Source organism: Argentina anserina, chromosome 5 (assembly GCF_933775445.1).
Source record: "Argentina anserina chromosome 5, drPotAnse1.1, whole genome shotgun sequence".
Classification (NCBI taxonomy): domain Eukaryota; kingdom Viridiplantae; phylum Streptophyta; class Magnoliopsida; order Rosales; family Rosaceae; genus Argentina; species Argentina anserina.
In genome coordinates, this window is record NC_065876.1 from 17028225 (window position 1) to 17098405 (window position 70181).

Below are 70181 nucleotides of genomic sequence, written 5' to 3' on the forward strand. Positions count from 1 at the left end.
TACCCCAAGCATACATTTGTTAATCCAGGTCTGCAACTGATCCATGAGCTTAACACAATCAGATGTGTGGTGATTAAACAAGTTGTGAAACTTGCAGTACTTCTTCCCTTCAATCTGCGTTGCGGTAGGCATTGCAGTGTCATGCTTCACTCTTCCACTCCCGAACAACTCATCCAGAATTTATGGAGCCTTGTGAGCGTTGTAGGTATACGAGTCATACTCGGGCTTGGTGAATGCTGCTGTCGAAATCTTGACAGGGTCCCTGGACATTTTCAAAGCCTTAGACTTTAATGCATGTCTTCCAGCTATCTCTACGGCAACTACTTCATCATCTACCTCCTCGACCCACTGCTCTTCGTATGGATACGATGTGTAGAAAGGATCTACATGCGAGTAGATAGTGGAAACCCTCTTAGTTCCCGATGGAACTGCATAGCGTGGTTTCAAAGTTCCAGGGTGATAGGATACAGGTGGGTCTTTTGGAACTGTGGCACTGTCCTCCATCTCCCTGAGGAACACTTGGTAGGAACCTACCTTGTTCATTAAAGCTGCCATGCTAGAAAAGTAGGCATCATGATGTTTCGCCCGTTGACGGGTTTCCAAAGCCTTTATGGCGATGCGAATGACATCCTGTTCCGCGAGCAGTGTTCTGCACTTTTCTTGCTGAACCTTGAACCTCTTCAGGAACTCCACTGCCGACTCCATTGGCTATTGATACATGGAAGTCAAAGATGACAAATCCACTTCAGGCTCAACACTCCCAAAAGTCGTTTTAAACATTGTCTCGAGCATGTACCAATCTGAAATGGACCTTGGCGACAACTTGGAGAACCAAGATAGCGCCGGTCCTGACAAAGATGAACCAAAAGCCCTCATCTTGAAGACTGGATCAGATGCATATGGCCCGCAATCGCTGTGGAAACGCGATATATGCTCAGCTGCATTCTCGGAACCCTCTCCTGAGAAAGTCTGAAACTTGATTGGTCGATAACCCGAGGGCCAAGGACATGCTATCACCCATTCCGGAAATGGACTTGTATAAGATATGTTCGCGGCAGCATGACCATGAATGGTCCTCACACTTTCCTGGATCATCTTCTGGACCTGCTCCTTGGTAAGGCTCTGACCCTCTTCTACTTCCTGCTCAGACTCTACTCGATGTTCCTCTCGACACTCGCGACGAAACTGATGTTGACGCTCTTGTCTTCCGCCTGGTTGAAGAAGTGTCAGTGCTTTTTGTAAAGCTTCAACCTCGGGCGTGTTCGACCGTCTGGAACTTCTAAGGGTGAAATTTCCCTTTTTATCTTTCACCTTCTTTCTCCTTGCGAGTTTGACAAGCTCAGCATCTGATTTATCAGCCTCATCACCTCTGGCCTCGTCCTCTTCACCGCCGTTGTTGTTACCGGCCGTATCTTTCTTGTTGGACCTAGCCTTTTTGGTGGCATTAGGCTTGTCATGGTTCTGGCTCTCGTAAAGCCCGGTGACAGTCCGTTGGATTCCCAACGCCTCTTCGATTTGCTTGAATCGCTCATCCTGGCCCGCTAACTCTAAGCGAGCATTGTTCGTGTGCTTGTTAGAACCCAGAACCAACTTCTTCAACCTGTCATTGGACTCAGCCAGACGCTGACCCTATGTCGACTGTAGTTGTGACACATTATCCAACGTTCTCTCAACTACAGTCATTCGATTGCCGAAGGACTCCTCCAACGACTTGACTACCGTCGTCAACTCTTTGAAAGCTAGTTGCATGTCTTCCGGTGTCGCCATCACTCCAAACTTCAGTAATGCCTCAACCGCTGTTAAACCTCTGCAAGTCGTTGTGTTATGAGGAACACAATGCGAATGCTCTGGTTTCGAGCAAGGGAATATCCTCGCGAGTAAGGATTCCGGCTTGCTATCTTGACACGGTCCCACTGGGAAAACTGATCCTCCTCAGAGAACAATCAACAAGCCTCGGTGTAGAACCCTAGACGGTTCGACCCTTTGTTCTCTGTTGTTGCCGGTGTGCCAGTACCTTTGAGTTAGGTACAACTCTTGCTTCGTTTGACGATGATTGCGCTCACGTACTGTCTTCTTCTCAAACGATTGCTCTGCAGTTGCAGATAAACCGCTGAAGTTCGAATGACCTATACACAACCGGAGTTGCTAGGTACCTTTCACTCCACCTCAAGTAGATGGCCGATCTTACTTTAGACCGCTTGGGGAAAAGCAGAGCTTATATTGTGTCGTTAATAGCAGGACTCTCTCGCGAATGGGATTTGCTGACTAGTGCAGACTTTTGTGTTTGCTAGAAGCTAGGCTAGCGACTCGATGGACTTGACTCTAGTTGCCGAGGTTAATCAGACTTGTTTGCTACATGCAGCGCGAGGCGTACATCTGGGTAGCTCCGCTCCGATGGGAGACTTGGTTGCCGAAGTGAATCAGACTTTTACTCCATGTGGAGATTTGACTATGCAGTTGCGCGATAGTTTGTTTGACGTTGCGTGTGTTATTCTGCACATTCGACCCCCCTATATAGAGAACACAAATTGTTCTTTCTTGCGAATCAAGTCTTGAGAATCTCTTAGTTGATTTAGATTCACCTTCCTTAATCAACTCAGATTCTATACAGCGATAGCCCCCTAAATCTATTCCAATACGGCATGTAATATTGCTCTGTGATATATTTTCCCCAAATAACCGGTCCACGAGCCTAAATAGTTTAGATAATACCGGAGTATGATTTTAGGCCCAAACAGGGTGCGCCCAGAATTGGCCCATATACTCGTCAATCTCGTGGTCAAGGTGTACGTAATTTGGGATCGACGTGATAAAAACCTTGGTGCGAAACTTGAGAGAGACCACCTTAATTTGTTGAGGGGTCCTGCTTTCCTAAAAGATACCACCACAAGATCACAGACTTTTATTTAAGCAGATACTGGAACCTAGCTCGATGACATATGAATAATGTTTGGCCCTTTTGCCATATTAGTTTCATCTATATATATATAATGATGTTTCAATTTCCGAATTAGTTTTAGTGATTAACTTTTCAATTATGAAATTTTAGTCATGTATCCTATAATTTATGTGATACCCTCATAACCTAGCTTAGATAAGCGGTAAACCCCAACCTCGCTCTCAAAGGGGATATAAATCAAATGAATATGATGCACAATTTCCTCTTCCTCCAAACACGTCTTTTTTATATTTTACAGCACAAATAAAAGTCTTAGGTTGTGGATAACAGACACACAGTTGAGAAAATTAATCCTCATTAATTCACACAGTGGAGACTGGTAAGAGGAAGAAAATAGGTTGGTTGTGTCTGAGCCGGTAATGATCGCAGCTGTTCATCTCAGAACTTTAGATGCTATTAAATGTTAATCAGTTCCCATAGCCAGGTATTACTACATGATTCATGTGTGGCTAGAATTTTGAGTATTATGGAGAAGCGCATTATCTCCGATCACCTGAATATCATGAACAAATGGCATCAAGGGAGAAGAACGGGCTGGCCGGCCTTCGACCCTCCGATGTCTTTGTCAGCTATATGATGATCAAGGTTCTAAAAAATGTTAGGCGTTAATCGGGCGGACAGCTAAAAACCAGCGCCCAGAAGATTAATCGAGGATTAATCGGGAATTAATCGGATTTGTATTTTTGTATATATTTTAAATTTTTAATAACAAATAATTATATAAATACAATTAAAATAAGAATATAATGCATAAAATTAATGTAAAAAATATTTATAATGTCTAGAATACTGAAAATACATATGTTCTTAATCCTTAATCCTTAGAAATGTTCAACAATATTGATCTAATGATCTTAGCCTCTTAGGAAAAAAAGAAATACAATTCAACAACAATGAACTTAGGAAAATCAATAATAAGAAACACAATTCCCCAACCCTTTGGAAAATAAGAAAAACAATTCAAACAACGGGAATGCATTTTTGCAAGCATAATCCCTCGGAGTTCATCAAATTCTTCTTCTCAATATCATTCAAGTACTTCTTTTGTATCCGAATCAAACTCAAAATACAAAACTAAAAGAAAAAAAGCCTAGCCGTCTAGGATCCGCCCAGCCGCCTAGGCGGGAAAAAATCAGCCCAGGATCCGCCCAGCCGCCGCCTAACACCGCCGTTTAGCCCAAAATCGCAGTGGCCAAGGGTCTCCAGGCGCCTAGACGGCCCTAGGCAGCGATTTTTAGAACATTGATGATGATATAGAATAGGTAGGAGTAAAGTGAAAAATGGGGGTTTACCTTGTTTTGGAGAGGAGAGACGTATTCATAGAGGCAAATAGTGTGTGACTAGTAAGATTACCAAACTGCTTTTATAAGCTAATAATGCATATAATTAGGGGTGGGCATAAAAAACGGAAATCCCGATCCCGTCCCGAAATTTATAGGAACGGGACGGAACGGAGGTCTAAAAACGTTCGTCCCATCCCGATCCCGTCCCGTTTCATAATAGTGGGATGGGACGTGGGACGAATAATTTCTATCCCGCTTCGTCCTGTCCCGTCCCACCTTTAATAAAAACTTAAAAATTCTTATATATTTATATCAAAATGAAACTAATTTATGTTCTTAATAACTCCAAAATTATATCAACTCAAATAATAATGGTAAATTATAATATTTTGAACATAATATGTATTTTTTTTTGTTAAAATTTCATTATTGAATGTTACTTTGTTAATGAAAAAGTAAAAACATAGGTTTTTATTTAATTTCATATGAAGGTGGGATTTGTCCCGTCCCATCCCGATCCCGTCCCGTCCCAACCGGGATTAATCCCGAGTGGGATGCAATCTTAAAAACCCTCGTCCCGTCCCGATCCCGTCCCGATTCAAAAGAGTGGGACGGGACGTGGGATGAGCCTCGTCCCGTCCCATCCAGTCCAGTGCCCACCCCTACATATAATAGGCTTTTGGGCCAATCGGACCAAAAAATGGCAAGCAATCACGATGTTTAGCCTAAAAAGTGCGTAGTGTTAACACGAGGGTAGATGGTGCAACTACAATTTTCTTTCCCTCTCGTCAGAAAGGTGAATGACATATTGATCTGGCTTTTGATATCACGAAAATCTTACACAATCAGCTCAATCCTTGCTCTAATTAAAACTCTACAGTTCACAATACACACATTGTTATCCCAAAGTGCATTAAGAGATGCCTGCCATTCTATAACTCCAACCGTTTCCGGAGAATATTCTCTATTTCTATACCTACTTTCTCTGACTTGCTCTTCAAAAAAGTTGTGCCATATCCATTATGCTCTATCTGTAAATGTTCTGCAGTTAGTGCTAATTTGCAACTGTTTTTAGTTCAATGTTGTCTGGTGCCCTACCTATCAGCTATCAATGTTACATCAGCTGCTATTACTACCATAGTCTATGACTCTGTGGAGTTTCCACAATGTTGGGTGAGCATAAGGTGGCGAGGCTTGAAGTTCTATGTTGGGTGGCTTACACATTGTAGATAGTTTGGATTTTGGAAGATTAGTTCTAACAGAGCTGTACATAAAAGTCCAAGTGCTCAGAAGAAAAGAAGAGGTTTTGTTTAAATCACCCTCCCCTAGAATTTAGGTTAATCCAAAGTGGCAACCTCCTCTAGTTGGGGTTTCTAAAACCAACTCTGATTGGTAAGGACCGGCTGTACGTACCTATGGTTTAGGGTTTAGATGCATGCAAAGCATAGGAGTGATTGCCTGTGATTCAATTTATCAGGTATTCAGGTTACTGCTGGTGAGGAGAAGTTTATTTCTGCACTATCAGTGTTTTCATTATAAAATTGAGACCAGAGCTGCTGTATTGTAGAGTTTGGTTTTGGCAAAACCCAATAATGTCAGGCATGTAGTATTGGAGTCTGTCTGCGAACAACTTATCGAGTCAGTGAAGGAGAAAGTCTTCTTGCTAATTCCAAACAATGTATCCGGACCTTCTACACAGATCAGCTATTAATGCCGCGAATGATATTCTGATGTACTGCAAGCCACCCATCACATTTCAGAACCATCTTCCTTCATTCTGAAATGTGATATGTTTCCTGCAGTCCCTAAGAATTGTGAGTACGTTTGCCAGTTTTAATATGGTTCTCTGCAACTTTAGCTTCCCTCTGATTTTGCAAGTAAGCTGCAGGATTTTGCGGCTTTGAACGAAAAAAATTTAAGCAAGAAGAAGAAAGCTACCTCCACTTTCCAAAAAAAAAATGCCAAGAAAAAGAAAAGTTGAATCTGTGATTGCACTCTGGTAGTTATTTACAATATGATGATAAACTCAGAAAGATATTATTGTTCTCGGAGTTGGTACTTTGAAAATGTCATAGAAAGATTGATTCATAGTGTCCTTTTCATTTCTCAAGTCCTCTTTACAATCTTATAAATCACGTATCCCCATCAATTGGACAAGCTTGCGCGAGTTTCTTTAGATTTTCAATGATCTTAACTAGTTTATTGTTAAGTCGATTGACAAAGCACTTGGGCATCCAGCCTGCAGGATCCAACTGTAATACAGAGGGAAAATTTAACCAAGGAAAATCTGAGGATTGGTACTCAAAAGTTAAAACTGCAACCATGTGGATATGGTTAAGTAATAAGAAGTCATTATGTAGTTTAAAAAGTTGAGGAGTACCTGAACAACATAAGTGACCATGCAGGCGTCACCATCAAGCCTCTCAACTACCCATCCTGATTGCAACAGCAGCCCTCTAATTGCATTATTTTGCTTTGGTTGCAATCCAGCAGCTATCTCCTTTGGAAGTGAAGCAACTGCAACCACCTGCACATGGAAAACTCCGGTCAACTATACATCGACAACTCTTTAGTCTTTACACATGGTTCCGAGGTTGGATGCTCAGAGCTGACATCCCATGGCATCATTTGTGCTTCATTGCACCCAATAAGAACTCTAGCCACTAAGCGTGGTGAGTGCCTTGCTTTACAAATTTGCACTTCTTGAGCTTTTCCAACCAGTAGGAATTGGTAAGACAAATTAAAGTCCTATATCTTGTAAACTAGAAGTATGAATTATGAAGCACGTACCAGAGTGCCATCTTCCATGGTTTCGCGCCGCTCATAGACTATAAATTCTCTATTCCTAAATAAGGGCTTGGAATTATCTCCAAACTTGAGCCTGATGATGCTGAGGTTGTCATCAAGATCTTTTATGTACCTTGCTTCTACCAGATCAGCATCCCATTGCTGCAGGTTCAGGCTAAGTAAGTTTAACAAAACTCCAACAAGTTGATAGTACATGAAGAGACAACACATATTCACAAGTAAAACAAGAGACAACATATATATACACATAATATATAGAGATACTGAGATAGTTGACCTTTGCAGCATCTATGGCATTAGCAACAGCGATAAATTGCTCCGGTGATACTGATCTGAGCAGCCAGCGGCTGCGGAAGGTGTGGAATGATCCATTTCCAGACCTTCGTTTCGATATTTCCACTCCATTTTCAAGAGTAAGAACCTTCCAACCATCATTGCCATTATTAATGCCAATCCCCCTTGTAGAGTCCGAAGCGGACAGTAACTCTTGTATGCAGCTCTCACTTGCAAACTGTACATATCTTTTAAGCGAGTCCTCGCTTATAGACCTTGATTTCAAAACACCAAAAACATTCAGACTCTTCATATGTAATCAATTCATCACAGTGATCGAGAGAAACAACAATGACATGAAAAGAAGAAACTCACCAGGATCGACTGCAGGGTGTTGAACTAACCATATCGAAAATCTGCTTCAAGTTTCAATTTCAATGGAAGCCAGCTTTTTTCATCGAGGGCTAAAAGCCTATAGGGAATTATGACTTTGGAGTAGGAATGTATGATATATAAACAAGGAAGGAACTAGTTCCATGGAAGTGTAGAATAATAAGAAGTGGAGCGAGAAGATAGGGGCACATGCACTGCCAGAGGAACCTCCATGATTGGAACTGCACGTTTTACTCTCTCTCTCTCTCTCTCTCTCTCTCTCTCTCTCTCTCTCTCTCTCTCTCTCTCCTTCTCACACCAAAAAATAAAAGAAATGGATTGATTCTTTTGTTTCTAGAGAAAAGGAGCAAGAACAAAGGTAGGGAAGATGAAGCACATGTAGTGTTGGGGAAGGCTTTTAAAAACAGAAACAAAGGAAAGCAGGATTGCCAGAGCAAATAAGGAAAAGGCTAAAAACTAAAGCCTCATGCCAATGCAAAGCTCATATATTAGGCACACTAACTCTCCAAGCTTGCCTGATTATGAGGGACAAAGACACCTAACAGCATTCCATCAAAGGAGTCAATACTCAATCAATTCTATAGGACCCCAAATCACGTGCCCAGAAAAAAGCAAAACCAGCCACGGTGGTCCTCCTGGCCGGACCGGTAGCTGTAATACAAGTACACCGTCCATTTAATTTCCTTCAACCTATTCATGTAGCAAGTGTATCATACTTTAGGGCCATGATAGGAATAGCTCCAAGGATCTGTCATTAAATAATGGCCTTGTTTTCAGATTGATTGATAATGCTGTTGTTCACCACATGCTTGCAATTGCAGCTTGCAGGCTATATACTCTGCAGCAGGCAATATACTCTGCACTATGTACTGTGCACTGCAGTGAAAGATGACATTGACCAGCAAGTGTGACCGTTTCTTAAAAATCAATCACTAAAAACAATGATAGTTACTAGAATGGTTTACTTTTATAAACATATGATGCTCCGTTCCAAGGATATATAGATAATGTTCAACTTTTGAAACAAATAAAAGTTATAGGCAATGATGGAAAAAGGGAATAAGAAACTAATTATGACCAACACTTCATTTCCACCCATTGTTACTGCTGAGTGCAAACTAGCTAGATTGTGATGTTTCTTCTTGCTTCCAAAATCCTCTAGCTTTGAGGCTCTCCACTGTGTCCCGGACAGCATGTTCAACTGGTACGAAAACCAGACCCAGGTCAATTAATCTCTTTGCAGCATCCTTGCAATCCTTTAGGCCTGGTTGGGTTTCTCCGCTAAACCTGTACTGGTATTTAAGTCAAGCTCCAGTTTGTTATATCTTCAAATATAAATATAATTTTAACAAAAAAAGATAGAATAAGAGAGGAAAATAATAACAAAAATAACAATAATTCGACCAGGAGGATTTACACATCCAAAACAGTACCCGTCTTGCTGTGCAAAAGCCATACTGATAGACAAATTTGATCACAGATTAACTAAAATTTCGTTTCATTGGTCTTTGAGAATTCTGATCTTTGGGTTCAAGAACTACCTATACTAACCCTTGTCTAACTGTCCTTTAAAAATTTGATTTTGCAATCTAGGAAAATAATGAAAGCTAGCTAAGAAGCATTTTCTGGGCTAATAACAAGGCTACTATAGGGAAAAGGCACCACAGGAAACAACAGATGCAGTATTTGACAATTATTACTAAAGAACTTCATGCATCCAAGCACATTCCAAAGGATGATGGAATGTAAATATAGGCAATCATTTGAACTTGTGCATATTTTCAAAATTCAAATTTGTTTAAAAGCAATCATAACGATATGTTGGTCATCATCACTTTTAAGTTTTAACATATTCCTCTGTAGCAAAAAAATTCTTAAAAGGCAGCATCAATACTTTATGAAGTGGGAACTTAAAAACACCACGCAGTTACAATCAAAGGTTTAAAAAAGAAAAAGAAAAAAGAAATCAATCAAAGGTAATAATTAAAATGTTACTACGACTGGGAACTCTTTTCCTCAGCAGATCTATCCTATCATGTACCAATTTGATATATTTGTTTTGAATCTGCCAGATGGATGCCTTGAAGCCTTTTCGTTTCCACTCTTAGTGGGAAGATGTATTGTCTATAGAGAAAATATCAACTATACTGAATAAATACAATTAGTTTGTTGCATATAGGTACCAGAAAAACAAAACGAGGAAGCATATGCATAGAACGGTGATAAAAACCAATTGTAAAAGTATATTGTCTGAAAAGTGGAAGCCACAACAATAGGTGCAGCAAAGCACCCTGTGACAGTGTTAAAAAGCTTAGGCTTCACGAAAAAAAGGACCTTTGATAAGAAGGAATAAAATTTCTAACACACTGAGAAGTAATAAGAACATAACATAGATGGGTGGGTGCGCGAGAGTGTGTGTGTGCGTAAGAGAGAAGTAGGAGAGAGATGGATTGGCAAGGAAGCAATCACAAAAGAAATGGCAATAAGAGATTGTAGAAATATAATCAACCTCGAGTGCATCTATGCACTGCATATTAGTATACTGAAGTGAATTTCCCACTGCTCTAAATATAATAAATTCAACAAAGTTATGTTTCTTTTGTGTATCTTCTGCCACCTCACCTCTCTCCCTTATCAAATTCAATGTGATTTTGTTTGAAAGATATATATTTTCCCTTCAAGAAGCTTTAAGAACTCATGTTTCTTGCAACTCAGTAGCCTCTATATATCTACGCAAGGGAAAAAAAAACAGAAGGAAACTACATTTGCTAGCAACTTTAAAGTTTCAAAAAGGATAGGCATCATCTGACAGAAATCAAGGTTATTGCTGCTTGAAATTTCTGATACTCTTTTGCTCCTGCATAACCACTTAGGGTGCTTACTTGAATATAAAAGCTTATTTTATTCCTCCTAATTTTCTTTGGTGGTTGGTTCTGACTTCACTTCTACTCAACTTCACTAGTTATAAATTATATTCAAGTGTCATCCCTACCTATTTTCAATGTAACCTTATTCTTAGTATAGTTTGCAGGTACCCTACAAACCATTAAAATGGAGCTACAACAGCATTAATTAATCATAAACAGTTCATAGCCACACATGAAGGAAGTCTACCAATAACTGCCTTCAGATCTTAAAGCAACCTTTTACATAGATTGATTACATATAATTAAACTACTCATATGTAAGCACAATCCAATTAATCAACTTGGGCAGTGACCTCCTTCACTAGTATAGTATAACACACGCCCATAAATACACCAGCGATCATCACGATAAACCTTGTGCAGTCACATATGAATTGCATTTGATTTGATACTAACCTGTGAACTGAAAACTGGGGAAATAGTTTGGAGATTCTATCCACAAAGTCACCAAATTGGTAGATGCCGTTGGTGCAAAGATACCTTCCAGAAGCCGCAGGAATCTCAAACAGCAAAATTTGTGCCTTGGCGACATCTTTCACATGCACAGCTCCTAACCAGTGATACTCTTGTGTATCTTTCGATCCCTGTAGCAAGTTGAGCGGGTCAGCACAACTTGCATTCAAACCAGGCTGTAGAAGAGGTCCAAGACATGTTGCTGGATGGATTGCTACGACATCTAATCCATTCTTCTCTGCAAAATCCCATGCTGCTCTCTCTGCTAGTGTCTTTAAAATGATTCGATATCACTGATGGTCATGTAGATAAGTAAAACACTCAATAAGCTTCAAGTATTACTGGAGAGGATTCAGCAATACTCAACTGGCTTCAGCAGTATGGTTATATTTCCAAACTCTATGAGAATTGAGTTCAGAGTATCATAAAACAAGCGGATCATGAGCCCTCTGTTGCCATATGAAACTCTTTTAGAACCGTAAATAACAGCCAGCTGAATAGTGCTGGTTCTGCGCATTAAGTCCACAAAATAAAGGGATACATTAAAAATAGGAAAGCCAGACATCATCTTCTCTATACCCTTTCTCCTCTCTCCTACAAAGTATATGGACAAGCAAATGACAAAACCCTAAATTACTAAGGAACAAACAGTTGGATCTGCAACAGCAAACAGGCTTCAGAATTTCACATATTACACTTCATATATAAAAGATCAGAGAATTTACTTGATTAATAAGTAGCAGAGTATTTATTTACCATGCCGAGTATATTTCTACAATAAGATTATCACACAGTTTTTAACAATTATATCAAATAAAGGACTCAAATTCTTTCATGGATCCAACTCACAAGTCACAACCTCCAACATACAAAAGAGTTGACTATGTCAATAGAAGTTTTCATAAATATGAACTCATTGGAGGACTCAGAATCCTAGGAATCAATCATATAAACAAAATGTACGTTCACAGTGCACTATATAAGTCTGAATAAAGCTCTGAGCAAAATATCAAAGGACAATGAAATAGATGAAAATGGTGATCCGTAAAAGATGTGACCTGGCGGGATTTGCAGTAGTCGAGACTTTATCGGAGGGCCAACCGGAGTTGGGGACCAGAGCCGAGATGGAGGACGTGAGAACCACGCGCCGCACGCCGCACGCCGAACACGGGGGCGGCCTGCAGCACATTGAGCGTCCCCTGGACGGCGGGGACGACCAGCTCGGCCTGCGGGCCTTCAGGGTCCTCCAACGTGCAGGGAGACGCCACGTGGAATACGCCCTTGCAATTCTCGATAGCCCTGGCGACGGCGCCGGCGTCGAGGATGTCGGCCTAGAAGACGGTGAGGGCGGCGGAGGAGGCGCCGGGGAGGGCGTAGAGGTGGGAGGCGTCGGAGCCAGGGTAGACGGAGACGTGGAGGCGAGTGTAGCCGCATTCCAAGAGGGTCTTGACTAGCCAGGAGCCGATGAAGCCATTGCCGCCGGTGCCGCAGACGGGGTCGTTCGGCGGTGATGATGGTGACGATGAAGACATAGAGATATGAGATTGGGAAGTTGAGGTTGAGAGTGGTCGGGTTTCAGTTGGGAGAGATGGCCATGTTTGGTGCTTATCTTTAGTATTAATATTTTTAGAGCGAGATTGTGTTGTATCTTCAAAATGGGGCAATAAAGCGGCTAAATTTGTAATAAATTGATTTTTTTTCTTATATTAAATATAATATCATTTCAAAATATAGAAAAAATAAATAAATGCTGCTATGATCGATCCTATTATACGTTGTGGGAGAAGTAAAATCGAATCATGAATGAGTAACCGAGAGGATCGATTGTTCCCACCGATCCATATTGTACTGAGAACAAGGTGAAAGATTAGAATAATGGGGTGGTAAGAAAAGTTATAACTGTTACTAAGCTTTTTTCATTCAAAAGACTTAGCAAAACTCGAAGAAACACAGTTATAAATTAACATTTTAAAACACATGTGTGGATCTTTTCATTTCTCAATTGGCTACCCCAAATTATCTTTACTAATTTATTCTTAAACAAATTAGATTGAAATTTAAATTTCACGGCAAAATTTAGCATTTATCTCACTTTTCGAGCATCTTGATATTGTTCTTCACCTTTCCTCTTTAACTTAAAAGATGAAAGTTTGATGACGGGAAGACTAGCTACAGTGGCCGAAGAGAGGAGAGGACTACATCTTGGAGAGAGCTGTCTCTCTGCATGGCAGCTTTGAACTCATCAAATGTAACTTTCCCATCACTGTTGGCATCCATTCGATCAAAAATTTCATCCAACTTCCCCGGTTCTGTAATATCAGTTGGAAGGCAGTCATCTGGCAAAGCCTGCGCAGTATAATTTACTCAAGTTATAAAATCTTATTCTCAGGAGAAACCAACCAATGTAGTAAATTGTAAATTCCATAAGATCCAAAAAGAAAAAGAAAAATTACCCTGAGCATCGATGCCACTTCTTCTTTACTGATGCATCCCGACCTATCTGTATCATACATCTGATTGCAAGAGAAGAGAGAATGCTTGGTACAACTTTGAACCAACAATAATAGTGAATAAATATTATATGAGGTGACATGCTCAAATAGTCAAATATGAACTAAAAATTGGACATAGTTTAGCTCAGTGAACTTCTGTTTAAGTGCCCGTACTAATAGAGACGCGGAAAAATAGAAGGCACCTGAAAGCACAGGCGGAGAGCATCATCTCCTTGTGAATTCTTGAGACTAGAGAAACCACAGAGTATCTCTCGCATGTCTACTGCTCCATCTCTATTGTTGTCAAATAGGTCAAAAATACGGGGTGCTAAAGGAACCAGTGATGACATTTTCATTGCTTTCAGCACCTCCTCAAACTCAGACAGCGTCGCATTATCACCCTTTTGACATCTGTATTTTGCCAAGTTGGCATTCTTGATCAGAATATTTTGATATTGGTTAACAACTCAAAAACTAGAAATAGGGCTCATGCCAATGTAATATAGGATTATGTAGTGACTCGAACAAAAATTCAGTCGTCATTTGGTTATCGTCATAGTATAATTGTTAAGTCAGACTATTGATCTGTACTCTCGATCTTGTGGACTCATGCGTAAATAATACATACTTGAATTAGGCTGACAGTTTGATAGCCTAGAATTCCAGATAAAGACCATAAAACATTCGTGTGTATGTGCATGCTACTTTGCAGTAAAGACAGAATGCTATATGTACTAAAAGTTGTCTATTACAAACATACATGTCATCACAAAATGCACAAACAAAGTGATATGGAGCGAATCTGTTTTTGATTACTCACATTTTCTTAAAATGCAAACTCAGATTCTGGATTTGAAGTGAACTCAAATCTCCGTGTGTGTGCGTGCATGTTTATATGCCACTTTGCAGCAAAGACAGAATGCTTTATGTACTATAAGTTGTCTGTGACTAACATACATTTCATCACAACATGCACAAACAAAGTAATACGGAGCAAATCTGTTTTTGATTACTCACATTTTCTTAAAATGCAGACTCAGATTCTGGATTTCCTCTTGTTTAAGGTCATGAGACCCTAGTAGTGATTTGAGCTTCTTTGTCCTCAAGAAAATGGAACTTGTCCACACACTAGCTATTGCTGCAGCACGGAGTTTGCGTCGAGCATTAAAACTCTGCAGTCGTGAGACAATCTCAGCATCCATTTGATCCTCTCTGGCTGAAAGACCTACAACCCATGGATGATCTAGAAGCTGTTGGTTCCACAAGAATTGAATTAGTCAAAATTTTATGGTTTCTCACAATTATGATTGAGAAGATCCTAATTGACCAAGAACTGCTGGACTAATATATGCAGATATTCCTCGGTCTTAGAACTATGAATGAAGGATTCAGCACTAATCGATGTACTCGATTGATCTATAATATCCTACAAATTCTAGTTAACAGGTATTGATACGAAGAACAATTCTGATACCCCTGACCCCTTGTACAAAGTATTCAAATTATCAAATATATATTTGCAGTTCCACTTCTCCCCTACCCAATTGATTCATTATCAGTCTTTCACTGACATTTGAATCATCATCATCAATCCGAGTAAATCTTGCAGGCATACTAACGTATACCTCTTGAGCACTAGGTCTCTTTTCAGGGTCAACTTTGAGGAGATCTGATATTAATTGCTTCGCTGATAAGGATATTCCCTTCCAAGTTTTCTCATAAAAGCTGAATTCTCCCTGCAGGAAAAGTATTGTCTCTTATAATTTAAAGCAAAATTGTTAAAATGAACATTTCAAACATAGCTACGTGTCTTTTCAATGGGATGTACATTGTTTGATGACTTACCGCCATTATCATCTGCTGCTTCTGCCGATTCGACTGAGCAATAAACGGTGGGTACCTGTATTGTATTGTAGATAAACATACATATTAATCTCCAGAAAATCAGACAGTGAAGAGCTTAAGAAAGTTCCATGTCAAATTGAAAGGGGTTTGAAGATTTGAGTAACTGACACGGAAATTTCTCAACACTAAATTGGGTTGGTTGAAAATTTGAGCAGAAGAAACTCTGGAATCTAACGAGCAGGGTTGAGGATATGCCAGAAACTACCAATTGAACAATCATATGTCCGGAATAGAAGAAAATAAAGTGGATAATCATAAGAAAGACAAGAAGTACATCAGAATGAGACAAAAAGTACTCCCCCAACCCACCCATCATCGTAATTTCAGCGGAACCAACTCCATTACATAGTTTCAGCAAATTACTCAAAAGCTTCGATGATTTGATGCTAGAACACTGCTTCTTTAGACCTTCTACTGCTATCAGACTACTTAGGATGCTTAATTCCACTACGATTCTAAGAAGGTAACAAGTTCTTAAAATCAACATTGTTATGGTTTAAAAGCATTTATATAGCCTTTTAAACTGAAATAAAAACTAGATAAAATCATGTATGACTTAATATATACTTACGCACATACCCGGATAGAAGGATATACAAGATTACACCAAGAGCCCACATATCACTTTTACAAGTTACTTGTCCCTGAGAAAGTGCCTCTGGTGAGACATAATCAATGGAACCAAACAAGCCAACAACAGGGTCAGTAAACTCCTCGACAGAGCTGAGCCCAAAATCCATGATCTTCAGAGGAGAATCATCACTACTATTTAAGAATAGACAATTTTCAGGCTTCAAATCCCTATGAACTATATTTGATCTGTGGAGAGCAGCTAAACCTTGTGCAATCTGCCTGACCACAGCTGCAGCCCCTGCCTCAGAGTACCTCTCTTGCTTCACAATCCTATCAAAGAGTTCCCCTCCTGAACAAAGCTCCAGCACAAGGTGAACCCCATTCTCATCTTCATACACATCGTAGAGGTCAATCACATTCGGATGAGGCGAGACATTCTCAACTATCTTCCTCATGACCAAGATTTCATTTGTGAGCAAAACATTAGATAGCGAGACTTGTTTCCTAGTTGGGACAGGGAAGCCTTGCCTCAAACCAATATTGGCTGAAGATTGTTTGGATGAGGAAGACGAAGAACCCCCAAATGGTCTCTTGAGTGTTTTGATGGCAACATTGTTTTTGTCACTGGTACCTTCTTTTCTACTTATCCCCTTCCTCACTACTGAAAATCCTCCTCTCCCTAAAACCTCAGCTACCTCATACTCGTCGGCAAGTCTCCTAGTTTCTTGCCCCATGAACAATGGATTGCCGTGACAAATACAGAAACTTAGCAGATGGATTGGTATCAAAAAATGGGAGAGAAGTCAGAGAACAGAGAAGTAGTGTTCTTGGAAATGATCAGGAAAGTTGATTAAACAATGATGATGATTAGTTAATGTTAAGTAGAAGACATGGTGGGTTGAAACGCGTCAAGTGTGATTATGTGACTTGTTTAATGCATATAATATCAACAGAAAATTTCAATGGGGTGGGAGGGAATATACCAGGAAGGGTAGTGTTTAGAGAGAACAGACAAAGACATATTCAACTAAACTCAAGCATTCACATTCACATATACAGAAGTTCTGTGATGAAGCAGAGCTTACCTCTTCAGTTGGGTTTTGGGCCATTGCTTCTAAATTCACTGTTTCCTCCCTGCAAATTCTTGTTGCTGCAAACACGAAGCACAAACGCCCCTGATTGTGTTGCAGTCAATCACAGAGTGTTGGATTCTCATGGACCAAAGGATTAAAAGAGAGTGAAATAGATGGAGTTAATCATTAAATGTAGCATCTATCTATAATTTGTAGGCGTTAATCTGCAATCAATTTGAATACCCATTTCAGTACTACCAACTTCTGCTTCGAATACCTTATAAGCAACTGTTAAAAGGACTAGTTATACGCTAAGTAGCTAGGTTGTGCAAGAACATGTTTGATATATCTGAGCAACAAAAGCTTCTTACAATGGGGATCATAATAAACAGAAAAAAAAAAAAACAAGACTCAAGCGCTGTTGCTGCTTCCACTTGCTGATTCGGGCGTCAGCTCGCGGAGCAAGGCCACCACCTGCAACATGTTAGGCCTTTTGGAAGGGAAGTCATCAACACATCGAAGTGTTATTTCCAAATACCTCACCATCTCTCTCACTTCTTCTGCTTCTGTTTCATCGCTTCCTTGGGCTGCTGCCGAAACCAATTCATCGTCTATCACTTCCATCTGCTTCCCTTCTCTCACTTTCATTTTCGCCCACCCCACTAAGTTAGTGTCCCCAAAGTCCTCCTTGTCAGTTGGCCGCTTTCCTGTCACAAGCTCCAACAGGACAACCCCAAATGAATAGACATCGCCTTTTGCAGTGCACCGGAAGCTTTGGTAGTATTCTGGTGGAACATAGCCAGGGGTGCCTGCTAGAGTGCTTACACTCAAGTGTGTGTCAAGTGCACTTATGAGCCTCGCCATTCCAAAATCCGAAACTCTTGCTTCCATTTCATTGTCCAACAATACATTGCTCGACTTCATGTCTCTGTGTATAATGTGAGGTATGCAGTTGTGGTGGAGGAAACACAGTCCTTTAGCTGCACCTCTTGCAATCTTTTTCCTTTCTTCCCATGTTAAAATCTTTCTGTCGCGCGTCCTATTTCTCCCATGGAGCATTTCTTCGAGGCTGCCATACTCCATGAACTCATAGACTAGTAGCCTTTCTTCACCGATTTTGCAGTAGCCTAATAAGGGCACAAGATTTCTATGCTTAATCTTTCCCAGAGTTTCCATCTCTGCCATGAATTCGCGGTCACCTTGGCAGCTCAGTCGTATGAGTTTCTTGATAGCAACACTTGAACCATCTTTCAACGTCGCCTTGAACACTTCTCCAAAACCTCCAGAACCTATAAGACTATCTGCTGAGAAGCCATTGGTTGCCTCAATCAGTTGGGAGAACTTGAGCTTCCGTAGCTGTCTCTGAAATGTAGCAACATTGATGCTCAATGGTTCTTTCTCTTTGTCTATTTTCCATGTGGTTGCTGCACGAGATGCCTGTAAGCGATTAAGCATCTTCATCTCCTGCGCTTCCTTTCGCCTTGACCGCACTGCTATGCCCCACACTATCAGTACACACACTGAAGCAACAGAAATAAGGATCCCCACAACAATGCTATTAGCCCATGACGCAACTGATGACTTTCGGCTTGCTTTGGCTGCATCCTCATAGCTAGGATTGGTGCTTGGTTGGTCATTGCTGCTTGAGCAGTCTGGCAATGGAACCCCACAAAGTCCTGGATTGTTTGAATATTGGGTAGCTGGAAGTGTACTCAGTTGTCCCCTTGTGGGAATCTCCCCAGTCAGTTCATTGTAAGACAAATCAATTTGAACCAAAAATGATAACTGGGAGAATGAATCTGGGATATGACCCTGCAGTCTGTTATGTGATGCATCAAACACACCTAAATTTTTAAGCTGGCCAAGCGATGCAGGAATCTCACCAGATAACTGGTTGTGAGCTAATTCGAGAACTTGTAGCGCAATCATCTCTCCCATTTCATCAGGGATCTTCCCGCGGAGCTGATTATAAGAAAGATCAAGATATTCAAGTGTTTGGTACTTTGTAAACAAACTTAGGACAGGACCAGAGTACAATCTTGTGAAATCACAAGTCTTCAAAGTTGGATCCTGCAAAAGCCTTTCAGGTCTGATTCCAGCAAACTCTAACAAACCTCCTACTCCTTTACAAGAATTCCCCACATTGCGAACAAACACCAAAGTGTTCCCAGACAGAATTCCACTCAGTGATTTTGCTCCGAGTTGCCTTCCTAGTCTTGCTGGGATTTCTCCAGTTAGCTTGTTACTGTTCAAATCCAACCAAACCAAACTGCTACAATTTGCCAACTCTCCTGGTATCTGACCACTCAAGCTGTTATTCCCAAGTTGCAGAACAGCCAGCCTTGTCAAGACTCCAAACTCCCTTGGGATTTCACCACTGATTCTATTGCTTGTTAATGATATCCACTCAATATTACTGCAACTGAACAATTCGGTTGGGATTTCTCCACTGAGGCGATTATTATTGAGAATGAGATCCTTGAGATACTTGCACTTTCCCAAGTCTGGTGGGATTCTCCCCTCCAAGCCATTGTACCATGCTATCAGCTGCTGCAGATTCTCCAACTTCCCAAGCTCAGCTGGAATCGAACCGTTGAGATAGTTCAAGCTCAGATCAATAGTCTTCAGCTGCGAACACTGTGAAAGTTCCGCCGGGATTTCTCCCATGATAAGGTTATCCGGCATTCTCAGCTCCTGAAGTGAAGCAGCTCCAGGACATAAATCACCCGGGATCACACCAGATATCTTGTTAGAGCTCAAGTCTATAACCTGCAGGCTTTTGCAAGCTGAAATGGAACCTGGAAACGATCCAGATATGATATTGTTACTCAAAAGCAAGCTCTCCAATGAGGTGAGGTTCTGGAAGAGAGAATCTGGCAAGGGGCCTGATATGTTGTTGTTGGAAAGATCAAGAAGTTGGAGCCAAGAACAAGAGGAGAAAGTAGATGGGATTGGGCCAGTGAAGTTGTTGAATGAAAGCTTAAGCTCTAAAAGCGAGTTGCATGCATTTCCCAATTCAGGAGGTATCCAACTGGTGATTTGGTTGTGAGAAAGGTCCAGTCTTTGTAGACTGCCGAGTTGCCCAAATGATTTTGGGATTCCCCCTGTAAGCATATTATATGCCAAGTTTATGGTTTTGAGACCAGTGCAGTTAGAGAAGGACATAGGAAGGGAACCGCTTATGCGGTTCCCTGAAAAATCAAGCTGAGCTAATGAAGAACAAGAATACTTGTCGATTTTGAAACTAGAAATGGACCCGGTTAGGTTGTTATAAGACAAGTCTAGAGCTTGTAGTTTATCAGAGTTCAACAACAAGTCCTTGGGCAAAGGACCCGTTAAGTTATTGAAACCAAGATTTACCGTTTCGAGACTTGGACACCTTGAGAAAAGGCTCTCAGGAACAAGACCGGAGAGACCGGTGAAGGACAGATCAAGCTGTTTGAGACGACTTGGAAGCTGAAGCAAAGAAGTGGAATTTACATTGAACGAGTTGGAAGAGAGTTTCAAGACAGAGAGCATATCAAGAGAAGAGAAAGGGTCGAAAGAGATTGTCCCAACTAGTAAACCACCGCTGAGATCGAGCTGAGTTGCTCTGCCTGTAGTGCATGTGATTCCAAACCAGGTGCATGGACTTTTACCAAGCTGCCAACTTGATAAAACTCCATTTGGGTCCTTGTCAATCATCTGTTTGAACTTGAGAAGCGACTCGGCATCGGTTTTGATCGAAGGAACGACTTGTTCAGCTGTGGAAACAAGTATGATCAGTGAAAGATGAAGAAAAAGCTGAAGTGGATTAGTGTTCTGCATTGCATTGAGGACACAAGTTTGTTTCTCTGGAAGAGGAGTGAGGTTCTGAGACAGTGATCAGTGAGAAAGCGTGTAAAGAGAGTCTAGTGAGTAGAGTGAGAGAGAGTGGTGAGTATGATGAGCATTGTTGTGGCAAAGCAAAGCAGAGGAGGGTGGTAGCTTTAGGAAAAGGAAGGTGCTTTTTGTTGTTATAAAACTGAAAGCATTGAAGGTGGGGATAATACGGAAAGAAGGGAATTGGATTGAAGTTGGAATTGAAGTGGATTCTATCATATATGTACTATGTAGAGTCATACGATTCTCGATCATTTCCAGTACCATGAACTGTGGAAGAATCAAGTGATCAGGGAATGGATTTGACTTTTGGTCAAAAGGTGTAGGGATCCACAGACAAATACCTATCTAAGATCGGCGCTAAATATATAAATACATAAGAATAATAAACAATTATTGGGTCACTGTCAGAAACGTGAGAATGTTTCCTGTAAAGGAATTTCTGAAGTATGAATTTAAGTAGTACGTGATAGTTAGATGTGTTATTCATAGTGTTCGAGAGTATTAAAACTCTAGAGTCGAATGTCGATAGATTAGACACTAGCGCCATAGAAAAATACGAGTCATGCACCCATTTGGATCACTCATAACTAGTCTATGTACACTTGCGAGACCAGTGTTGTTGCTCTTTCTGATATATTCCATGCTCTTCATTGAAAGCTAGTGATTGGTAGTAAATAATATGGTAGATGGTGGCCCAAAAGCTGGAAATTGCACCAGAATGGATAATACAGTTCAATGGATGAAACACAGATTACATATAATATGGGGATGAAACACAGATTACATATAATATGGGGATGAAACACAGATTATATGGGGATGAAACACAGATTACATATAATATGGGGATGAAACACAGAGAATCAGGTCCACTGGCTTCATATACAGGAACGGCATCAATGGTTGCAGAGTGCATGTGGTTGATGGAAATGGCATGGGAGGCTAATGATCAATTGTCATGCCCCCATTTGGTTTTGCTTTGGAGTTTTTTTTTCTTGCTTGGCAATCTGGATTGAAAGAGGTTTAACCCTAGCCAGATCGATTCGATTGAAACTAACCATTTATTAATCTCGATCAGTACACTTTAGAGCTTGAATTGGGACCATCATTTTTTTGCTTTGTTACAGTTTGATGATGATATGAGCTTAATGTCACGTCCCGTTTTTTAGAGTGTTAATCGTGGGAGTCGCTGGTTATAAGAACATCAGACATAAGTGGGATTTGCTCCAAGATTAAAAGTGTGGGTGATATATGGCTGCTCCTTCCGAATGGTTCAGGCAGGCTGACCCGGTAAAGTTTGGAGAGTTTTTCGCTAGTCAGGGACTTAACGTCGAAGAAAGAAGTTGGCCGCCCTACACACATGTTGGGGTCTGAAGCCGATCCCCTCATGAGCCCAAGGCAGGGCGAAACCAGTGCATTGCCCCGTTGGATAAGGCTGACTCCATTGGGATGGAGCACCGCATGAACCAAGTATGGCAGCCGAATGGCTAGATCCGTGACAAGTTGTATCAGAGCCGCCTCAACATCGCTGTCGTTGTGTCGCCTAGTGCTTACACATGTCGTCGTGTCTCCAAGATACTGGGGGCTCCGTGGGGGAGTCGAGTAGGCAGGGTTGTCTCCAGGGGGAGGACCAGACGAGAGGATCCTTGGCAAAGTTACAGGACGAGAGATCCGACGCGAAGTCATTGTTAGGCGATCTTTGGGAACTCATTTTCGTCGCTCTAGGTATCGCGGGCGTACAAGGGTTACGCGGACCGCAAGTGGGGATGTACGAGTGCGTACACCAAGTTTGGTGGGGGAGGATGTCACGTCCCGTTTTCGGGAGTGTCAATTGTGGGCGTCGTTGGTTATAAGAACATCAGGCATAAGTGGAATTTGCTCCAAGATTAAAAGTGTGGGTGATATATGACTGCTCCTTCCAAGAGGTTCAAGCAGGCCGACTCGGTTAAATTTGCGGAGCTTGTCGCTAGTTAGGGACTTAACGTCGAAAAAAGGAGTTGGCCGCCCTACACACAGGTTGGGGTCTGGAGCCGATTCCCTGATGAGCCCAAGGCAGGGCGAAACCAGTGCATTGCCTCGTTGGATAAGGCTGGCTCCATAGAGATGGAGCGCCGCATGGATCAAATATGGCAGCCGAATGACTAGGTCCGTAACATTAAGCTATGTAAAGCTAAAGTCATATATCTTGGATTCCGGAATGCAATGTCAGCTACTACTCACTCTCTGTATGATCATCTTTGATGCCATTATAGGGCTTCAAAGGACCTAACTCCATGAGCATAGTGGTTTTACTAGTTCAACCAGGACCAACAGAGCAAATAAGTCAACTGTGGTATAAATTAAATTAAATCATTCTGCTAACCTAACACAAAAGTTAACTCTCTCATGCAGTTGAAAAAGTATTTAACCTTGCGACTATTACTTTAGCATGGTGTTAAGTTTTTCTTCTCGTTTTAATCGGGATCAAAATCATATGATTGCTGATTAGTGGGACTACTTCACGTCTTAATCTTACGGGCCGGTCGGAGTGCGGTGGGAGACCGCAGCTGGTGATCTCTCTTTTTTGGTCTGACAGCCGGGGATCTCTCAGTGCGTACTTGCTGCTGCATAAAAAGAAGTCCAGGATTGATAGACATGCTTTGCCTGGAGGAATTCAAAGCTACATGGACCTTAGGGTTAATCCTATAACTAACATAATCGCTAAGCACAGTAATTAGTTCTGTGCAGCTAGAGATTTATATATAACATTTTCACAACTTGTTCCCCTTATTGGTATAGAAATTGATTTGGCTAATGGCTAGGGTGGCTAGAAAGAAACAGGGAAATCCTCTCAGTCCAAAGAAATAATGATATGGGTGGATCAATATTGCATTTTGAGTTTTTGACTGTGATAAAGGTGTTAACTCTGTCATTATGAGATTTATAATTAGTGTCCAGTTTTTCTTCTTTAATGATTATATGATATCACTTTGGGACCTGTTTATGAATTAAGGCTGCATAGTCGCACACTTGGTTCATCAACAATTTATAACAATGCGTCGTATGATTTTTCCCTCTCTTGAAACGAAAGAAACATCTTATCTTCTCCATAGCTATGTATAGCTACTTTTCATTTGAGTACAATGGGATAACTACAGAGATTCTGCCAACGGATAGTGAATACCCGTGATTGTTTCGAATATAAAGTTGGGTTTGAGAACAATAAGGGCAATTACATAGACAATGATAGAGATATATAGTAGACCTCCCCAATCCCTAAAACTGTAGTAAAGTTAGCAGTGAAGCCTTTCAAGGCAGAGAGAATGATTGTCATTTTTCACGGCCTGGTCAACTTTGAGGTGGACTGAACCACTCACTGAATCGACCAAAAACAAGAACCACTCACTGCTCTAGTCTTGAAACCTTTCTGTTTGGTAGTGTCTGACCACTTCTGAGGCAAAAGAAACTTTAGACTCATCTCAAGTTACAGTAATGAGGTTCAGTTCATTTGAATCTGATCAGTAGGAAGTACGTAGAAGATTAAATCATTAATAAGATTCTGGGAAATATTTGAAGGTCCATAGAAATGATAAGCCATAGCACATTAGCATGCACTCTATGTCCCATCAAAGCAAATGATGAACAATAGCCAAATATGAAACTTGGAAGGCTTGCACGCCAAGGCTAGGGAATCATGTACCATTCGTAATCATTTGCACAATATTAATATCACACACTTAAGAACTGGAAACAAAGAGAAATAGACCTATGGGAAAATCTACGTGGTTCTTGATAGTGGTGGACATAAAAAACGGAAATCCCGATCTCGTCCCGATCTTGTCCCGAAATTCATAGGGACAGGACGGGACGGGACGGAGGTCTAAAAATATTTATCCCGTCCCGATTCTGTCCCGTTTCAAAATAGTGGGACGGGACGTGGGACGGGACGTGGGACCGGACGTGGGACGGGACGTGGGACGAATAATTTATATCTCACTTCGTCCCGTCTCATCCCACCTTTAATAAAAACTTAAAAACTATTATATATTTGTATTAAAATGAAACTAATTTATGTTCTTAATAACTCCAAAATTATATCAACTCAAATAGAAAATGGTAAATTATAATATTTTGAACATAATATGTATTTTTTTTGTTAAAATTTTATTATTGAATGTTACTTTGTTAATGAAAAAGTAAAAATATAGGTTTTTATTTAATTTCATATGAAGGTGTGATTTGTCCCGTCCCGTCCCAACCGGGATTAATCCCGAGTGAGATGCATTCTTAAAAACCCTCATCCCGTCCTGATCCCGTCCCGATTTAAAAGAGTGGAATGGGACGTGGGATGAGCCCCGTCCCGTCTCATCTCGTCCGTGCCCACCCCTAATTCTTGAGGTCTAGGGATAAACATAAACCACCAATCATCAGACTTATGCAGAGAATGCAAATAGTAGGATCGGGGCCCTTGGCGTGCCATCAACGACAACTTGGTCTTACTCTAACCCTCTTCTTCCTTAAGTATACCACTATTTTCAGTATTTTGCATCAAAAGGAACACCCCCACGGCCCCACTACAATATTATCTCAAGCACAACAGCTATATTAATATGAGAGACACTATAAATAAATAAAATTCCGGTAAAGATATGGTGTGTTGATGCATACTTCAAATTAGAGTTGTAAGTTGATGGGTGTGTGCTTCTGCTTGATGAGGCCGAGACTACTAAGAACACCCTCGATGGGTGTGTGCCTTGTGCTTGATCGGTTTAACCTGACTCCTCATTATTTTGATGACTTATTTTACAACTCCATTTGCTTGGGCTTGGGGTTCCCACTATCTTCCAAAGCTTTCTTCTTTGGGCCAAATTTTCTTTTTGGAACCCGTTGAGGCCCACTCCATGTGCCACCGCCAGACCCGATGCAGAGCTTTCCAAATTCAAACCCACAACCCTAGCCTCTAACACATCTGGAGGTCCATCATGCTTCCCTTCAACATGCTCCATCATATCACAGGTGTGACAAAACTTCTTAGCTAGTAACCAGTTTCTTTTAGTATTTTCTACAAGATATTTTTTTAGATTTAGTCATAAACCCTGCTCTCTTTTTTTTCTTCTTATTTCTTGCTCATCAACGACAACCTCCATTTTTTTTTAATTCTAACCTATATATTAGGGCTTCACTCATTTCCGTCTCCTACTTTCCCTAATCAGGAGAAAATTCATAAACCACTCAAAGAGAATTTTCTTTCGAGAAATTTGATTGAGTCGAGAAAATTCATAAACAACTTATACTAGCAATATGACCGGTACTAGGCCACATGAACCCGCTCCATTAAGCCCAACACCAACAGGCGGGAGCCTGATGTTGATCCCACAAACGGTATGGCCGCGCCCAAGATTGGAGCAATCCTAAAGACCATGGAAGAAGTAAGACGACGTACCTCAGGGAAGGACCTCAATCCCACATCGAGAGTAGCCCCCAAAAGACCCTTCCCTGATTGGCTATATAATAACTGCATGTCTGCATCCAACCACGATAGAAAGTAATGCTACTCTTTCTACACACTATTCACCACTACAAAGGATCAATACTAACTAAGTGGGATAATCCGGTAACACCGGACCTTCCCATGCTAACCACAGTTTGCTAGTGTGACAATACAACGAGGATCTACTGGCCGGAGAGCTACAGGATACGCCAGAAACATGAGTGAAATGTAGTCTCCTTGAGGTTTGGAATACATTGAAGCACAATCCCTCGAGGTGGTGAATAAGCCCTCTAGGTGAAGAAGAATCGATCAAGATAGATCTAATTGGGCTAAAATGCAATCTCCTCGAGGCTGGAATAAATTTATCAGCAGACTCATTCAATTTCACCGGGAATGTCATGCCTCCACATAGAATGTACCAAAAACCGATTGTGCATAGACAAACCGATTTGGTCTAGTTACATCTGCATGCATCGACCAACCAATTGAAGCCAGGATCCCTGTCAGGAGAAATCTCCCCTTGAAGTCTTCAGCAAACAGGAGCGACCTAGGTTAGGTTTTAGAATAATTACACTTTGCTTTCTTAATTAGCTAATTATATAAACTTTGATTTGAAGAGAACATACTTACTGCTGTAACGCAAGAAATTAAATCCCCTCTTCCCTAATATCAACAAACTAAGTAAACCACCATTAAAAAATCATTAAACATAAAATTCATATAACATCACTTGTTGCATGATTTTAGATTAGTATAGTCATTGAGACCAAATAGAGAGGACGCTTGTTTGATTCTGATTTAGTCTACATTGATGAGAATTTTCCTCTTGTCGAGTATTATTTCGCTCGAGGGTTTTGTATATTCAGATGATGATTTTGATAGTCCTGTCTTTTATAAGTGAAAAGTTATTATGTTCATGAAAAACTAGCTTACTCGATAAAAAAAATCAAGGAGTATGGTTTTGCACTTTTGCACAAGGGAGACGGGTTCCATCATTTCTCACTGTAGCCGAGTATACGGGCAACAGCCAACAGGTAAGGCAATCTTTTGGCAAGAATCTAAACTTTTCTTTGATACAATTTTGTTGACCAAAAATATGGGTTCATTTAGCCGTTTGGTGGCTCCGCATGATGGAGTGCTCGATTAAAACCCCTCTAAGCACATTTTCTTGTATAATGCAACATAACGTGTACGTAACTAATTTATTCAGCTGCAAGTCACATGTACAAAGAGAGGGACAACCAGACCTAGAAAGTGTACCAGAAAAAAGAAAAGAAAAAAGAGCTAGAGATATTACGGGTTGCCAGATGAGAGTGGGTAACCAATGCCATGTCTTGTGGTGGGGAAAACAACGAACAGCAGACTACAAAGGAGGCCAACACCAATGGGAACAATGTCCAGAACCTCCTGAGTTTCATGACCAGGCATGGGATATAAGCAGCCCACGACGTTCTTGTCCCTGAAAGCCACAGCACCAAACACCAAGACGGAGAGAAAAGCATGAACAAAATCAATGAAGCTCAGCCTGTACTTGATCAAATCTGGTAGAGCAGCACCAGCTGCTGCAATTGCGGACGAGTCAAACACAAAGAGGCCTTTGCGAGTGGCCATGCCGTAGTACACCTGTCCGTTAGAGGCCTTGACGCTGTCAGTGAAGGAGGCGAGGAAGCAGGAGAGGGCGAAGAGGAGCAACAGGAACAAGGTCATGGGCCGAGTGGCGGCGTCGCAGGAGCCGTTGTTGGTGAAGACTGGTATGAGGAGTTGGAAAGCCAGAAGGGTCCCCGTGGGGAGCAGGTTTGCGAGGTTGGCTGTGCTGGTTAGAGTTTGAGAGATGGCGCGTTGTGATATGGAAGAAGCTTGATTGTTGTCCTGAACCACCTTTACAGGTTGCCTATTATCCTCATCGTCGCTGCTTGTATCTGATACCGGAGTTGCTCTACTTGGTCTTAGAGACATGTTAATTTGGTGATTTGTTCAGATGATCGATTGAGGTTCGATTTCGTAGATACAGATGACTTGGATAGTTGGATTAATGACTATATTTATAGAGAGACAGACAGATGGCTGTACAACTATGAAGGATTAAGGTTGACGAAACTCATATGATCGTGAAGGAAGATTAGTTGTTGTTTCTCATTTCCGATGAGTTTCCTGTTAGGTCAAGCTTTGACATCTTCAATATTCCTCGGGCTCATATATAAATATTATATACATACATGATGGTGTGTTTAATTGCTTAACGTTTTTGTATTTGAATAATAGATAGGCTAATAGTGTCAATGACAGCCATTTTGACAATTTCTTTATGCAAAGCTACAGAAGATCATCACCTAAGCTCACCAAACCCGGTCACCAGCTTCTGCAAGAACGTAGCTCGCTAAACTTGTTTTGTTATTACTCAATCTACTAAATCATATTTGATTTTTATAGCACGTTTACTTGGAATTGAACTCATCTGGAATAGGAATCAGAAAGAATGAGAGACGAAATTGAATAATACGAGAGAAATAAGAATGAAACTAATTACGATTATTGTTATCTACTTACGATAAAAAATTAAAATTAAATTTAAGTTAATTACCAAAATACTTTTTTTACAAATCGAATAAAACTCTAGGGTTGGGTAATTTGGGAAATCACAAGGATATTTTCAGAAGCAATTTTTCATTCCTTCCCATTCTGACCTTGGCCCCTTGGATTACAAATCTGAGTCTCTCCCGGAATTCCATATGGGTTTGAAAGGTGGGCCCCACCACAAATCTCATTCCTCTACGCAAGTAAATACCGAAATGGAATCGATTCCGGGGGAATACAATTCCATTACTTTGAAGTAAACATGCCATTAAGGTTCACTTGCTAGGGAATTTTGGTCGTTCCTGTTGATCTCTGTTTCTAATCTTTTCTAGCACTCTAATTTCTAGTAGTACTACACCACAAACATTCATTGACAACGTGAGAAAAACGGTATTGTAGGATTTGATAACGTTTTAATAAACACTATGCCAGCTCACGCTATGGAAAACGCTATGTTAATATGCTAAGAAAGATGCTTTTTATTGTAGTAAGTTCATTGTCTTGGAAGGTGGATGTGATTTTAGGTGTGTGAATTTGGTTGTTTATAATAAATTTGGGAGTCGATGTACTCTATTTGTCAGCATTTAGGTAGATAATATTTTATACGGCTCAAAATTATTTGTCTAGCTAACGTTTTACAAAAAAAAAATACTCACTCTCTTAAACAAAATCAAAGGCCGTTGAGACTTTTTCGATCATCATGGACCATGTAACATCGTAGTTTATATGGCTGAGGATATATATGTCTGCTTTAGGTCCACTGGCTCTAATGGTGTTTCTGGTAAGGTAACACCCAAAAACACATCCTCACTATAAGAAGGTGACCCTGCTCATATATGTATATATATAAACACAACTTCCACTCTTCATTGGGTGATATGGGATTCGTAACCTACCTGCATGGTAGCTTCCTAGCTAGGCCTCACATACTGATTCATCAGAGCATTTATTCTAAGCCAAAAAGATGAGGAAAGTTATCCAAGGTTCCATGCATAAGTACATTATGCGAGTTTTCACTTTGATGACCTCGACCTTGACCTCGAGAGATTTGGAACAAGTGATAGTTGTAGAAAAGATATATACGACGACTGTCATGCTTGAATATTTGGGAGGAAAGACAGGGCGGTAGTTGATGATGGAAAAGGGCATCGTGTTGGCAGAATGGTTGCGTGAAAGGTGCCATGCCAGTGGGTGAAAATTATCCCGGGTCTCATGTAAGACAACTAAATGCACCTCGAGGTGTTGCTGGAATATTGGGGGACATCCTTCTCAAGCACAAGATAGGCAGTTGAGCTAAGCCTATTCGTTATGGGTCAGGGAATTAGTGCTTTGGGTTGAATAGAGTTTCCCTCTAGCTCATGGCCTTCTCTAGGCTTACTTGCGCTTTTATAGGGCTATCCGAAATTACAATTGACCTCGAAGATCTAGTTAGCATTTCTTCTAGTGGCAGTGAGGATAACACTGTTGATGTCGAGATTTGGTTCGTGTTACGGGAGCTAAATACGGGGGATTGAGTTTCTCGTAGCCTTGTATTCCGGTGTGTCTGCTCAATAGGACCTACACACAACAAGTCAAAGTCAAAGGGCCAGCGGTGCGCCGACATTCGATCCTCCGAAACTTAAGTTAATATCCGGAACATAATAAGTTAAAGAGTTAAGGACCTAGGAATACGTTATCCCTTTTAGGTGGTTTCGACAACAAATTAATAGGTGCATTGGGGAATGTATCTGACCATTTATTCGATATGGGAATGTGTGCCAGTGCCTTATACCTGTCTCTGAAGGCGAGCTACCATGGGTGGCGTTAATGGCGATATCCAAGCAAGCAGAGGGGTTGCCGGATCGGCATTTCTGCTGATGGGTCTTCCAGGACCTGTTCGGTGACCAGAGCAGGAGGAGATTAAGCTGGAGATCACTCCATTCAGGGGGTGGCGTCAACAGTTTGCCTGAATCAATAGGTTCCTTCTACAATCATTGTTGGTGGATGAGTCGTTGCTTGCCAGCCATCATCTCCAGCACACTGTCATATGGATCTATTGAGATTCTATGGAGGCTTGGAAAAGAATGTAGAGTTTGTCAGTTTGCGATACTTGATTAGTTTTTTTTCTTGGTGGTTTGTACCTTGTTTTGAATAAAAAGTATGTATTATGAAGCTTCGATGCTATATTTGGACATATGCATCACAATTCTGCTAGTATTATTATATTTGCATTCATCGTAACGCTATAGACCCTCAAACGTGGTGTAATGCTACTTATTGTCGATTGTGAGGGATTTTCGATTGTGTCTCTTGTATTTCTTAATTATATTTTTATTAGGAGTGATTTCTTAATCCTATTGATACTCATTGAATTATTGGGAGTCACCTGGTTCTCATATATTTGCATTTATTGTAACGTTAACTCTTACATATGGTGTAAACCTACCGGCCTTAAAAATGTGTAACGGTACTGACCTTCAGTAACATCGCTTGTATAAATTTAAAAATTAACAGCTTCCATAAGTTAAAACCTAAATGGATATAAATTTTCTTGTGATAATTTCGAACATATGCTTGTTAAATATGTTATTGACTCAAAATTGTAATTTGTCGTATTAGTAAAATAAAAAAGAAAAAAAGAAAAAAGAAAATGCCAGGTGGGATACTGGTCTGGATAGAAAGCAGTAGCAAAGGTGAGGGGTCTGTCACTGTCTCTCTTTGGGTCTGAGAAGGAGCGAACCCAGGAGGGGGCCTTGTCATGATAAGCTGAAACGAGCATGAAATCGGCGACCTCGTCGTCCGCGCTCTTTCTTCTCCCACGTAGCCTATCTTCTTCTTCTTCATCTTCTTCTTCTTGCTCTTGTCACAAGCTTGTTATAATGGCCAAGAGCAAGAACATCAAGTCTCAGTCATCGTCGGTCAGCTGCGCTCCCTCTATTTCAACAAACAATGTTTTCAATCCATATGTCAATTGGGTTTTGCTTGCATTAATCACTTCTCTATGAAACAGGGCCCCGACCCAACTCCCCCTCCCCCTCCTAGGATTACTTCAAACGTCAGGCAGAATTTGCAGCTTTTGAAGTTGTGGAAGGTATGTCCTTAACTTTAGTTATCACTCTCGGTTTTTTTTATGTCTGTATTCTTGATGATCGTTCATCCCATTTTATAGGAGTTTCAAAAGAGAAAGACTAGCGCACCAAAGCATTCTACTAGGTACAGGAGGAAGAAAGTGATTAAGGAAGATGTTCCGGATGATCCGGAACTCTATCGTGACCCCACCACCACTCTCTACTAGTAATGCTCTCTGTCAGGTTCCTCCTTTCTTCTATGTCATTTCATCTGTCGTGTCGATTGTATGATCTAGACTTTTATTAAAATGAACAGCTGTTCGGTATGTAATGCTGATTTTGTTGCTGTTGCAGTACGAACCAGGGGTTTGAGAACGCAGTGCCGGTCTTGCTTGTTGATGGTTACAATGTGTGTGGGTATTGGGCCAAGCTGAAGAAACATTTTGTCAATGGGAGACTGGAGATCGCACGCCAGAAGCTCATTGATGAGCTTGTCACTTTCAGCATGCTTAGAGGTACAATGCCTGTTTTGGTTGAAAATGAATAAAATTTGTGGTAAACCTGATTGTATTTAACCCGAGCCAATTTGGACCGATGATGGTTTATAGAAACAAAGGGTGTGTGAGAGGAATTTTGAAACAGGGCAGATATGAGATATGTGTCTTTTCAGCTCAATCGGCTGCGAACCATTGTCTATAATGAGTTGTGTTTTTGGTGAGGCTGGTATTGTATTGAAAGTACGATATTTAAGTGCATGTTGGTGTAACTTGCTACATAAGAAAACATGTTTGATCAAGCATCTGGAACTAGATGGTTGAAGTTATATTTGAAGTTAACGTCAAATATGCATGTTTTAGGTGCTGTATGGGATTTGGACTATGCTTTGAAGTTATAATTGGCAATTTCGACTACGACTAATTGAAGTTTCACTGTAAAAATAACAGATAGAAGTCAGGGAACCAAATTTCAGTATTTTGAATGTGTACCTAGCTGAGTTTCTTTTGCTCCATAACCTTTGGTTTTCCTGACCCCTCAACACCCATGTAGACTCCCTTTACATTTTGTATTTGGTAACTGCAATTACTCATTGACTGAAATCTTTAAATAATAAATCTGTGAGCACTGGAGAAAGCTGTCTCGGGTTAATTCCTAATATTAGTTTTTCTTATTTTAACAGAAAAGAAAAGACATTAATGTTTGTGGATTCTATTTTGCCCAGTCTATAGATCTTAAACTTTTGTAAGTTTTTCCTAATATTTTCCTATATTAATGTACTTCAATACATGTATATAGTATATATGTTAATATGTATGTGTCTATATGAATCTACCTACAGTTTTAGTTACATCAGCTGAATAAATCTTTTGATTATTCAGTTTTAACTTCTGCCATAACTTAATGAACGACTCGGTGCTATGCGTCATATTAAATAACTTTTTTTGTAATGGTATTCTTGATTTTTTTTGCCTACATTAATCTGAAATGTCATCGCTTCTGTAATTCATTTTTGAAATATCTACAGAGGTGAAGGTGGTAGTGGTATTTGATGCCATGATGTCTGGACAACCCACACATAAGGAAGATTTTGTCGGGTACCATTTTTGAATTCAAAACTACAATTATGCGATATACTATTCTAGTTAAATGAATATGTTGACCTTCTCCTACTCTCCTTTTGCACGTACATGTTTGTGATTGTACTTCACTTGTTGCTTCCAACATCTTCATTTTCTATAAGTACAATGCACTTGTGTGATAACTTCACATTTTCTTGTTAATCCCCTTCCGTGAAAGGGCTTTATCTTTCACATTTAAATATCAAATGCATACATTGTTTGATGAAAGATATTAAAATGAGAACAGTTATGCCAGAACAACACAGAAAATCTTTGTATCAGAAATTTAATAATTTTTATTAGAGATTTGACACTTATTTGCAGATGAATTCCTGATCAAGTTCAATGAATCACCATTTGAAACTGTTTTGACTAATCTCTATAATGAAAAAATTCTCTTTATTTTGTTTTTTCCAAACCTATCTAGAAGATGTATACAAACAAGATAAAATTAGTAATGTCGAAAGAAAACTTTAGTTATCAACCAAAAATTATTTTCATGCTCTGTCCTGTGCCTAATCATTTTCAACTCTTCCGGATGCCTTGGGAGAACAACTGTCGTTGATGGCAAATGGATTTCTGTTGATTTTCCCAACACATGTATTCTCTTTTATTTATTTGGTCAGTGAACATATTAGTCTTTAAGAGTTCATATTGAATGGCATGCCATCTTCTTAAAGTATCTTTTTTTAACTTTTTAGCAATGTTTCGCTCAGGTGTTATTATACATGATTAAATCCCATTAATTGTAAATAACTTCATGCAAGGCACAATGCTAAGAGTTCAGTGTTGCAGCGTTGATGTCATTTTCTCTGGTGATACTTGTGCTGATGCATGGATCGAAAAAGAGGTGGGAAATGCCTTGGAGCTGAAACCAACTACAGAACTGTGCATTGTTTTTTATATAAAATGAATAAACATATATGTCTATTTGTTATCAAACTAAATAAAGTTGAATTGTAGTTCATTTCCTCATTCAAAAACTTCCTGCATTGAAAATCATTTGTTTCTCTTTAAAGGCTATAAACAATTGTTAATTATAAAGTAAAAGCCGTAGACCCTGGGGAAGTACCCTAGAGAGAAGAAATATCAAAGTCATAATATGTGTATAAGTATATACATATAATACCTTTGAGAATATGGTTGTTTCTGTGGGTTCTATGGGTAAAAAGGAACTTAATGTGCCCTCAGAGTTTGGCGAGAGCTCATGTACTGCTAACTTTTCAGATTGGAATGCTGAATGTTTAAGTACTTTAGCTGAAGTTTTGGAATTGTGTTGTACATAGTTGATCAGATGAAGGTTGTAGGTCTCTATGCTGTACAGTTCACTTGATTCATATAGTTCATGTTTTGCATCATAAAGACAAACAATAAAAGAATTCAGATGAAGGCCAATATCTATGAGTCTAATATGAGAGTTTAATATGACACAAGCACCATGATTTTCCAGATGTAAATCTTTTCTGTCTACTTTATAGTTCTGCACAGCAGCTACACTTGTCTGTTATGAATCCAAAGGTCATACAATGTACATAGTTCTAACTGAGCCACTATCTAAATGCGGTAGTTAAATGAGAAATAGTTGTTGCCTATGGTCTTTATTCCTGAAACTGTTTCATTGTTTGATCTTTGACTTCTGAGTTTTCTGTAGGTTGCAGCTTTAAGGGAAGATGGATGCCCTAAAGTTTGGGTTGTGACCTCTGATCATGTTCAGCAGCATGCAGCACATGGAGCAGTACGTTTTCTCCTCATTTCTTGTTTAGAATTTATATTTATATGATAATCTTTAGGTATATCGACTATTATCTTTATCAACCAAGTACCAATTTTAGGGCAGAATAAGCAGTATATTAGTCATTTTGTTATTTCCTTGTTACTACGTGTTTTTTGGCGGCCATATGAGTTTTCATGCTTCTACATCGTACTTCATGCTGCTGGAGTTGAGATGTTGGTTAGGTTACATTTTCTGCTATTTGCATTCATCTATTGAAACATAATTATTTTTCTCAATGCCACAAAGCTCATATATGTCCACCACTAGCTAATCTTTCCACCATGTATTCAATAATTTTAAATTGGAGTAACAATCTCCCCTATCACATCCAGGACTGCTGTCTGGGCTAACCAAAGCCTGAAAAATCTTGTCAGAATCTAGTTTTTGTAGAAGTCCTTTATAAAAGTATCAGATAGGTCTGGATACAGAGATCACATTTGGGGCAAACACTTCAACACATTGATGGTCTTTTATACCTCAAACTGAAGAGGCTATATTTATCTGCTCATCTTGTCAGGGTTGGTCTTAATGGCTGACATTTAAAAGAGGACATCACAGTGTCATACACCCCAAATCTTTGATGGGGTTCCCTTTAAAAAAAAAAAAGGGATGAGATTGTCTTTGTTTTCTAGTGATCCTATTTCCCACAATTTCTTCAGACATCCTTGATCTTGTTATTTGATTTCTGGTTGTGGATCCCATATCCACCCGTTCTACGTTAATTTTTACTATAAAGGTTTACAGAATTACATTTGTGAAATTTCCCTAATGAGTGTTCTTCCTCCATTTTTTTATTCTATTCTAATCTTATTCATATTGTCACTTATGTGTTATTTTTTAGATTGTATTACATTGGATGATAAGACCATTTTAATACATATGAATAAAACAGGAAGAGTATAGATGAAAGGTAAAAGACCAAAAAGCGTTTTGGAGTAGTTTTTGTACGAATATGACATAGTAGCATTGGCGCAAACTAGATGTTGGTGCCTTGTAAATAAGTTTACAAGACAGATGGCAATTGAACATCTGCTCAATCATGACTTTATCAGCCACCTGTTATTATTAATTATATTGCTATATTTCAGGGAGCTTTCATTTGGAGCAGCAAGGCATTGATTTCTGAGGTGAGGCATGCTACATGTGTGATGTACTTACATTCAATATGTTGGAGAATTTTGAACACTAGTGTGCAGTATTTGAATAACTATTTTCTTTGTCAATTGGTCTAATTATGCTTCTATCCTTTCCCAACGTTTTAAGTTCAAATTGTTATTGATGTGATTTATATGACTACATGATCTATGACATAGTTTCAATTTTCCTTGGTGTATCAGTTGTAGCAATAAAATAAAAAAAAATTAGAAAGAACTATGAACTCTGTTTGAGAATTCCGAGTAATAAGGTCCTCATGTTAACAGGAATAAAATCTCATTTAATAGGGGCCAGTGATGCTGTGATCTAAGTTGTCTACCTTGAGTTTTCTCTGCAAGGGCCATATCTAAATAAACGGACAAAATCTAATACTATGTAGTCATCTAATTGTCATGAAATAGATATATATATATACAAATTTCTATGATGAATATAAAAATGGTCCTGATGATAAATCAAATGGCTGGGGGTTAACAACTTAGCTCAGTTCTTGCATATAAATGGCGACCCGAAAGATGTTTGGTATGGATGATTTCATTCTGTATATCAAGGTCATCCTTAAGTCAGGACAAAGTTTAAAAATTTATATTGTAATGAACTGTAAATGCAACCTATCATTTCATGTAATTCTGTTTTTATATGTCATTAAAATAATTATATCTTGTGATTTGAGTATAGATTAAAGCATCACAGAAGGAGGTTGAGAGGATGCTTGAAGAACACAGGTATGCTATATTTCTACTTCAGATAACTATCTGTGTATTATTTTGTGTTCATGAAATTGACAAAAAATAATAATAACAGTGCTATGTTCATGCCGTGCGTGCGTAGGGCCTTCAAGATTATGAACTGTTTTGACTGCAGAGTTGCATTGTATGTGCTTCAGGATAACTGACTAATGCTTGGCTATCATCTTTTGGTGTACCATTATTGACACGTTCATCCGACATGTTTCTTTATGCTGGAGAGAGTTACAGTTTTTGAAAGAGTTTGAGGTAGCTAGCTAGGGTAAAGATATGATCAGAGCTCAGAGAGCAGAGGTTAACTAAGGTGTTCGAACTACTGTTTCGAACAAACATAAGAGTAACTCAAAGAAAGCAAAACTAATGTACGTTGTCTTCTTCATCTCGTTATTAAAAATCTGCCTACCTTTAACTACACAGCGTTAGCCTAAGATCCTAATGAAAGTCGACGCTACGCTTGTGGTCTCGAGTTCTTTAAGTGGTAGGTAGAAAATGCTATATATATATATATATATATATATCACCTGCCACATGTGGTGGGCTCTAGGTGGGGGTACACTGAAAGGTGGTTCACCTAGGTTTATCCTAACTTGAAATATCAAATTTACCGATTCAGGGTTCACAAGAGGTTGCATTTATGATATTCTGAAGAAATATAGTATCTATTCTCGGCCTTAGATTATAAACATTACAAGTTATAAGGTTTACAGGCATTATTCCAATTTATGTTTTGGAAAAACCGACTTGTGTCTTGTTAGGTGGCATGGTCAGGCTTTGACACATGAACTTTCAGTGGGACATACATGATTACATACCAAGACGTGTATATTGATTTACATGGTCATCTAAATATGGGGAATAAACCATCAACTTCTAGTACTGGAATAGTAACTATGTATACTTGAGACAGATGCTCGGTTGATTTCGCATTTGTCCTAAGCGACTCGTGGAACTTTTTATATTATTTGGGTGACCAGTGATTCAGAATGTAGAAACATCGTACCTTTATTCCCGAGTTCTAGCAGGAAAAAATTGCTTATGGATTAAGTGTAGAGAATAAGAGGTATAAATCACTTTAGATTTCTATTTTGAACATCATCATGGCAGAGATTTCTGGTTGGTTATGAGTGAATCACATTTTGACAATTCCATTTGATTACTACAAATCCATTGTAGTAATTAGAAACAATACTAGCATAATCTTGCTACAAATGCTTTGTCGTAATTAGAAACAATACTAGCATAATCTTGGTGCTGAAACATGTGTACAGAGAAGTAGAATTCCTTACTATGAAGGCTTGACTGTTAATGTTTTTTGTTTCTGGTTGAGCTTTTCAGGTCAACTTCTTTTCAGGGGAGGTTATTAAAGCACAATCTTGACTCAGAAATTGTAGACGCTCTCAAGGATCTTAGATCAAAGTTATCTGAAAATGAACCAAAGTAGTTGATTATACATTTAGGCTACAATGATCTCACTCAAAGTTCTTGCTGCTTATTCTGTACATATTGTATAGGATATCAATGTACGGATGTATCAGTATCTTTCAGCAGCAAGTTGTATGTAGTTTTCATGTCAAATGAGGATGTGTCTGAGGGATTCTGCCCATGGACGGGTTTGGTATATGTCCGTGCTGGTTTTCAGTTACTGCAATGAGAATAAATGAGAAGTATGTTTTTCCCTCTACATTTTGCCATTATTGTCAGTTTCAGATGAGGAAAGCAATGGCTCTTCCTCATTGATCAGTCCCTAATGGGGAAGCTATGAAGACGACGTTATTCGCAACATAGGTAACTCATATGAACTGAGCAAATCCAGGATTTCATAACTTTCATTCCAATCTTGGTTAATTAGCATGAGTGCAATCTCATGTGACAATGCCCCGGAACTAGGCTTGTTTTTCTCATCACAAGCTCTGGCTTCCCTAAACTCAAGCCAGAATTTATGAAGACTAACGTTTGTCACTCAATCTTGTAGGAACTTCCATAGTTCATGTTCCTTGTTTAGGTATGTAACCCACACGAACCTTTTGCATGCCAGCAATTTGATCGGGTCATGTCATTGTTAATACTGTTTCTAAAATAAGAAAATATGAGACAAGTTACCTAGTAACTTAATAGTCTTTACTAACTTAATAAGTATCAACCTAATGAGCATTTCACAAGCAAGGGTGTACACAGCAATGAATAGCTCACATCTGGAGACTGGAGGGAAGCTAATTTGATGGCTTAGCATCTATTGGGCATTCTGTGTGTTAGTTGGACTCTCTGCTATCTGCCTGTGGCGGCTCATCCGACTTTCCAATCTAACTCGCTTCAATTACGTTGTGTTAGAGGGTTTTCTTTGTTATTTTCATTTCCCCATCGGAAAAAAAAAACAATATCCCCTAATAATCAAGATCCAAGAGGTATGACTCATTCTCATTAGTCATTACCATAAAATGGTTATGATACACGTGGTAGTCCATATTAATGTTATGTTATTAAAAACATGTCATATGACATTTTCCCGTACCACCTACGATTTAAACCCTTAATTTAAAAGTGTATTCACTCAGTACAATAGTTCCGATTTCATACGTTTTTTTTCGATGGAAAAAAAAATTACAGCACAAAACCCCTAGAACAACCTATACCAGAGCTATCAAAACTAACAGCATTGGAAATACAACTAGGAAAATTCGACGTCCAACTAGCATTACTGTGAATATGCCCTAGAGTTGCAATAGCATCCGTTGCAAAGTTTTCCCATATGACATTTTCCCATAACATTATAAGATCATGTGCGAGGACCGTAAAATATATACAATTACAAACGTGAACTCGCCTCAATTTTGGCACCAATAACATTTGTTTGACATTATTTTATCAGATTCAAGAGAGTTTGGTTCTTGCATAATAGTTCACTATGATCCCTTCTATTGTTATCTTAGTGCAAAGATGGCAGAAGGCTCAGAAATAAAGTAAAAAACAAGAGCAAGTAGACAAGGTAAAATATGGTAACAAAACTTACTACTTGTCAAGTGGATTAGTTTGCTTCGTGCGAGGAGGAAAGACTTGAAGAAGGAAAGGTCTAAGGTCCCATTCTGTTTGAGTCTTACTAGTTCGTTTCCCCTGTTTCAGATCTAAAGCCCAGTTCTTTGGGCTCAAAAGTCAAAACCCCAACCTCAAACTATCCTGGGAGCCTCTCTCTGGTTTACCTTGATTCAACGTCGAGTTGATGATGGGTAGTGATGAGAATGATATGGGTTTGTCTGGGATTCCATTGGGAATCAAGAATAAATACTCTGAGCTCACAAAGGTGGATTTTGATGATGATGATGCTTCACACCATCATCATCAACAAAAGAGGAGTGCAAGCACCAGGAAGTATGTTCTTGCTTGTGCCATCTTTGCATCCCTCAACTCTGTTCTTCTTGGCTATGGTACGTATGCTTTACTTGACTATCAATCTTCACCTCTCTATTCATGTTGTAGGTTACCATATGTTTTCAGCTCCGTTTCTTTGGCTATCTGTTTTGTATATGCTTCTAGCTATAAGTTGTCGGTAGACAAATATTTGGTTGTTTTAAACTTTGTGCTTAGTATCATCTATTTATAATGAAAAAGAAGAAGAAATGAATTTAGCTTAACCCATTGTCCAAATTTAGATTATTGATTGAACACAGGCTAAATTTGAAAAAGTTTTAATTGCCAGATGTGGGTGTGATGAGTGGGGCAATTATATTCATTCATGAAGATTTGAAGATAACCGAGGTACAGGAAGAAGTGCTTGTTGGGATTTTGAGCGTCGTTTCGATTTTTGGTAGTTTAGGTGGTGGTAGAACATCAGACATTATAGGTAGAAAGTGGACAATGGCATTAGCTGCTCTTATATTTCAAATAGGTGCAGTTGTAATGACACTTGCTCCTTCATTTGAAGTGCTCATGATTGGAAGACTCTTGGCCGGTGTTGGCATTGGGTTTGGCGTCATGATTGCCCCGGTTTATATTGCTGAGATATCACCCACCATTGCCAGAGGCTCACTCACCTCATTTCCTGAGATCTTTATAAATCTCGGAATCTTGCTTGGCTATGTTTCAAACTATGCATTTTCTGGTCTTCCGTCACATATAAACTGGAGAATAATGCTTGCTGTAGGAATTCTGCCTTCAATTTTCATTGGTTTTGCACTTTTCATAATCCCCGAGTCTCCTAGGTGGTTGGTCATGCAGAACCGCATTGACGAGGCAAGATTAGTACTGATGAAAACAATTGAGAATCAAAGTGAGGTGGAAGATAGACTGAATGAAATACTAGAGGCTGCAGGAAATTCCAATGCAGACAAGTATGAGGAGAAAAGTGTGGCACACGAACTGTTGAGTCCTTCTCCTGCTCTTCGCCGGATGCTGATAACTGGTTTTGGAATTCAGTGCTTTCAGCAGATAACATGAATAGATGCAACAGTGTACTACAGCCCAGAGATCTTCAGACAAGCCGGTATTGAGGATAAATCAAATTTACTTGCTGCAACTATTGCTGTGGGTGTCACCAAGACTGCTTTCATATTGGTGGCAATTTTGTTTATTGACAAGCTTGGAAGAAAACCCTTGCTCTATATCAGCACTATAGGAATGACAATTTGTTTATTCAGTTTGGGCGTTACTCTCTCAGTACTAGGGAATGGACCAATTGGGATTCTATTTGCCATTTTGTCAGTTTGCGGGAATGTAGCCTTCTTCTCTGTTGGAATTGGCCCTGTTTGCTGGGTTGTGACGTCTGAAATCTTTCCTCTAAGGCTGCGTGCTCAAGCATCAGCTATTGGAGCTGTGGGCAACAGGGTCTGCAGTGGCCTAATTGCCATGTCTTTCCTGTCAGTTTCTAAAGCAATTTCATTTGGCGGAACATTCTTCACGTTTTCTGCGATTTCAGCCCTTTCTATTTTGTTTGTGTACAAACTTGTCCCAGAAACCAAAGGGAAGTCGTTGGAACAGATTGAGCTGCTTTTTCAGACTGATGATCTTGGATGGGAGGCGGGTCAAGTTGCACTAGGAGATGTCGAGCACCTTGTGCAAAAAGAATGATCCAAATCTTTGACGTTTTGGACCAGTTTGATAGATACATACATACTATTCATTACACTGACAACTTTCATTCAACAGTTTGGCTCTATTGTGACTAAAATTGCGCAATGCAGACACCCTGCTTCCGCGGAAATTTCTCTTCAACCTGACAAGCCAGCTACCAAAGGGAGCGCACATGAATCAGAAACTATTACATTCGTTTCTTTCTTGTAAGGGTGCAGTAGTAGCTCTGTATTAATAGATAAAAAACTTTTCAAATGTTTGAAAATTAAGAGCGCATCTATCATCAGTATCATTCCAAATGCTCTTTGCTTTCATTTTCATCTTCCAACTGGTTAATTATTCTAAACCAAGTACAAGTTTATAGTGCCCTTGGAGAGCTGTATTTTGTAGTGCCTTTTTATACGGGAGTGGGACTCTTTTCATTAGTATCACTATGTGCTGCTACGGGAGGATGAATGTATAGACCGACAAAGCTGCTCCTAATCATGAATATAATGAAATGGTCCTTTTGCTTATGATGAGTATAAAACGTCCATCATTGTAGTTGGAGATATAGAGAAGACCCAGGCAGGGTAGCTTCTTTAATTGGAAAAAAGTGTGATTCTCTTTGTTGTTTGTTTCACATAGATCACTATGACCAATTTCAAAAACTGGATCACTATGACTGTTTAGCCAAGTATCTATATCAAGTCACTCGTGGAACTGAACCAAGTCTATTGAATCAAAACAGCAAACTATTAAGAAACTCACCCCAAATGTTTACAATCAACTTCAATCAATTCCAAAATGAAGCAGGATTTTCAATCCGAGTACGGATCATATTGGCTTCATACGCAGAGTTGGCTATAATGCTATATAAGGCCGCACTGCCGCTCGATTACAAACTCTAGATGCCATTGTCCGAAGCAAATTAAAGCCAGGGAAAATGGGGTTGCTAAACCCCGTAGTTATGGTGGCAATTCGATCAGGTCAATCTGTCTGGCACCGGAACTTCTACTGCCACTGGAATTTAGTTCTGCTGCTGCTGACTGTCTGGCTAGCTTCGCCGGTATTGAATGTGAAACACTTTCAAAACCAACTAACCAAGCTAGCATTCATCATATGTTAGTTGAACTATGCGTAAACTTAAATAGAGAATTCTCCTATATATGACGAGTAAACGCACGTTAATTTCATTGATCCTTCTAAATTTAATATAACTTATACTACGTAATAAATCATTGTAGCATCCTACCAAGTGATGCAAATGTATATGTTATTAAATTGTTATTACCTTTGAAACAAGATCAGGTAATAACAATTGGCTTAGATTGAAATCCTTTAGCCATGCTATGATATTGCCTATTGGCATGGATGAACTCCAATTCTCCTAGGGTTTGTTGTTGTTAAAGTACTAGTGTTGAGATTGCTGAGCATATTTAAAAGAAATGGAGCGTCTTAAGGAGACACATATATTGATCATCAATTGATATACACAATTGTTCATCAGTGACATTTACGTAGGAATAATTCAGAGCAAACTTCATGAAATACCTCGAGTATAATCTCATGATACTCCTCCGAATTCATCGAAACATAGTAATTTAATAAGCTACGAAGATCCTTTGGCTCTTCAATCCGTTTTGCCATTATCATTTCCGCCATGGACTCCCTAAAATCTTCTCTTGGATCATAAGAACACTTTTCCATCGCTACCATTACCACAAACTTAGTTTCTCGTGCTTGTGCTCGATGATCGTACATTACTTTGTTCTTTCTTCTCCGACGATCCACATGCAATCTTGAGGCATGTGCTTGTGCTCGATGATCGTACATTACTTTGTTCTTTCTTCTCCGACGATCCACATGCAATCTTGAGGCATCCTCCTCCTGCCTCTCTTTTATCATCTGGTTTAGTCTCTCTTGAACCATGGCATTCGCTAAACTTGATATCGACGGGTACCTGATACAATCAGAAGTGCTGGAGCTCTCTACTTCCTCCTCCGACGAAGACACGCTAAGCCTGCAGCTACTGCAACATAAAGCCCGAATGGGAGCTCTACGTTTCAGCTGCGGTTGCTTCTTGTTGTGGCTGGAGGCTTTCATTGTTGGAGAAGCTTAATTTGAAGGAGGTTTGAGATGAGTTAATAAAATTTATGCACAATGTGACAAGTGGGCTACGTTTAGCATGATTGTGTCTTGTGTTTACAACACTAAATTCACGAGATTAGTTAGGCGATTGGGGAGCCATATTACTTGTTAATCGAGCAGTGATCATGATGTTGAAGTACTGGACCGCAACAGTTTCCTTTATATGCTCCTATTAGATGGCATTTGATCCTCAATGTTTGGTTAATATGGGAAGTAGGGCTTCCATGAATATATCCTTTGTTTAAAACTAATTAAGAGTATTGGGACAAAGCATGCATGAGATGAACTGAATAGAGCTATTCATCATGCTTGGACCAAAAAAAAAAGAGCTATTCATCATGCAATTCTATTACCAACATTTAGTTGTTTAATACTGCTTCATACCTATCTAATTATGTACAAAATCCCAGAAGGATATGCATAGTTGGTTAGGATCTCTTTTGTGGATTCCTTTCTCTATATGATGTACTGAAAGCAATCTCAAAGGGAGAAAGAAACTATAATAATGGCTAATCCGTAGTGTTTAGCATGTGATCAGATGAATTTGGATTAGGTATACTGATCATGTTTAGCTTCAACCATCAAAACAACACATGTTGCTATAATGATCATTGGTAAAGCGTTAAGGGGAGGTGCATGTCACGTTTGTGAGAAATTAGCTAGTGAGCTAGCTGTCAATTTTTTTTCATCGTTAAACATGGACTATATGTAATATCCCGAATTTTCGGGTTTGAGTCATATGATTATTGTAATTATTAAGCTTGGTAAATTGAGTAAAATCACATTTTTACGCTTACTCGTCGATGTCAGGCGATACGAAACCAAATCTCGGAAATTTAAATTGAAAAACGTTACGTTTTCTGTGACTCGAGAGTTAACTTTTATTTCTGTCGCTCGTCTCTAAAAACTTTCTTCACGGAAGTCATAGAGCTTGTCGATACGAGTATGTGGGCATGCGGCGCACCTTAATCGGACGTTGTATGTGAAAGTTATTATCGACAAAAGTTGGTTTCCGAATTCGGAAATGTATAAAAGGAAGATTTTGGGGAAAATCTAATTTCCCAAAACGGAAATCTTTCCCCCGCAACCCTCTCTCTCCCCCCCGACCCTGACCCTCCTTCACCAAATTCACCACCGTTGATCCCCCCTATCCGGCCAACGTGGCCTTCACCGCCGGTCCCAAGACCACCGCACGGTCGACTGCTCCAACCCTTAGACGAGACACACCCTCCATCGCCGCCGAGAAGCCACGTCGACGATCAATGATTTCTGCAAATCCATCGCCGTTCCAAGTTTCATCGCCGATGATTTTCGAGCCATAGATTCTCGATTTCGATCTCATGGTTGGGTTTAGCACGAATTTGGAGCTCAAAATCGGAGGTTTTAACGACGGAGACAAACTTGGAGCTATCGAAGCTTTTCGGCGACTTTTCGGCCATTTTTCGGCGATCTGGGTTGCAATGCAGGTACGGTTGTAATCTCCTCCTCATGCTCTTCATCTTTAATGTTGGATGTTTGTTGTTTTGATGAATTTTGGGCGGAGGTGGTGGTGATGCGCGTGCCACAGTCTGTGGCGTCGCGTGGGAGAGGTGAGGGCGGTAGAGGCTAGGCTTTCAACCTAGAACGGTGTAGGAGGAGGAATTGCAGGTTTTGGGGGTTGCGTGTGAAGTCATGCGCGCCGGTTTGGGCGGTGTGTAAGCACTATACGCGGCTGCCGAAGGATGGCGCGTGAGGCTCACGCGTCGCCGTCTGTGGCGGCGCGTGAGCAGTAAATCATGAACAATGTTCAGTCGTACTGAATCTGCACCTGAGATTTTACGTATTATTTTCTAAGCACTTTATCATGCTATTAGGTGACCGACGAAACGAGTGAGATAATCGCTCTCGGTGTCGTGAAAGTTGCATGCAAGAAATAAGGTGAGTAAATCTCACTATGACAAGTCTACCCTTAGCGGTGACTCCTATGAACAATTTCTTAAAAAGAGCGATCTGTGACATCTATAATATAGTGGGTTGTGTATGTGTACAAAAATGGTAAATACAATACATATATATGGGTTGCTATATTATATAATGTTACGGTTTTTATTTTCATATGAGAGTATATTGCGGTGACTATATTAATATTGTTGTGCAAGAGTCGCTTGGTTGTAGTACAATAAACATGTGTTGATTGTTATATTGTAAGTGGTTTTAACATTGAGTCTTGTTAAAATGTTTTCTGGTCTTCGGACGTTGTTGGCAGTAATCCGAACCAAGCCTTGACCCGGTGTCAGTTACGATCAGTTAGAGCTCTAGTCTGTCTGCCGGTGTACTGCATGAGGGGTAATAGATGGGTTGACTGGGTCTCATGAGTACCCATGTTTTTTAGTGATATTGGGTAACAGATGGGTTACCCAGTGTCTGTCGGTGTACTGCATGAGGAGTAACAGATGAGTACTTGGGTCTTATGAGTACCTGTGTTTTTATATGATATTGGGTAAACAATGGGTTGCCCAATGACTCATGAGTACACATATTTTCAATATTATTGGACGACCAGAAGGGTCGTCCAGTGTCTCATGTGTACCCTTATCTTTAAATGTTGTCAGTTATTTTCTTTTGTATGCGATGTACGCTATACTGTTAGTTTACTCATACGACTTGTAAAACTTATGTCACGACCCCGAAATTTCAAGTAAGAAAATCGAAATCAAAGCCATGAAAAACTCTAAAACAATCTCAATAAAATGAAATCATCTTATCGTCACAGCGTATCGTTACTGAGTTCATAGTACGTCTCAGTCGAATTGATTATTACAAAATCAATTTATAATTCAAGCATTATATTAAATGGAAATGTAAAATCCTCTGAGTCCGCACCACAAAATAAAATAAGGAAACTTTGAAGTCTTCAGAGTAGTCCGTCAATTCTGCTAATCCACACCTGTAGAACTATCCCTTACACCATCGAATAGGTGCACTGTTTACAATCCCGGTAAGTTTTGCTGCTCGTATGAGAAAAACAACAATATAACTCGCATATAACAACAAAAGAAAAATACTAAAAACATTTAATTATAAATGTACTCATGAGTCATTAGACGACCCATCTGGTCGTCCAATAATATCTGAAAATATAAGTGCTCATGAGAAATCGGACAACTCATCTGTTTACCCAAATACATTTATAAAATATGGGTACTCATGAGACCCATGTACTCATCTGTTACCCCTCATGCAGTACGCCGCCAGACATTGGGCAACCATCTGTTACCCAATATCTAAAAATATGGGTACTCATAAGCCGGTAACCCATATGTTACCTCTCATGCCAGTACACTAGCAGACAGACTAGAGCTATAACTGAATCGTAACCGTCACCCGGCCAAGGCTAGGTCCCGACATGCCAACATGTCCGAAGACAGAAAAACGTTTTAACATAACTCAAGTTAAAACCACGTACAATACATTCCTCACATGTTATTGTACAAGAAGACAAGTTATTCATGCTTAAATAAAATAAATATCAGTGCAATAAATAAGCTCAGTTGGAAATAGATATGTGATAGAAATCATAGTATATGAATAGCAATTCATATATATGTATCGATTATATCATTTATACACATATACAACCCACTATACCATATACATATCGTAATTTGATTTTTTGAAATAAAACGTAACATGAATCACCACTAAGGGTAAACTCATCATAGTGAGATTTACTCACCTTATTTTCCTGAGCGTAATTTTCCACAATGCCGAAAGCAAATCCTTACTTGTTTTGTCGATGACCTAGATTAGATAAGATGTGATTAGAAACGTTATGTAAAACCTCAAATGCCGAAACAGTACTAATGTTTTACTGTTCAGTAATTTTTGGTTTTTACGAAATTAATGTTCACGCAAATACTGTTCATGAATTACTGTTCCAAATCGACTCAAATCCATCAAAAACAAACACAACAATCACATTAAGCCAACCCCTTACCTAGAATGAACCTTGAAGCCACCGAATTGTCGCTGGAGAAGCTTGGATCGCCGACGGTGCTCGATTTATCGGGGAGGATGTCCTGCGGCTTGAATCGAGTCCCAATCACTCACATACAACGTCGGAGGGTGGGGAGGGATGAGCGCTGAGAGCTTGCATCGCCGGAAGCGGTGTTTGAATGGTGGCGGAAATCGCAGGAGGCTCGGGTTGTCGTTCGGGCTTCACGGCAACGAAGGGAGGCGTGTCGAGATCGAGGGTCGCTGCGGTGGACCGTGCGAAGCTTTTGAGCGAGGAGGTGAGAGCCACGGAGGCCGGCGTCGTGGAGATCGCCGACGAAGGTGAGGAGGAGACAAAGAGAATCGGGGAGAGAGAGAGAGAGGGGGAGGGCTGCGGGCTGAAAGGGGGAGAATGAGGGTTTCTGAAATTGGAAACCCTAGTTCCTAAAAATTCATTTTATAGCCTTTTTCAAAATCGGAAACTAACTTCCGTCGTTAATAACTTTCACTTACGACGTCCGATTAGAATGTGTGACGTGTCCACGAAATCGTATCGACGAGCTCTACAACTTTCGTGAAAGAAGTTTTTGGAGACGAGTGATAGGGTAAAAGTCGACTCCCGAGTTGCTAAAACATAACGTTTTTCCGATTTAGATTTTCGTAGGCGGTTCCGTTTCGATTTGACATCGTCATGAAGCGAAAAATACGCAATTTAATAAATTTATCAAGTTTATAAAATTCAACGAAGTCATACAAATGGAACCCGAAAAATCGGGTTATTACAACTTACCGGTTTGTGTTTACAATCCCGGTACACATGTTCGATGGTGTAGAGGATAGTTCTGCAGGTGTGGATCAACAAGTTTGGATGGCTTACTCTGAAGATTGCCGAAGTTTATATCTTCTATTTGTGGTGAGGATTGAGAGAATTTTACATTTCCATTTGTTATAATACTTGAGTTATAAACTGGTTATGTATTATTCAAGTCGACTGAGTCGTACTATGAACTCAGTTTCGATACACTGTTATTATAAGATGATTTCAATATATTTGAGATTATTTTAGAGTTTTCATGGCTTCAATGTTGAGTTTTATCATTCGAAATTTCGGAGTTGCGGCACTATCTCAAAAATACTTGCAACATATTCAGACCTAAACCAAAATAATAATAGGTAGAACCACATGTAATCCTGCAAATAACAACTGCCTCCAAGTCTAAGTGACTGACAAAGCTTCAGCGAAACCTAGATGCTCAGACATAATCTGTCTTCTGCGTCTGTATTGGAGTCTGTATTGGAGTCGATCGTTGGCCGAAGTAGTTCTATAATTGAGAAAGGCTTGTACGTAAAGCTTGATCTGGCCCTTGAAAGCTGCAAAAGGAAAATTGAAATTCAAAACTCTGCAATTTCAATCATCTTTTAAATCAAAGGGTTATCATCACTAACATATATATTATCGTTATAAGAAATCAAACACCAAAACATGCAAACATTAAGTAGAAATTGAAGTTCATGATCGTCTAACATGCAGACAATCATCTTGGTTTAGAATACAATTAAACCCTATAGCATGCATCCTTGTTTATAATACAATTACATTCAAAGGGGGCAGCAGACATCCGTATCATAGACAACTGATTACTTTATCAATTGAAGGTATTGAATCACAGCAATTAATTAATTTTGAGACATATATGTGCTATTTACTTCAACTGAAGTTTAACGTTCAACTTCAGTACGTGTTTGGAATACTGACTCTTGAAAGAGGTTAACTTTATGCACTTGAGTTGTGGGATGCTGATATTGTTATGTCAAGGTGGCTGAAGATGTACATGCATGTCAATTTGGGTATGCTAAGGAATAAGGATGGTTTTCTTTCTGTCTTTCTCGCACAGGCATGCTAAGTTAATCTCTAGCTACCCCAACGCTGTTCAAAGCGTGAAGTATATATTTGACTAATTTGAGTATCTGGACCTGTTCTTGCTCAAAAATATATGCCCTGAAAAACAAATACATTGGCATTGAATATTTTGCCATGATACATAATTATTCTCTTTTTGTCTTTCTTTTGTAGGACTCATTTGTGAAGATCATGGGCAATGAAGACGGGAAAAGAAGTGTTACCATGCTGCTGCTTAAATATTATTCTTCATGGAGCTCCTTAATTACTCTTCATGCCGTCACCCTTTAAAGTAGAATAAAAAGTTCAATTTAATTCGTTGTGTGCAAAATGACATAGTTATATCTTCTTCTTTGCTTATGTTTTTATTTGATAACTTCATTTAAGTGGTTATTAAAGTTAGGAGTAATTACATCATTTAGCGTATATGTTTCTTTGTTTTATATTTGTTTCGTTACATTGCAAAGATTGATCAATTGGTCCACTCTATGATATTCTATGTCTTCTTCATTCGTTTATGGTTTAGAACCAGAGCCAGTATGTTAATACAATCTGTTCATCCACTAACAAGTATGATATGTTCATGTATATGATTAAGTCACTTTAATGTCGACTGGAATCTTGCCAAAAGGCAGTACCATCTAGGCAAAATGGCAAATGAAATTTAGATGTATTACACCAACCTCAACTGACATAAACAGGTTGACCGGAAAGATCTTCACGGAAAATATGGACGAAAACTCGAAATAATTTTCACAATAGCTAGCGAGCACTAATCATTTTCTTCAGGTTTTGTTGGTTGAATCACTTAAGTATTATTATGTGTATTTATGGGTGAAACTACCTACTCCCAAGTATAGGAGGTCAAGTTTTAGTAAGGGAAAGTGTAGAGTATCGTACCCAAGGGATTGGGGGAAACTCAACTCTAACTAGATTTTCGCAAGAAAAACTAGAAAAACATGCATTCTAACTTTTTACAAGTTCACAACCTTAGCCATTTGGAAGCTAAGAATCATGGAGATGGTATTAACAAGTGGTAGTGAATCGACTTGGTTGATTTTAGAATTAAGCTAAGTAAACTAATTCTTGCACTAAAACAACAAAGAAAGGTAAATGTAGAGATAGAATCAAAAGAGGAGTACAGACTTAGGCATTGCACCTAGCCTTACTCATGCACAAATGTAACTCAAGATTAATGCATAACATGTTTGACAAACTTCCCCCTAGTGCTTTGCTGAAGCTACCAAGAAACCAACTAATCATGTAATTTAACAAAGTCTTTTGGAGCCAAATTAAATCACAAAACCTTAGTCCCAATTATATTACCTTATAATACAAGTGGGCTATGTACCACAAGCATAACACCCCCTTAGAGTAATTACACTCATGGAACAAGCATTAAGTTCATGGTAAGAAATTCAAGCAACTTAGTATTTCCCGTAAGAAACACTAAGCCACCACCTAAAGGCTACACATGCTCACGGATTCAAGAAGTTGTCAAGTTCAAGTTCCGATTCATTAATTACCTAAACATGTTTCTAGGTGACAAACTAGTAACACATTTAGTAAGCATTTTAAGTGTAGAAGCCCATAGATTCATGATAGATCGTTTTGTTAGAACGTCTATAAAATACCCTGAAAAACATCATCGTTAGTATAGAATAAGCAGGGATCGTTCAGTCCGGGGAATCAAAAGGGCCTCAACACTTATCATGTTATTGGGGGATTTGATTTGGATTCTAAAACTACAACTTAAAATAAATCCTAAATTACTTATATACAATTGATCAACCATTCATCACATAACCAAAACACGAATTCTACTCAAGAAACATGTATGACATGCATAGAACAACATATAGGCAGCAAGTATTTTCGATTCTTCTTAAGTCCATTTCAATTCCAATTCTAATTAGAGTCCGAAGCGGTTCATCTAATCGTTAAGACTTCTTAATTATTTAGAATCAACGAAGCGTTCAATCCTAAACATATGCTAAAGAGAGTTCAACATAACGAAGCGTCTAGTTAAACAACAAAGTAGCACATAAGCACATTAAGTCGAATTGGAGACATGTTACACAAGCATGGCGTCACTCATCTTGATTAAACATGCAAATTCCTAGAACTATCACAGCCCTATATAAGTATCCATAATTGAAACACGAAGCGCATATTCAATCAATGAACACTTTGGTGAATGAAATCGCAACCTTAGGAGAACCATGGCCTTGGCTTCCTCAAGCATTGATTTAGATGTACAAATTCAAGGAATTAAGTGAAATAAAACCTAAATAGAAATAGAAAACCTACTGCCCCTATTCATCTAGCACGGCATACATACATATTTCAATGAAATCATACAATCAAAACATAAAACCAAAGAAGTCTGAATTTATGTTCTTCATATATGAAACCGAAAATAACATCCAATGATTCATACAATGAATTCAAAATTTGCAGAAAATAAAAAGAAAGATTACAAGGCATGGATGAATCACACATTAGAAACCTTCTAGGATGAAGCAAGGATGAATTCGAATTGGTGGAGGAGGAAGATGAGCACGACTTGGTGATGATGGATGAAGGTTTTTTTGCTTAAATTTTCTGGATGTTCTTGGGCAGCAATTCGACTTTGTTTGTGAGAGAATGGAGATCATGAATTGTGAGGGAGGCCATGCCTTTTATAGAGGAAGGAGGAGAGGAGGGGCTGCTAGGGTTTTGAATGGGCTGATCCATGTATTTCCTTTTTTTTCTTTTCTTTCCTTCTCGATTGAATGATGATCATCTTTGTTGGTCACATGCATTCTCCCTTCTTCTAGGCCACATGCATTCTTCAGAATTATCTCTTTGTTCTCTCCTTCCTTTTTCTTCTTTTGTTTCCTTCTTTTCTTATACTTTCCATTTAATGGCCGGATGAACCTTCCCTCCTTTAAGGCTGCATACTTCTTCTTTTTCATCTTATTCAGAAACTAAATTACTTCTTTCCTTTTTCTCCTTTTGTTTCCTTCTTCTCCTCTTTCTTTCCATAATTTCCAACTCATTATCTCACATTTAATTCTGAAAATAAGGAAAGGAAATAATAAATATAAATCACATATGTTACAGAAATATCGAATAAAAAAAATCCTAACCAAACTAGGTTTCCTAGTTCGACAAGGAATACTACTCTATAGCACTCTCGACAATTTCTGCATTTTACACCTGTTTTAGCACCAAAAGGGAACGAACGTCACTAAAGACTCCTAACTCGACTCAATGACTCTATATTACAATAATAAGGGCTAAGCAAAGTACAAATAGAGGTAAAAACATGTTAAGAACGTCGCACAAAGTGCTCCTATCAACTACCCCACACTTGGCTTTTGCTAGTCCCTTAGCAAAACAAAACAAAACAAACACAAAACTCTATTGCCCCTAAATGATTGCCTCAGAATCTCAAAACATATAGCTTTCAAGTTTAAGCATTTGCATGTAAGCACATAAATTCCAAGTTTCATAAACATGTTTCATGGTATGAATAAGTAAGAAATGAGACAATAAGCACATAACATGTTTAGTTAATCCAATCCTCCTCACAAGGCATACTCTCTTCTTTTCACTCAGATTCATGGTTATGATTCACACACAAGTATATGCAAGAGAAAGGATAATAAAGCATGAAATAGCTTGCATATTTCATCAAATGAAAGCTCTTTGTGAATAACAAAAGGAAAACCTCATTTAACAACTAAGTGCACAAATGGACCAAAACCATATGCTCAACTGTTGTGATCATCTCCACAAACCAAGATTTGCTCATTTTAAGAATCATTAGGATCATTAGATAAGGTGAATGTTTAGGCTTAGCTAAAGGCATGGAATATCAAGGAATTACAAAGGTAATCCTATAGACTTAGCAGAGTAAACACCATCCTTATGACACCACACACCATCAAGGGCCAAATATAACAAGTTGGGCCCAATCATCATTTCTACCACAAAGTGAACATGGACAAAGGTCAAATACACATTTTTAGACCTTCAATTACAACTCAACTCCAAATCACAAATGGAAGACAACATCTTTTCTTTCCTTTTTCTTGTTTTGCCGAATTCATACATTTTTTTTTTCATTCATTCATTTTTTTTTTCGGCATGATTAAAAGCTTGTTCATATTTTCTTTCTCATCTCTTCCACCCCACATTTATTTCATACATCATCACAACATCATCTCAAAAAAAAAAGTTCTGCCAAGTCTATAGGACAAGGTAGAGGTAACTATACTAAGCATGGAGATAACATAGGTGATGAAGAAAGGCTCAATGTAGGCTCAAATGGGGTTCAACTAAGGGGTCCCAAACAGGGCACATATAGGGATACATGGCTGTTTGGCTAAAGTGGTGGAAATCCTAGAAATGATCCATAAATCCTTTTCAAAATCAGAGCATTTTATGACTTAAAAGTTTCAACAATCACAAAAGATGAGTTCTAGTAAATTCTAGAGTCCATTAAAAACTATGGCACATAGTCATTGAATATGCAAAGAATAATGAGGTTCACAAAACAACCACGAAATTTCATATTATCACTCAAGAAGAAAGCATATATAGGCTCAAAAACTCACAGGTTGTTATGGACTTAGACTAACCAAACATGTATGTCATATTACATTCAATCAACTCTCACATGTTCATACCAAATCCACATTATCAATGAAACTTACAATTCAATTCTTATGAAATGCAAAACCATCATCTATGCATTTAGAGACATAATCATCCTAGACTTTAGGGGCATCCTAAGACTCAAAATATCACATTTTTTTCGAATTTTTTTTTTTTTCGTTTTTTAACATGAAATCAAAGCAAAAATCAGCAAACAATGATCATGTAACCCTACCCCACACTTAGAAAATTACATTGTCCTCAATGTAAGCTCAATAATCATAATGTAATTCATAAGTATAGACTAAGATCACACAATAATACATATACAATTCAACCATAAGAGTGAAGGGATAAGAAAATGCAAACTCCCGTAGACGACTCCTCCACAGGTACGGTTGAAATGGGTTGCCTCCCATGCAGCGCTTAATGTTTATAGTCCTTTGGCCTAGACTCTTCACTTCTTTTTAAGTTGTAGGCCATGCCACTTGGAGTTGTACACCTCCAAATTTGTGCCTCTTTGACTATCAAAACTCGATGCATGTTCATCCACTCTTAAACTACATCGCATCAAGAGAAAGATAATTAGAAAAGTGGAGATGAGATCTCGAAGAATAAGTTAGTAAAGTGTTAATGATTAAGCTAAAGTTAGAATGAGTTGAATTAATTGCAAATCATGAATCAAAAGTTAGAGTGTGGTAGAACTCCGCTTCTTGCAACACTTGTCGTCCTTCCCAAGTCATTGAGAGCTTCAATCAACTATTAACAATAGAATTCTCCAACTCTTTCTTAGAATCCACAATTGACAACTATGCTATACAAAGACACAAAATGTTAATGATCAATTATATATAAAACGAAATAAAAGACATGTTAGTAATTGTATAAATGAAATACAAGTATAAACGTTAAGGACAATTTTTGTTTTACAACAAATGTGTATGAATATCCTAAAATATAATTGTTTTTATTCACAACATCCTAATGTTTAAGGTACGTGGAGCAGAGGAGCTAACTGTGCAATGGACTGAAACAGCCCAAGGTAAGGGTCTTGCTTTATCCGATATACCTTAAAAATTAGAATATTATTTTCTTTTGAAACTATATACATCTATTTATACAAAGTTATTTTCTAAGTTATAAAGCGAGGTGGACGTGCGGCCTAAGTACGTCGTCTAGACACAAACTCATTCCTTTGTTTCAGAAGACTTGATAGCTAGAATCAGAGATAGTCACAAGGCAGGACTCATTTGTTGGACACCACGGGGGCCACAACCTCGAAAGGATGCTTTCCCAATCGACTCCATCACCGAGATGTATGCCAGTCTATGGGCCTCTGAGATCCAATTTTGTAAACCTTGAACCAGGGTAATGAAAATAGCAAGCCCCTTACTCAGCTCGGAATAACTTTGTGTGTTAGACTGCTCGCAAAGTGTTAATAAAAGCCGCCCTCAACCCCAAGTGACCTTTGCAAGGTACAAATGGAGGGTTAAGGCTAATATTAACAAAATGGACTGTACCTATTCCGTTCACCTTAAAACTTACAATAAACTAAGCATAAATAAACATTTAGCTTCCTTAAAAAATATAACTAAGTGTAACAAGTATCCTATATGCATACTACAACAACAATATAACAAATAACAACTTAATATACACAATAAAAAATTTTCGTTCTATAAAAGTTTTTTTTTCTTTCGGAGTTACTGTTCACAGAAGCACTATTTACGATTACTATTCACAGAAACAAAATACAATTATACAATTCACAATATAACACAATAGTAACACTTCAAAGCATTGAGAATTAATCAATTCCCCGGCAACGGCGCCAAAATGATAGATCGTTTTGTTAGAACGTCTATAAAATACCCTGAAAAACATCATCGTTAGTATAGAATAAGCAGGGATCGTTCAGTCCGGGGAATCAAAAGGGCCTCAACACTTATCATGTTATTGGGGGATTTGATTTGGATTCTAAAACTACAACTTAAAATAAATCCTAAATTACTTATATACAATTGATCAACCATTCATCACATAACCAAAACACGAATTCTACTCAAGAAACATGTATGACATGCATAGAACAACATATAGGCAGCAAGTATTTTCGATTCTTCTTAAGTCCATTTCAATTCCAATTCTAATTAGAGTCCGAAGCGGTTCATCTAATCGTTAAGACTTCTTAATTATTTAGAATCAACGAAGCGTTCAATCCTAAACATATGCTAAAGAGAGTTCAACATAACGAAGCGTCTAGTTAAACAACAAAGTAGCACATAAGCACATTAAGTCGAATTGGAGACATGTTACACAAGCATGGCGTCACTCATCTTGATTAAACATGCAAATTCCTAGAACTATCACAGCCCTATATAAGTATCCATAATTGAAACACGAAGCGCATATTCAATCAATGAACACTTTGGTGAATGAAATCGCAACCTTAGGAGAACCATGGCCTTGGCTTCCTCAAGCATTGATTTAGATGTACAAATTCAAGGAATTAAGTGAAATAAAACCTAAATAGAAATAGAAAACCTACTGCCCCTATTCATCTAGCACGGCATACATACATATTTCAATGAAATCATACAATCAAAACATAAAACCAAAGAAGTCTGAATTTATGTTCTTCATATATGAAACCGAAAATAACATCCAATGATTCATACAATGAATTCAAAATTTGCAGAAAATAAAAAGAAAGATTACAAGGCATGGATGAATCACACATTAGAAACCTTCTAGGATGAAGCAAGGATGAATTCGAATTGGTGGAGGAGGAAGATGAGCACGACTTGGTGATGATGGATGAAGGTTTTTTTGCTTAAATTTTCTGGATGTTCTTGGGCAGCAATTCGACTTTGTTTGTGAGAGAATGGAGATCATGAATTGTGAGGGAGGCCATGCCTTTTATAGAGGAAGGAGGAGAGGAGGGGCTGCTAGGGTTTTGAATGGGCTGATCCATGTATTTCCTTTTTTTTCTTTTCTTTCCTTCTCGATTGAATGATGATCATCTTTGTTGGTCACATGCATTCTCCCTTCTTCTAGGCCACATGCATTCTTCAGAATTATCTCTTTGTTCTCTCCTTCCTTTTTCTTCTTTTGTTTCCTTCTTTTCTTATACTTTCCATTTAATGGCCGGATGAACCTTCCCTCCTTTAAGGCTGCATACTTCTTCTTTTTCATCTTATTCAGAAACTAAATTACTTCTTTCCTTTTTCTCCTTTTGTTTCCTTCTTCTCCTCTTTCTTTCCATAATTTCCAACTCATTATCTCACATTTAATTCTGAAAATAAGGAAAGGAAATAATAAATATAAATCACATATGTTACAGAAATATCGAATAAAAAAAATCCTAACCAAACTAGGTTTCCTAGTTCGACAAGGAATACTACTCTATAGCACTCTCGACAATTTCTGCATTTTACACCTGTTTTAGCACCAAAAGGGAACGAACGTCACTAAAGACTCCTAACTCGACTCAATGACTCTATATTACAATAATAAGGGCTAAGCAAAGTACAAATAGAGGTAAAAACATGTTAAGAACGTCGCACAAAGTGCTCCTATCAATTCAACATGCATCAACATCAATTAAAAGTAAAATGAATTCATTAGCACATGAGTTTGGTTAGGGCTAGCCTACCCTCAAATCCAACTACTCACAACCCATTAAATACAACACCCTTGAAAATGAAATACATCGAAAGAGAAGTAGAGTAAAGAGAGAAGAGATTACCAAGGGTTTGGTACAAATGATACCAAACCGTACCTCTAAAGGTTTACTACCCACAAAGATGTAATAAGAAAGAAAATGCTTCTAAGTATGGTATTAATGGGTTCTAACAAAAGAAGAACTCCATGAACACCATACTTTATCCACACAATCTAGGAACAAAGAACAAGGGTTGAGAAAGAGTATGAGCAGAGGATAAAGAGAGTGAAGTGACCCAAATCTATGAAACAAGTTTGTGATTGATCAAGGGTGTAAAAGATTTTTAGTTTTTGGTGAAAACTCAAGACACTTTACACTTTTTTTTGCACAACTTGATATCTATGACTTAGGCCTAAGAAAACTATGTTAAAACTATGGAAAATATGAAGTTTTGATAGAGTTTTAGTGTGGTGAAGGAGAATGCACGAATTTGTGAAGAATGAGGGTATTTAAAGGCCTTAAGGTCACAAATGAATGGTGGAGATGTAAGGGGATGAATGGTTAGATATGGTGGACAAATGTAGAAGCACAAATTGTGGATCTTGTTCTTGAAATGGTCCCCTTCATTTGTCTTCTTCTATTTTAAATTTAAATCCCCAATTCATGGAGCACAAATTGAGAATCTTGTTCTTGAAATTGTCTCCTTCATTTGTCATCTTCTATTTTGAATTTAAATTGTAAATTAAAATTTACAATTCATAATTCACCAATATGCTTCATTGACTTATTGACTTTTACCACCACCATTTCCGGCAACCACCTTCTCATCGCCGGAGTTTAACCGGCATTTTCCGGCGTTGACTTTTCTTTTCTTATGAAATCTCCACATTTGCTCTTTTTGGCTTGAAACTTTCACCCGAATCCATAATGTGTGCTAAATCCACTCTTCTTGACGTGTTTCCGATCATTTGCACATTTTCCTAGCATGAGTAGGAAACGCAAAAAGAAATAAATAAATATACAAAAATATAAAGCAAAAGAATAAGAATAAGGCAAACATTACTAGGTTAATATTAACCTAACAAACTACCTCACACTTAGACTTTGTTTGTCCTCAAGCAAATCAAAACTAAACACAACCAAACTAAATGGGTCACTTGCTTCCATCTTGAATTCAACCAATTGAAAGAACCATGATATCAATTGAGCATGATTAGAAACTAAATTTTCGAAATGCAAGGCTAATAAATGGATTTGGAATGTCATGCCCAAGAAAGTATATATATGCGTATGCCATGTGTGTCATCTTAAAGTCATCCATATATGATTAACTTGGACTACATTTGTCTAACCATCAAACTCACATGGATACACTCATTTTCACTCAAGTGTTTTTGGTTAGTGTTTACACTCAAAAGCAATTCAATGGACACACTTTCCATAGGCTTGTTCTTCAATCTTTTCTCCACATGATCATTACATGAGTTCTCTCGGATCACAAGGTCTTTTATTTTGGTTGTATAGGGCTTAAGGTAGAAGCTTAAGAAATAAAATAAAATATATCACAAATTCTAAGCCTCATAGTAAGCAATTCTCTTGTTGAGATCCCATAATACACTTTCACAACTCTATGTGTTTTGTAAGTTCTTGATTCCACAAACTCAAGTACAACTAGACTACTAAATTATTCTCCTCACTTTTTTTTTTGGATTTTTTTTTGCAACAAATTTTTTTTTACTAGCACTAATTTTTGGTGACCCTAGTCCATATTTGATTTTGATTGATTCTTTTGATATTGTGAACATGTCTAGAGTCACCATTTTTCTTTTTCTTGGCCACACACAAGACTAATCTACCCCACCTCACACTTATTCTTTTGAAATATCTCAAACTCATTTACAAGCACCAAACTAACAATAGGACTCACATTGCTTACCACTTGGCTTAGATATGATAGAAAAAAAATGTTTAAGTTTAAGAATGGTAGACATTTATGGTGGTAAAGAAATGAAAAGGCTAACACAAAACTACATAGGCTCAAATTGGCTTACTGATGGAAATTTTTTAAAGGATAAAAGCTATTTGGCCTTGGTGGATACCTAATGCCTTGGTCTTCCCCAATAACAACTCATGCCTTGATAAAAGTCTCGAAAGATTTAAAGCAAGTTCTAGATTGCAAGCACAATGAATGGATCGCACAATGAAACAACTAGTGCATTAGAAACTTTTATGCACTCTCAGCGGCTCAAAATCTCACATAGGCAAAGATCGTTTCAACAAAAATAGTCCTCATCTTTCACACATGAATGCATTTGAAATGACATAGGCAATATGACTCTAAACATATGTGAGCACAAAATGCCAAATCCTCCTATTAACAAAGCATTGATTTTTAACCGCTAAACATGCTCAAAATCAATCTATCCAAATATGATGATTGTTTTGTTATTGGCACCAAGCAAGTAAACCACAAACAAACTTGTTTTTTCATTTTTCAAAATATCTCAATTTTTATGGATTTGTTTTATAAAGTAAACATAAAAAAAATTATAAGGAATGAAATTACTTAGCCTTACACCTCACACTTAATTTACACATTGTCCTCAATGTGCCGTGAACAATAGTGAAATAAATATAAGGTATAAACTATGTATATTATTTACCACATGCTAGTCAATACAAACTAACCAACACAATTGCCTAACAAGCACCTCACACTTAAACTTTGGATAATCCTTTCAATAAAAGCTAAATCTTTTGTGTTTCATTCATTGGTCAAGTATGAAATGACTATCCAAACTCTCATATGCCATAATTTATTAACATGGAAACACAAACACAACTAATCATGCTTAGAAAAATGAGAGTGAAGGATAAGAAAACGCAAACTCTTTGAAGATCTCATATAGCTCCATAGTGCCAATTGTGGATGGTGAAAACCCACAAAGCTCGTTGGTCCTTGCAATCCCTTAGCTCCATCTTATTATGCTAACCCTTGGAGTCCGCCAAGACGGGTTTAAGTTTAAGGACATTAACAAGGTCCATAATGCTTGCTCAAATGGTGAGAGGGTCCTCGAAGTACTTCACCTCCGCATAAGTATCATTTGGTGCACCCTCTAGGTAAGGCTTTACTCGATGACCATTAACCTTAAAGGTAGATCCATCTCTTAAGTTCTTCAATGTGACCGCCCCATGACTAAATACTTCAACAAGCTCAAATGGCCCAATTCACCTTGATCTTAGCTTGCCGGGAAACAACTTTAATTTGGAGTTGAAAAGAAGTACAAGTTTCCCAACCTCCAAGTGCTTGGTTTTGATCCTTTGGTCATGGAATGCCTTAGTTTTCTCTTTATAAATCTTTGCATTCTCATAGGCATCCATCCGAAGCTCCTCTAGCTCACAAAGCTCTAACTTCCGCTCCTCACCACACTTTTCTATGTCAAAATTGAGAGTCTTCAATGCCTAATAAGCCTTATGCTCCAACTCAACCGGTAAATGACAAGCCTTTCCATAAACAAGGCGATATGGAGACATTCCGATAGGTGTTTTGAATGCGGTACGGTAAGCCCATAGAGCATCATCAAGCTTCATTGCCCAATCTTTTCTAGTTGTAGACACCACCTTTTCAAGGATGCTCTTTATCTCCCGGTTAGATATTTCAACTTGGCCATTTGTTTGGGGGTGGTATGGTGTCGAGACTTTGTGCTTAACCCCATAATTCTTCAATAAGGCCGCAAATGACTTGTTCATAAAATAGGAGCCTCCATCACTAATTATTGCTCTAGGTGTGCCAAATCTTGTGAAGATGTGCTCTTTAAGGAACTTGAGCACGACCTTGTGGTCATTTACCTTGGTGGCCACGGCCTCAACCCATTTGCTTACATAATCAACTCCTACAAGGATATAGAGATAGCCATATGAACTTGGAAAGGGTGCCATAAAGTCTATGCCCCATACATCAAATATCTCCACTTCAAGCATATAGTTCAAAGGCATTTGGTCTCTTGAGGAAATATTGCCTACCCTTTGACAACGATCACAAGAGCTCACATAAGAATGTGCATCTTTAAATAATGACGGCCACCAAAACCCAGAATTAAGTACTTTTTGGGCCGTTTTCTTTCCTCCATGGTGACCGCCACAAGCTTGATCGTGGCAAAAAGATAAGACACTTTGTATTTCTTCCTCCGGAATGCATCTCCTCACCAATTGATCATTGCATTGCTTGAATAAGTATGGATCATCCCAAAAGTAGTGTCTTGCTTCTTTAATGAGTCTCATTCTTGAATGGAAATCAAATGTCTTAGGAAAGCATTTCCCCCCACTTGCCAAGAAGTTAACCAAATGTGCAAACCATGGTAGCTTCTTCTCAACAATGGAAAACAACCTCTCATCCGGAAATGATTCATCCAAAGGCACCCCATTATCTTCACTTTGATGAGTAAGTCGAGAGAGATGATCCGCTACCAAGTTAACCTTGTCGGGCTTGTCGACAATTTCAATGTCAAACTCTCGAAGAAGTAAAATCCACCTCAAAAGTCTTGGCTTGGCATCACTCTTAGACAATAAATACTTGAGTGCGGAATGATCCGTGTGGATAATGACTTTAGACCCCAAGAGATAGCTTCGGAACTTTTCTAAGGCAAATACCACCGCCAATAACTCTTTTTCGGTGGTAGTATAGTTTACTTGGGCATCATTCAAGGTCTTGCTTGCATAGTAGATGGCATGTAAGAGTTTCTCCTTGCGTTGTCCCAACACTGCTCCCAAGGCATAATCACTTGCATCACACATAATTTCAAATGGGAGAGTCCAATCCGGTGAGCAAATAATATGAGCATTGGTAAGCAACTCCTTTATCCTCTCAAATTCCTTCAAACATGCTTCATCAAATATAAATTGAGTCTCCTTGGCCAATAGATCACAAAGAGGCTTCACTATCTTGGAGAAATCTTTTATAAACCTTCGGTAAAAACCGGCATGCCCAAGAAAGCTTCTTACACCTTTTACATTCACGGGAGGGGGCAACTTCTCAATGATTTCAACCTTTGCTTTATCTACTTCAATCCCCTTCGATGATATTTTGTGGCCAAGAACAATCCCTTCTTGCACCATGAGCTGACATTTCTCCCAATTAAGCACTAGATTCGTCTCTGCACACCTCTTAAGGACAAGGGAGAGATGATCAAGACATTTTTCAAATGAGTTCCCATACACAGAAAAGTCATCCATGAAGACTTCTACAAACTCAAGCAACTCGGCAAGAATGGCATGACACACCGTTGGAAGGTGGCGGGTGCATTACATAATCCGAAAGGCATTCTTCGGTAAGCAAAAGTTCCATATGGGCATGTGAAAGTTGTCTTCTCTTTATCTTCGGGGGCAATTGGGACTTGATTATATCCACTATAGCCATCAAGGAAACAATAGAATGCTTGTCCCGCAAGCCTTTCCAACATTTGATCAATGAAAGGGAGTGGAAAGTGATCCTTCCTTGTTGCATCATTCAACTTGCGGTAGTCGACACAAACCCTCCATGTGTTTGCAATTCTTTGTGGAACCATCTCACCCTTGTCATTCTTCACTACCGTCATTCCTCCTTTCTTAGGCACCACTTGTATTGGAGACACCCATTTGGAATCGGAGATAGAATAGATGATTCCATTATCAAGGAGCTTAATAATCTCATTCTTCACCACCTCTAACATGTTGGGGTTCAATCTTCTTTGAGCTTCCCTTCTTGGTTTTGCTTCATCCTCCATGTAAATATGGTGCATGCAAAGAGTGGGACTCAACCCCTTTATGTCACTAATCTTCCATCCAAAAGCACCCTTATGCCTCCGAAGAACATCAAGAAGTAAAGTCTCTTGTTCATGTGACAAGCTTGAAGAGATAATGAGGGGCAAGGTGCGGGAATCATCAATATAAACATACTTCAAATGTGCGGGAAGAGGCTTCAATTCAATAGGGGCCGAACTCAAAACCGAAGGATTAACATTCATTGAGAGATAATTGATAGTGGCATGCACCTCACAAGTCTCATCTCTTGAATAGTAACCATCCTCTTTTGTGGGCAAAGGCAAAGCAAGATAAGTGTCAAGGTGATCCTCGGCTTCCAAAGTTTCATCCTCACAAAAATCCAACCCAAAGTGTGCTAGTGCCGACTCAAATGCATCATTTGTTGAAGTCTCATGAAAAGTGTGCTCCACCAAGTCATCAATCTTGTCTTCCACTTCAATAGAGTAAACTTTTTGCAACCTCATGAGCTTCTTTAATTCATCAAAGATCTTGAACCCAATTGTGGTGTCATACACGGTCATGGTGAGCAAACCCAATTTCACATCAATCTTTGTCCCCGCTGTGGCCATAAAAGCTCTACCAAAGATAATAGGGAGATCATCTTGGTAAACATCCTCCATGTCAAGAATAACGAAATCGGCCGGTATGACCAACTCGTCAACTTGCACTAACACATCTTCCACAACTCCTCTTGGATACCTCACACTTCTATCGGCTAGTTGGAGAGAAATTTGTATAGGCTTGATGTCGCTCAACCCAAGATCTTTGTAGACACCATATGGCATCAAATTTATGCTAGCCCCCAAATCCATGAGTGCCTTCTCAAATGGTCTCTCACCAATCTTGCAAGGAATAGTAAAAGAACCCGGATCTTTGAGCTTGGGCGGTAACCTCCTTTGAAGCACGGCACTAATTCTCTCATTCAAACACACCTTGTCATCATTCTTCAATGTACTCTTATACCGCTTGTGAGTGCACAAGTCCTTGAGAAATTTAGCATAAGTAGGAATGGTCTTGATTGCATCAAGAAGAGGAATATTGACCTCTACCTTCTTGAACACATCAAAACACTCCATGGACTTTTTCTCTTTCTTACTTAAAGCCTTCTCTTGGTATACCGCTTGTGGAAAGGGAAGTGGCGCTTCTTCTTGCATTTCTTCCACACTAGACTTAGATCCACTTGCTCCCATATTGTCATTCTTGGTGTTGGGCTTGCCTTGGCTCTTCAAATACTCCTCACTATACCCCAAGATCACTCCATCATGTCCCAAACTATCCTCCATGCCTTTGTTCTTCTTTTGAAATCCGGGAGGCACTCTTGACACTTTAGGATTCAACAAAGGTTCCGTTGGTGCATCCACCTCCTTATCATCATCATTAGGAGAAACCTTATTGTCATATACCTTCCCCCTTCTCAAAGTTCATATGGCCTTGGCTTGGTTGATTCGTGGATTCTTCTCGGTCATGGAAGGCAATTCTCCTTGCTTCCTTTCTCTCATCTCATTAGCCAATTGCCCCATTTGCGCTTCAAGCTTATGCAATCCTTGAGTAGTGGAGGCCACATCATTTCGAACACTTTGAATAAGCTCGTTTTGATTTGCCAAAACCTTGGCAAGCATCTCTTCAAGGCTTGATTTAGGAGCATCCACTTGAGGAGGATGTGGCACTTGAGTATTAGGAGCTTGAAAAGGAGGTCTTGCTTGATAAGGTGGCTTAGGATAAACATTGCCACCATAACTTCCATTAGTCGCACCTTTGTTTCCTTGAAAGCTTTGGCTCCCACTAGCACCTCCATAGTTGCCACTCCCTTGATTGTTGCAACTCATACCTTGGTTCCCCACCCCATGAGAAATTAAGGTGGTTTCTCCATCCGGGATTGTAAGTGTTGGAATAAGGGTCATTCTTCGGTCTTGAATATGCCATTTGCTTACATTCTTCAATGATCTCGGGAAAACAATCTCCATGAGGGCAAGATAGAGTGTCATGATTCACTCCTTCACAAATTAAACACACTTGTGGCCCTTGAACCTCATTAACCTTCTCACGGCCTCCTTGCTTTCCTTGCTTCAAAAGCATATCAAACTTCTTATTAAGACTTTCTTCTAACCTCTTAAACTCTTGATGCACATCCAAGCTTGATGCCTTGACTTCATATATGCCACCGGTTTTCGGTTGAGTTGCTTCCCTTAGAGATAAATGTGAAGAAGAAGGCTTGCGAACTTGCGGGTTATTATCCCACAATTGAGACCGCTCCGCAAGCTTCTCTAATACTCGATGGGCTTCATCCGCCACTAAGTCTATGAAATCACCATTGCTTGCATTATCAACCTTCCTTCGAGTCTCCGATGTCAAGCCTTGATAAAATAGGCTCATAAGCATATATTGAGATTGGCCATGATTAGGGCAACCAAGCTCAAGATCCTTGAATCTCTCCCACGTCTCATGAAAGAGCTCATCTTGCTCCTCCTTAAAGGTCATCAACTCGGTTCTTCTTGCATTAGCCTTTTGAGGAGGGAAGTACTTCATAATAAACTTCTTTTGCATATCTTCTCATGAACCAATACTATTGGATGAGAGCTTGTTCAACCACATCTTCGCCTTTTCCTTCAAGGAGCAAGGAAACAACCGGAGCTTGAGCGCTTCTTCCGTCATGCCATTGAGTTTGATATTTGCGCATGCATCCTCAAACTCACTTAAGTGGTGATAAAGATCATTGTTCGGTAACCCATAGAATGTTGGCAAGGTTTGAAGAAAACTAGGCTTGATCTCAAAAGATGATGCACATGGAGGAAGCACTATGCATCTTGAGTGTGTAGAAATTGTAGGCAAGGCACAATCTCGGATAGGCCTTTGTTCTCTCAACTCATCCCTTGGTTCACCATCCGCCATGACTATCTTGTATATTCTTGGACCAAGACTAGGATTCAATTTCCGTGCCTTTTTGTCAAGATTGAACAACCTCTCAAAGGTGGCTAGGTCATTAACCACTAATTCCGGACTTTCCACATTCTCACTTGAATCACTTGAATCTTCCCCAAACAAACAAGTAGATGCAGAAGCCTTGAACTTTTGTCCAATCCCAATGGGAGTCTCTTGATCGGTGGGCTCTAGAAGCGTTTGTAAACCTTTTTCACTCTTAGGAGATAAGGACATGAACACCTAAGAAACAAATTAAAGATCAAGTAAGTAAATAGCAATAAAACAACATGCAAGATATATACAAGAAATTAAAATTGCAACAATAATTATTTAGATTTTTTTTTTAAAGAATTTACCAAGGTACTTGTAAACAATTTCTAGAAAATTAGAAACCAATCAAAACTTGTAGTGAGAAAAACAAAAAGGATAAGGATTTTCCAAGTTGGCGTAATTCCAACTCAAGTGTAACGAAATTGGCGTAATTCCAATCCAAGTTTGGCGTAGTTCCAAACAAAGTGCGTTTTGGCATAGTTCCAAAGTAGTTTGGCGTAGTTCCAAACAATGCACTAATTAGCTTAACATTCTTCTTTTCGGTAACTCTTTTCGAATTATGACCAGGTAAGCGTAGGCGCGGCTTTGGTAGGTGAGACCACTTAGTACACGGCACAACGCCCGGGATAAAATCCCTATCCACTTACCTAGACATCATAATCCTACTAAGGTGCGCCTATTTGGAAGAGCGATAAACAAATACGTTACAAAAAAAAATCCAAATCCGATTCACTTAGTAAAATAGAAGAGGAATTCCATCCTTGGGTGTTGTTTACCACTCAACTTTTCGATGAAGAGTGATTAAACTCGACGGTACAAGGATAAAGCCCCTAATCCAATTTACTTTGAAATTTACAAGTTCCAATCAACCTCTAATTCTAAAGAAAGTGAGTACCTTATATTTAAATTTACAAATTTTAACCAACTAGAATGTGAGCTTGCACAAGTAATAAGTAAATAATAATTAGGCAAGATTACTTTTCCATTTTAAACATGCATGCAATTTATTTTCTTCTTACCACAACTATCATTCCACTTATCAAAAGTACTTGTGTCAACTTCAAAAGTAAGGTAGATATTTACAAAAATTAAACATAAAAAAAAAAGTAAACTAGAAAAAAATGGGTTCTCTAGTCCCTTAGAAACCTAATAGGAATTAAGTTTTACCTCAATCCCCGGCAACGGCGCCAAAAACTTGTTGGTTGAATCACTTAAGTATGATTATGTGTATTTATGGGTGAAACTACCTACTCCCAAGTATATGAGGTCAAGTTTTAGTAAGGGAAAGTGTAGAGTATCGTACCCAAGAGATTGGGGGAAACTCAACTCTAACTAGATTTTCGCAAGAAAAACTAGAAAAACATGCATTCTAACTTTTTACAAGTTCACAACCTTAGCCCTTTGGAAGCTAAGAATCATGGAGATGGTATTAACAAGTGGTAGTGAATCGACTTGGTTGATTTTAGAATTAAGCTAAGTAAACTAATTCTTGCACTAAAACAACAAAGAAAGGTAAATGTAGAGATAGAATCAAAAGAGGAGTAGAGACTTAGGCATTGCACCTAGCCTTACTCATGCACAAATGTAACTCAAGATTAATGCATAACATGTTTGACAAACTTCCCCCTAGTGCTTTGGTGAAGCTACCAAGAAACCAACTAATCATGTAATTTAAAAAAGTCTTTTGGAGCCAAATTAAATCACAAAACCTTAGTCCCAATTATATTACCTTATAATACAAGTGGGCTATGTACCACAAGCATAACACCCCCTTAGAGTAATTACACTCATGGAATAAGCATTAAGTTCATGGTAAGAAATTCAAGCAACTTAGTATTTCCCGTAAGAAACACTAAGCCACCACCTAAAGGTTACACATGCTCACGGATTCAAGAAGTTGTCAAGTTCAAGTTCCGATTCATTAATTACCTAAACATGTTTCTAGGTGACAAACTAGTAACACATTTAGTAAGCATTTTAAGTGTAGAAGCCCATAGATTCAACATGCATCAACATCAATTAAAAGTAAAATGAATTCATTAGCACATGAGTTTGGCTAGGGCTAGCCTACCCTCAAATCCAACTACTCACAACCCATTAAATACAACACCCTTGAAAATGAAATACATCGAAAGAGAAGTAGAGTAAAGAGAGAAGAGATTACCAAGGGTTTGGTACAAATGATACCAAACCGTACCTCTAAAGGTTTACTACCCACAAAGATGTAATAAGAAAGAAAATGCTTCTAAGTATGGTATTAATGGGTTCTAACAAAAGAAGAACTCCATGAACACCATACTTTATCCACACAATCTAGGAACAAAGAACAAGGGTTGAGAAAGAGTATGAGTAGATGATAAAGAGAGTGAAGTGACCCAAATCTATGAAACAAGTTTGTGATTGATCAAGGGTGTAAAGGATCTTTAGTTTTTGGTGAAAACTCAAGACACTTTACACTTTTCTTTGCACAACTTGATATCTATGACTTAGGCCTAAGAAAACTATGTTAAAACTATGGAAAATATGAAGTTTTGATGGAGTTTTAGTGTGGTGAAGGAGAATGCACGAATTTGTGAAGAATGAGGGTATTTAAAGGCCTTAAGGTCACAAATGAATGGTGGAGATGTAAGGGGGTGAATTGTTAGATATGGTGGAC

At 38.9% G+C, this 70181-nt stretch overlaps 9 protein-coding genes across 9 annotated transcripts; 2 read left to right on the forward strand and 7 right to left on the reverse strand.

Moving 5' to 3' along the window:
- Positions 1 to 6232: 6232 nt before the first annotated feature.
- Positions 6233 to 8542, reverse strand: LOC126795216 (uncharacterized). The gene is made up of 5 exons (XM_050522062.1): positions 7699 to 8542; positions 7328 to 7598; positions 7033 to 7191; positions 6623 to 6769; positions 6233 to 6494 (listed from the first exon to the last, which is right to left on the reverse strand). Exons 1-5 carry the CDS (start codon positions 7728 to 7730, stop codon positions 6375 to 6377), a joined length of 729 nt encoding a protein of 242 aa, XP_050378019.1. The 5' UTR covers positions 7731 to 8542; the 3' UTR covers positions 6233 to 6374.
- Positions 8543 to 8670: 128 nt separating this feature from the next.
- On the reverse strand, positions 8671 to 12878 carry LOC126794629 (phenylacetaldehyde reductase). Its single transcript, XM_050521390.1, is given in 5 exon segments — positions 8671 to 9003; positions 11040 to 11389; positions 12155 to 12180; positions 12183 to 12252; positions 12254 to 12878. Coding segments are annotated over 5 exon segments (990 nt in total). The 5' UTR covers positions 12629 to 12878; the 3' UTR covers positions 8671 to 8834.
- A 178-nt stretch (positions 12879 to 13056) lies between these two features.
- Positions 13057 to 17122, reverse strand: LOC126794628 (calcium and calcium/calmodulin-dependent serine/threonine-protein kinase-like). The gene is made up of 7 exons (XM_050521389.1): positions 16073 to 17122; positions 15434 to 15488; positions 15214 to 15324; positions 14606 to 14838; positions 13792 to 13999; positions 13550 to 13609; positions 13057 to 13442 (listed from the first exon to the last, which is right to left on the reverse strand). Exons 1-7 carry the CDS (start codon positions 16798 to 16800, stop codon positions 13266 to 13268), a joined length of 1572 nt encoding a protein of 523 aa, XP_050377346.1. The 5' UTR covers positions 16801 to 17122; the 3' UTR covers positions 13057 to 13265.
- A 324-nt stretch (positions 17123 to 17446) lies between these two features.
- Positions 17447 to 21120, reverse strand: LOC126793888 (serine/threonine-protein kinase BRI1-like 2). The gene has a single exon (XM_050520518.1). The coding sequence runs from the start codon at positions 20944 to 20946 to the stop codon at positions 17551 to 17553; it is 3396 nt and encodes a 1131-aa protein (XP_050376475.1). The 5' UTR covers positions 20947 to 21120; the 3' UTR covers positions 17447 to 17550.
- A 6529-nt stretch (positions 21121 to 27649) lies between these two features.
- On the reverse strand, positions 27650 to 28703 carry LOC126794886 (protein DMP3-like). The gene has a single exon (XM_050521680.1). It carries the CDS (start codon positions 28427 to 28429, stop codon positions 27767 to 27769), a length of 663 nt encoding a protein of 220 aa, XP_050377637.1. The 5' UTR covers positions 28430 to 28703; the 3' UTR covers positions 27650 to 27766.
- A 3033-nt stretch (positions 28704 to 31736) lies between these two features.
- LOC126794540 (uncharacterized) lies at positions 31737 to 39066 on the forward strand. The gene is made up of 10 exons (XM_050521290.1): positions 31737 to 31944; positions 32037 to 32117; positions 32196 to 32320; positions 32449 to 32609; positions 33617 to 33686; positions 34506 to 34560; positions 35362 to 35445; positions 36573 to 36611; positions 37318 to 37364; positions 38721 to 39066. The coding sequence occupies exons 1-10, from the start codon at positions 31804 to 31806 to the stop codon at positions 38824 to 38826; spliced, it is 909 nt and encodes a 302-aa protein (XP_050377247.1). The 5' UTR covers positions 31737 to 31803; the 3' UTR covers positions 38827 to 39066.
- Positions 39067 to 40510: 1444 nt separating this feature from the next.
- On the forward strand, positions 40511 to 42812 carry LOC126794361 (probable polyol transporter 4). The gene is made up of 2 exons (XM_050521057.1): positions 40511 to 40804; positions 41077 to 42812. Exons 1-2 carry the CDS (start codon positions 40600 to 40602, stop codon positions 41811 to 41813), a joined length of 942 nt encoding a protein of 313 aa, XP_050377014.1. The 5' UTR covers positions 40511 to 40599; the 3' UTR covers positions 41814 to 42812.
- Positions 42538 to 44531, reverse strand: LOC126795627 (probable transcription repressor OFP9). The gene is made up of 3 exons (XM_050522431.1): positions 44255 to 44531; positions 43968 to 44164; positions 42538 to 42600 (listed from the first exon to the last, which is right to left on the reverse strand). Exons 1-3 carry the CDS (start codon positions 44529 to 44531, stop codon positions 42538 to 42540), a joined length of 537 nt encoding a protein of 178 aa, XP_050378388.1.
- A 21445-nt stretch (positions 44532 to 65976) lies between these two features.
- LOC126795629 (uncharacterized) lies at positions 65977 to 67081 on the reverse strand. Its single transcript, XM_050522432.1, has 2 exons — positions 66569 to 67081; positions 65977 to 66513 (listed from the first exon to the last, which is right to left on the reverse strand). The coding sequence occupies exons 1-2, from the start codon at positions 67079 to 67081 to the stop codon at positions 65977 to 65979; spliced, it is 1050 nt and encodes a 349-aa protein (XP_050378389.1).
- Positions 67082 to 70181: the final 3100 nt, after the last annotated feature.

What these genes read in the sequence shown, in the direction of transcription:
- LOC126795216 (XM_050522062.1), bottom strand. Translation starts at nt 7,730, where the DNA reads ATGGTTAGTTCAACACCCTGCAGTCGATCCTG. An exon ending in ATGCCATAGATGCTGCAAAG is followed by an intron (nt 7,192 to 7,327) that starts GTCAACTATCTC and finishes CTGAACCTGCAG; the next exon opens with CAATGGGATGCTGATCTGGT. An exon ending in CCATGGAAGATGGCACTCTG is followed by an intron (nt 6,770 to 7,032) that starts GTACGTGCTTCA and finishes TTCCATGTGCAG; the next exon opens with GTGGTTGCAGTTGCTTCACT.
- LOC126794628 (XM_050521389.1), bottom strand. Translation starts at nt 16,800, where the DNA reads ATGGGGCAAGAAACTAGGAGACTTGCCGACGAGTATGAGGTAGCTGAG. An exon ending in TTGTATATCCTTCTATCCGG is followed by an intron (nt 15,489 to 16,072) that starts GTATGTGCGTAA and finishes AATACAATACAG; the next exon opens with GTACCCACCGTTTATTGCTC. An exon ending in AAGTGGCATCGATGCTCAGG is followed by an intron (nt 13,443 to 13,549) that starts GTAATTTTTCTT and finishes TATACTGCGCAG; the next exon opens with GCTTTGCCAGATGACTGCCT.
- LOC126793888 (XM_050520518.1), bottom strand. Translation starts at nt 20,946, where the DNA reads ATGCAGAACACTAATCCACTTCAGCTTTTTCTTCATCTTTCACTGATC.
- LOC126794886 (XM_050521680.1), bottom strand. Translation starts at nt 28,429, where the DNA reads ATGTCTCTAAGACCAAGTAGAGCAACTCCGGTATCAGATACAAGCAGC.
- LOC126794540 (XM_050521290.1), top strand. Translation starts at nt 31,804, where the DNA reads ATGAAATCGGCGACCTCGTCGTCCGCGCTCTTTCTTCTCCCACGTAGC. An exon ending in AGCTTTTGAAGTTGTGGAAG is followed by an intron (nt 32,118 to 32,195) that starts GTATGTCCTTAA and finishes CCCATTTTATAG; the next exon opens with GAGTTTCAAAAGAGAAAGAC. An exon ending in AGCATGCAGCACATGGAGCA is followed by an intron (nt 35,446 to 36,572) that starts GTACGTTTTCTC and finishes GCTATATTTCAG; the next exon opens with GGAGCTTTCATTTGGAGCAG.
- LOC126794361 (XM_050521057.1), top strand. Translation starts at nt 40,600, where the DNA reads ATGATGGGTAGTGATGAGAATGATATGGGTTTGTCTGGGATTCCATTG. An exon ending in CTCTGTTCTTCTTGGCTATG is followed by an intron (nt 40,805 to 41,076) that starts GTACGTATGCTT and finishes TTTAATTGCCAG; the next exon opens with ATGTGGGTGTGATGAGTGGG.
- LOC126795627 (XM_050522431.1), bottom strand. Translation starts at nt 44,531, where the DNA reads ATGAAAGCCTCCAGCCACAACAAGAAGCAACCGCAGCTGAAACGTAGA. An exon ending in AAAGAACAAAGTAATGTACG is followed by an intron (nt 44,165 to 44,254) that starts ATCATCGAGCAC and finishes GAGCACAAGCAC; the next exon opens with GAGAAACTAAGTTTGTGGTA. An exon ending in TACTCGAGGTATTTCATGAA is followed by an intron (nt 42,601 to 43,967) that starts GTTTGCTCTGAA and finishes TCCCTTTGGTAG; the next exon opens with CTGGCTTGTCAGGTTGAAGA.
- LOC126795629 (XM_050522432.1), bottom strand. Translation starts at nt 67,081, where the DNA reads ATGAAGTACTTCCCTCCTCAAAAGGCTAATGCAAGAAGAACCGAGTTG. An exon ending in ATGAGGTTCAAGGGCCACAA is followed by an intron (nt 66,514 to 66,568) that starts GTGTGTTTAATT and finishes GCCCTCATGGAG; the next exon opens with ATTGTTTTCCCGAGATCATT.